This window comes from Nannobrachium achirus (assembly GCF_963921795.1).
Source record: "Nannobrachium achirus genome assembly, chromosome: 3".
Classification (NCBI taxonomy): Eukaryota; Metazoa; Chordata; class Actinopteri; order Myctophiformes; family Myctophidae; genus Nannobrachium; species Nannobrachium achirus.
In genome coordinates this window covers 47,064,688-47,136,776 of record NC_137812.1, presented here as the reverse complement: position 1 = coordinate 47,136,776, position 72,089 = coordinate 47,064,688, and the positions used below count along the sequence as shown (strand labels likewise).

Here is a 72,089-nt window from a genome sequence, read left to right as displayed (position 1 = left end):
GTATCTCCAAGTTTCAAATTTGTTAATTTTTTCACAAAGTAAAGCCCTGCTTCATCATACAAGGCCGTTGTACAAAAGTAATGAAAACAGCAGATCTACAAGCACACAACGCCTCGCGGTGCGAGGCGTTGTGTGCTTGTAGATCGGCTGTTTTCACTAGTTTGAATCATTTTTAAAATGATAAATGCAAAACGAACGGTTTTGGACATACAAGGTTTTCACCTGACAACGACGATATACTGTCAGGCAGTGGTGGAGAAAGTACTCTGATTGTTTACTTAAGTAAAAGTATCAATAATGCATTGGGGTGCACACACACCAAAATACCTGAGAGTGGAATCCGCATTCCGCCAATGCATTTCAATGGGAAAGGGGCGGTTTCACGTCAGTGGAGGATATCTGCGCGCCGCGCCGACCTTGCGTTTATGCTGGAGCTCCGGTTTTCCCCCTCTGTCCAATCAGGTGAGTCGAAGTAGTGGAGTAGAAGTAAAAGTATTATAAATGGGAAATACTCAAGTTAAGTACAAACACCTCAAAGTTTTACTTAAGTACAGTACTTAAGTAAATGTACTTAGTTACTTTACACCACTGGCAAATATACTGTCAGTGTCAGGGCTCCATTTGGTGTGTATATAATATTATAGATCAGCTAACTTCTCACCCAGAGATGAAATGCTGGCCATGGCTCAGCTTAGTAACTCCTACCTTCTGTACCGCTCTCTCCACCAGGTGACGTGTGTGATCAACAACTTCCGTCCCACCCAGTTAGCCTGCCTGCCGGCTCCGCCCCCCTGCCTGCAGCGGCCGGAGCCCTCCTTTGGACTGCCTCTCATCACGTTGCCGCGCGTGGAGAGTCCACTCGAAAAGTTAAGTGGTCTCCAGGTAAGGGGTGGGGGGCCATTGTTGGGATCATCGCTGGGTTGAACTGTTGCACAAAGTTAAGGGTTTTTCAGACCTGGGCTCTTCAACATGTTCAGGCCAAGGACCCCTTAGTTGAGAGAGAGATGAAGCAGGGACCCCCACAACCTTTTCATAGATTCCATATAGTTTCATCGTTTGACAGGATTCATGTCAATTTGTGTTATATTTAATCACTTGAACCATCTATACTTAATAAACTTGACCTTTCACTCTATACTTAGTCTGCTCTTTTCCCCTCTACGCCAAACCTGTTTGCCGAAAATGGCTGATCTACAAGCTCACAACGCCTCGCAGCGCGAGGCGTTGTGAGCTTGTAGATCTGCTATTTAACGCCTTGCGTTGTGAGCTATCACTAATACAGTATGTACTAGTGATAGGCCAGACTAATATCACTAATATATATTTATTTTTGCTGTGGCAGATTCATCTTCTGGTTTCCTGGCTAGAGAATTACTGGATATGCCCAAGATATTCCCAATGCTTGGCAAGCCGAATGCATTTGTATCGCACATTTCATCAATCATCCGAAAGTTCTTCATACAAAACATTAAGGGACATTAAGACAATACAAAGAAACACGTTATAAAAGGACATTTGAATAATTATTCTGGAGTTGAGAGAGACCACAATAAAAGATCAGAAATGTGTTTTGGCCCTAAACCATTCAATGCTTTAGAAACCAACAGTAGTAAATCAATTTGTTGACAGACAGGGAGTGTAAGTGGAGTGATATGATCCACTTTCTTGGGTATTAAGGGCTTGAGTAGCCGCATTCTGAGTCAACTGCTGTCCTCTGATTGATTTTCTTCAGGGAGACACCGTTACAGCCGTCAAGGCTACTGAAGATTAATGTATGGACAAGTTTTTACAAATCCTGAGACACAAGTCCTTGATAAATATTCCTAAGGTGACAGTAGGCTGACTTTGTAATTGTCTTAATGTGGCTGTTTAAATTCAGGTCTGAGTCCATGACTACATCAAGATTGCTGGCTTGGGTTTTATAGCATTACCAATTGAAGCTTAGCGCTGCATTTTAATCGTTCTTTCTTGGCTCCGAAAATAATTACTACAGATGTGTCTTTCTTTTTATTTGAAGAAAATGCTGGCACATCCTATCGTTGCATTTATTCAGTGCTTGTAGTCCCCTGGTGATATGCTTACGTAATTGTGTGTTGGTCCTGTGTAAGTATGGCAACATTTTGTCATAGAACATGTATATCCTTTAAACCACTTGAACTCTTACTCTTTTTTCTTTTCTTTTCTTTTCTTTTTGTCTCCACCAGCCGAAGGCCTGGGGGAGAGTATGTTTTCGTCCCTGTCCGTCCGTCCGTCCGTCCGTCCGTCCGTCCGTCCGTCCGTGCGTGCGTGTGTGCGTCCTTCCAGATTTTGTCCACAAATCCTACAAATCGGTAGACAGTATATCTAAAGTCATGTGATCAACATGGATCTGTCCGATTTTCCATATTCCATCCTGATTGGCTACAATTGGCTTCCAAAGTTTGCAGGATTGCTCCGCTTTGAACAAAATGCCTCAAATCATGAACACAGCATGCAATCTTGGTGAAATTGGGTGCGCACGTTCCCACTCGGCCGAGGAAGAAATGCCATTTCAAATTTCTCAAATCAGCCTCATGGTGACGCTATAACAGGGCAATTTGTGTTTTTACCTTTAACTCCACCGATAAGTGGGACACTTTGTATGCGCGCTCCCTAGTGGCTAAGGATAAACCTTTGTAAAACACATTCTTTGCTTTTACTCCATCAGATTTTCTCCAAAAATCATGCAAATCAGTACACAGTATCTCTATAATCATGTGATCAAGTCCGATCCACCTGATATTTCATATTCCAACCGAATTGGCTAATATTGGCTTCCAAAGTTTGCAGGATTGCTCCGTTTTTGAAAAAAATGCCTCAAATCATCAACACAGTTTGCGATTACCGTGAAATTTGCCACACTTATTCCCACTAGGTCAAGGAACAAATGCTACCCTTTTCACATTGGCCTGTTATAGCACCACCAGGACGCCTGCCTGGTGGAGATCTGTGCTCGGAAGAGCACTGCTTCTAGTTTTTTTCTTTCTTTTCTTTTCTTATAAAAGAAAATCTGATCTACAAGCTCACATTTCACACTTCTACGTGCTGTGAGCTTGTAGAATCAGGCTCAATCAGCTATACATTTCTGTGGTTAAGCTATAGTACTCTTTCAGACTTTATCTTTTCACAGTGTTTGATAGTGTGTACTACTAACTTCTTTCTCATCTGTCTGTCTGTCTGTCTGTCTGTCTGTCTGTCTGTCTGTCTCTCTCTCGTCTCTTCCTTTCTCCCGCTCAGACTCAGACTCCAGGGTTACCGTACTCTGAGATCACATGACCATCAGCCAATCCCGCCCCCCGCCCCTCCCGACGTGCTCCTCCCCTCGCGGCGCTGCCTCACCAGCGCAGTCTAGACCTGCCCCCTGGAGCCCCCGCCCCCTGCCCCGCCCACCCTGAAGGACGGCCCCCTCTCCGACGGGCCAAATCCACCCAAGTCTGAGGACAGAGCTGTCTTATGAGCCCCGCTTGTCAGCTGGTTCAGATCCTCTACTTCCAGGGGTTCCCAAACGTGTTTCAGCTCCAGACCGAAACCCCTACATTTGGTGTCTCCCCCGGGACCCGCAAATGCATTATCAAGTAATCACAATTAGTCCTATTTCAATAATAGTGAAAATAGTAGATCTAGATCTAGATTTTGCAACCATTTTCACTATTTCTTAAAAGTATTTTTTAATTTATGGAATTGTTGATTTCTTTTTTTGGAAGTTTCTTAAAAAAATGACTTTTTAAAGTTCTGAAAAATATTAATTAATCTTGTGATTTATTTATTTATTTTTATTTGTAGGAAATGAAAAAAAAAAAAAAAATGGGTCTGTGACTGCAAAATATGCCCCGGCCCATTGTTTGGGAACCACTGCTCTGGACCAATAAAGAGGTGGATTACCGACCCGTCGGTTGTCCTCCCATTGTGTGTGTGTGTGTGTGTGTGTGTGTGTGTGTGTGTGTGTGTGTGTGTGTGTGTGTGTGTGTGTGTGTGTGTGTGTGTGTGTGTGTGTGTGTGTGTGTGTGTGTCAAAGTCAGTCTCCTGTTTTCCCATTGGGGTAAAACCCCAACCAAGAGCCAGCGGAAGACTCACCAAAGCCAAGACTGTTGTTGAGCTGTGGAAGCAATACGTTCAACCGCTTTATTATCTGTCCTGTTTCCCCGTCCACAGTGATCCTAAACTAAAGCTGAAGCTAAAAGCTCTCAGTAGAGACTAATATTAGGGATGAAAGTACCCCTACTGGTGATTGATCGTCCTCAACTCTCAGGAATAAAAAATAAAAAGACATCAAATCAAAAAGGACATTTTAATTAATCAAAGAGGAGGTGCAGTTGTAAATTGTTGTATGGTCTAATTACATCTTTTTTTTTCCTCCCTGAAATGGGTGAAAGTGACAAGTAAAAAAAGAACAAAGACTTCAAAGACTTCTCAAAGAGAAGAGCACTTTTGTAAATTACTTTGCCGAGGAACAAGTTTATTGTTTGGTGGACTGTACTGTTTATCATTGTGTTTTGAGGCATTTATTTGAGTTGAATATTTTGTTGTATATTGTATGATGACGTACAAGGAAAGAAAAGGGATCTTTACACCCACTGGCGCTGTGCTGGTCATATAGACCCATGTTAGTTATGGGTCATCAATCAATAGAATAATTTGGGCAAGTGACCACATGAACCCTAGCCTCACTATTCTGGGGCAAACACTTGACAGAAACTGCAGTTTTACAATCGCACACAGCGTGATGTGGGCTTGTAGATCTGCAATTTTTTGGTGAAGAGATTTGGTGGAGAGGGGGAACAAGGAGCGGACCGTGTATAGAACCCTAGGGGATCCCGGTCAACTAAGTATATAGGGCTTAAGTTGCTAAATGTAAAATTTGACACATTAAGATGAATCCTAATGTTAGTGTGTGAGGAGAACATGCCAAAAATATGAGAGTTGCCAGTGCGTATGCAATGTGTCTTGAGGGCCAGCTCTTGAAACAACAGAACTAATTGTTCTGTGCCAGATTCTACGTGTCCTCCTCACAGAATTCAGGCGGGGTTCATCGCCATGTTGGCTTGTGGTGGCCAATTTTGTCAAAATTAAAATTTTGGCCCAGACATAAAAATTATAGCCTGACACTCAGCCCTTTTTATTTTGTTTCATTCCATGAACATATATTTTTTTATGGGCTTGGCTGGCGATTCAGGGGCTGGAAACAGGCTACCGGACATACAAAAGAGAACAAAATAACATTACCAGAAACACATACAGTAAAAGATAGCCCTGAATGACCATAACAGGTCTGTAACTCTTGAGAGTGTACAAATGGAACCAAATGGACACATTTGGTTCCATTTGTACACTTTCAGTAATGGTGGTCCTTGCAAATACATTTTTTGAGAACTACTAGTTCTAGTGGACTCATAATGTGCCATAGTGTCGTAGCAAATAGTAAACATATAGTTATTGGGTATTATGATCAAAATGAGAACATTATAATGGTGTGTAAAACAGAAAATCTAAAATCTGCCATGGACAAGGACACGTCTTTGCCATGGTCACATTTGTCCATGTACGGACATATTGAAGACCCCTGGATTCAGGTTAAAAATGGACAAAGTAGCCCTCTGACTGACATGTTTTCTCTACTGTTGCTCAGTTGTATTTCTGTTAGTTTATCTTGGCTCTTAAGTGGATTTTTATTTTAGGTGCCCATTCTTTGAAATGTTTCAAGGGGTTTGGGGTATATACAGTATATATATACAGTATATATATTTTGGGGTATATACACAGTATATGGCTTACGACCTGTTCTGACCTGGAGCTTAAGTTTTCCTTTTGCTCCATTGTATAAAGTTCAAGCTCTTTTCTCTACTTTGCTTCTATGCTTCTTCTTTTTGTATTTACCTTTATTCAAATATCCTTTATGTCAGCTTCGTTCCCATTAATATGGACAAGGTGCTTAATGTGGTTTCTCTTGATCTGTTACTTAGTTCAGTGGTTCTCAACCTGTGGGTCGGGACCCTCAGCGGGGTCACCAAATGATTTTGGGGGGTCCCCAGATTATTAGCTTAATGTGCAACACTGTTTTCTCACTCAACAGTAAACAAACCAACATACAGTTTAAGTGTATAGAGGGTATCTGCACATTTCTAAAGTGACAATTTAATTAATACCTCTAAAATAACAAATTAAACATTGGCCAAATTGTCAAATATTAGAGGCAGAAATTGTGTCGCAACGCGAGGCGTGTTGAGCATGTAGATCTGCTATTTTCACAATTGATACATGTTAACCACACTGCCTGCCAAGGGTTAAAAAAAAATCTATCTAAGAAATGCTTTTTACAAAAAATTAAAATGAAAAAAAAAAAAATAATAATAACATTTTTGAAAAGAAATAAGCTCTCAGAAGATGTCCATTGCCCCCTTGCAGTTGGCAGAAAAATATAATCAACCCCAAGAAAAATCAATTTTTAGATTAACACACACAAACAATTACAGCATGTGGATGGCGGCCATTTTGGCGGCCATCTTGAAGAAGGTGTGCAGAAAGCTGATTACATGAATAACATTTTTATAATTTTTTATCAGCATCACAGGCTGCCCAGAGAGCAGTGAACACATTGCTGTCTCATATATTAGTGAACCCCAGTGGCCAACAGCTGGGTACCCAAAAACGTATATAAACGTTTTTGGCAGGGAATGTGTTAAAAGGTAATGCCTCAACTCTTGTTGCTCATAAGAGTGGGGGGGTCCCCAGTTCAAATATGATTATTTTGGGGTTGCGGCCGGCCTGAAAAGGTTGATAACCACTGGCTTAGTTCAGCTGGGTCTATCCAAACTGGTGCAAGTGGATGCAGCTAAAGCATTCAGATACTTTTCGTCTTTGTAACACGACACGGCTCCAGACTAACTTCTTTGTTGGTTGCACTGGTGCGCCTACCCTTTTCATATAATTGGTGCACCCACACGCATACACATCGACAGACAATGTAAGGTGCACTGGTGCGACCAATGAAAATGTTTAGTTGCACTGGACATATTTTTGTGGTGTACGTGTCGTTTACAAGCCAGTCGCAAACTCGCAATACAATGTGTCCCTTCTGTTCAGTGCTATTTTTGCCTTTTCTCTGTTTTTAAATTCCATCTTTCATTTCAAGTCCATCTTCCTGCATCATTCCATGATCTCCATTCAAGATAACCACGACGCCACAAAGCCGTGTGCATCGCAGGGGTAAGAGCTCTGCGGTTTGTAGTTTTGTACCGCCTATTCAAGGTTTATTCAATTCATGCAGTATATACAGTATACACACACTACATAAACAGCATTTTTAAATCTTGTGAACAATATATTGTCAAGCTACCTGAAACGGTCTTGTAAGATAATAGCCAGATGTTGGGCAGGAATGTAGCGCAATTAAGTGTGTTGAAATCTGATGCTGCCACACTAGAGTCAGAGTATAGATACTCCTGGTCAAATATTACTCAACTAAAGTGTGTCAAATGAGTAGAGTTAAAGTGCTGGAGTATTTGTTTTTAAGAATACTTATGTATTCAAACGTACACGCTTTTAAAAAACACTTTAGTATTCAAAAGTGCAAATTAGAACGTACTTTATCATCTGTCTGAAAAAATGTGAATAATAAAATACAAATTCTCAAGTAAATTACAGATTGTCACAAAATGTACGGCAGCACTACAATAAAGGTATGCCTACTTGGTTACTGCCCACCTCTGGTGTTGCATCATTGCACTTCAAACGTAGGTAGGCTACATTGCAGGCAGGTTGCACTATGACTATAGTACGGTACTCTGACAGAACAGTAGGAATAATACACATTACACTTATGATTACATTTGCCGTGGGTCTTTGTTGTGTGTGTGTGTGTGTGTGTGTGTGTGTGTGTGTGTGTGTGTGTGTGTGTGTGTGTGTGTGTAGGCACGCACACACACACACACACACATGCGCCTAGCTGAATCTACAGTATATGGATATGTCTATAATGAGTACGTCATACAGCAGCCTAGCTGTTAATTTGGCAATCTGTTAAATTAAACCGTCAAAAATAATTATGCCATAATTAGCTGCTCACAGGTACAGTAAGTGTACTGTACCTTCAAGCTGACGAAGGACCCCGACTGAGGTGTCTAAACAATGCCTGTCATAGCAGGAGCTGCTAATTGTAGCCCTGAAAACAATATGAAAGAGACAGAAAAGAACATGATTGTCCAATATATTATTTTCATGTTAACACTTATGTTGCAATGATTTTTTCCGGCCAATGTCCCGCGTTGCCATGGTTACCATAGACTTCCATGTAATTGTGCAAGTGTGTAAAAAGTGCACGCCCATGCCTAGATGATGCACCACGTGTGTAGATGCTGTTCACAGCTTTCAAACAAAAAAATCCGCTTGGAAATCCGTGCAGGCATTCATGATTTATCAGCCATTATGTTTTCTTCAGATGTAAACAAACATGGCTGCCATGTTTGAAAGAATGGGTTGGTATGGGGGTTAAACATGCAATTTCGCGATCACGATCATGCCTAATACATTTCTGGAGGTCCAAAAAAATGTTTTGAAAAAAAAAAATTGAAAAAAAAAAACTTTTTTTTTTTTCAAAAACGGCCCAAACTCGGGAAACTCGGGGGTTGGCACAGCACTAGTACCAATACAAACTCGGGAAACTCGGGGTTGGCACCATATGTGTTAAGATATGTCTCAGTTTTGTATCGATCTGCCAAAATAAATGCCAGTTGCCATTCTAAGCTGTTTGAATTGCATTTCTGTGTAGAACGTTATTTTCAGCAGAGCCCAGTTGTTCTCAAACTTTTCAGGCCGTGACCCCCCGAAATAATCATATTTGAACCGGGGACCCCCCACACTGATATTAAAGCACTTGGAATGTAGGTGTTGAGGCATTACATTTAGTTTGACTTGGTTCCACATGATAAATATTGTGAAAATAGCAGATCTACAAGCTCAGTAGATTTCTTATATTATTTGACAATTTGGCAAATGTTTGACCAGTTTTTATAGTATAGTTTGTTGATTACTTTTGATATGGTAATGGTCCTTTTCTTTTTTTTTTTTCTTTTTTTTTTAGGCATTAAAAGGGTCTTAAAAGTAATTAAAGTCACTTCACTGTCATCTGGGGTGGTCATGTGTGTTCCCGACCCACAGGTTGAGAACCACAGATACAGCCTACCGTAGTGCTTCTCAATCTATTCTGGATCAGGGCCCACCAGGGGGCCAGTTGTCCAGATTTAAAATGAAGCAAACACAAAACTGAAAGTTCCTATGATTGGCCGCTAGTTACTTTTGTATTTGATTTTCTTAACTTAATAAACATTGTCATAAATACTTCATGGTTCCTGTCGCTAGTTTAAAGCCTCGTTTTCAATCACCATGATTTGCGTTTTGTGTAAATATGGTCCATTTTATGTGATGTTAAAGCAGTATGCTGTAGGAGGGGCTTGTGATGATTCTTCTTCGTGTGCTGTATTTTCGGCAAGCTCAACACCACATTCTCCCAAGTATCCCTGCGGTTGCACGTAACCGTTGGCAGCCAATAGCATTCGAGATGGTACCATTTCTACCAATGAACCTTGATTTCTACATTGATGGCGGCACCCGTACAAGGGCCAAAAAAAGTGACATTTTCGCAGCATAGAAGCCAATGGCTTCCCACAGTCCATATTTTTTACAGGGCTTGTCTACACCCATCCGTTGGGTGGGCCACGAAAGCTTTCGAGAGCATGCTTATTTTAATGTTCAATCAATTGGTTGTGTTCCACCTAGGATAACTGGAACCAGTTACTAGAAGTTCTTATTTATTGGTATCACATTTTGTTGTATTATCATTAAAATCTTATTTGGGGTCCTACTTGCAATACGCTTGCCCTACAGCACTTGTAACATACATGAATAATTCATAGAGCTCTGTGTTTTGCACATTGATGTGTTTTGTGATGTTAATGTTGGGAGCTGGTGGGAGACAGTGCATGTTGGAGGACGTGTTTATAACAGATTTTTCATTTTTATTCAAATCAGGAATGTATAAAATCCACTGTACCAGCCAGCAGAGATGAGCAGGGCCGGTTCCTGGCATAAGCAATTTAATCGGTCGCTTAGGACCACAACCAATAAGTGTTGTTTTTTTTTTACATATCGTCGTTGTCGGTTGAAAACCTTGTATGTCCAAAACCGTTCGTTTTGCATTTATCATTTTTAAAATGATTTAAACTAGTGAAAACAGACGATCTACAAGCACACGGCGTTGTGTGCACCGCGAGGCGTTGTGTGCTTGTAGATCTGCTGTTTTCACTACTTTTGTGCGACGGCCTTGTGTGATGAAGCAGGGCTTTACTTTGCGAAAGAACGTACTCGTTTGAAAATTGGAGATACGAGGTTTCCACCCGACAACGACGATATGTTTAAAAAAAAATCAATCTGGTGCTGTAGATTATTTTAGGTGGACCCCCACTGACGGATGCATGCGTATGCGTGCCTCCGTCAGTGGGGGCCACCTGAAATAATCTTATAGGGCCACCTGAGTCCTAGAACCGGCACTGGAGATGAGCACTACTTGCTGGGTCACGGTGATATTTAGCACAGTAATATGGCCAAAGGAAAAACAACTGCTACAGCCCGATTTAAAATATGATATACAAGATGCTGTTCAGTGTTTTGGGAAGGCATCATTACCCAAAACGCGACATTTAAGTACTAATAATTCAGCTTGTCACCATGGACAAGTCAATGAATGGACTTGATACTTATGATACCTTGTACGTTCAAAAATAGCTACAATAGCAATGTGTCACAATGATCTATCATATTATTATCGTATCATGTTTGCAAATCAATGATTTTGGAAGAGGTACCATTTTCTAAAAGATACATCTGATCTGGGAACATCTCTTCAACAAGAGTCTCAGCATCAGTGTGGTGCTGCCCCTTAGTGGTGATTACATGTAATTAAGAATGGTGTGTGAATGTAATACATTATGTCAACATAACCCTCACACCATCTTCATAATCAATGATTCAAAGCAAGATGTGTCACGTATTTCCTTTTTTTCTGCTAATGAGAATCAGCCATTGATGTTTCCTAACTGATTCCAAAATATATGCTGAAAATGTGTTGTTAACTAAATGTTGCTGTACACAAGGTGATGATGATGTTTATCATGCTAAGGGGAGCTGAAGAATCAGGTTCATCCCTTCACAATTCAATCATTTCAACGATTATGAAATCAAATGTCAAAAGGCAAACAAGTGTAATCTGACCAATCTTTCTTTCCCTCTCTCTTTTAGCTCGTTCTCTCGCTCCCTCAGTTGCTAAATGTCTTTTTTCCCTCCCCCTTTGGGTGTTCCTGTGTGTCTGTTCCTGTGTGTCTGTCTTTTTTTATTAACCACACACACGCACGCGCACGCGCGCGCGCACACACACACACACACACACACACACACACACACACACACACACACACACACACACACTGAGGACTCACAGCACTCTCTCAGCAGCATTATCTTTCCCGGAAATTGCTTCTCAAGCACAGCCGGAGCCCCATTAGAAAAGAGGAGCTCTATGGTGTAACCTTTTTAAAAAGCCATTAGTGATGCACCTGCTTCTCTCTCTCTCTCTCTCTCTCTCTCTCTCTCTCTCTCTCTCTCTCTCTCTCTCTCTCTCTCTCCCCCTGTGTTCCTATTCCTCTCTCTCTGTCCCTATTTGTCTCTCTTGTTAACTCTGCCAGACAGACAGAAAGACATGTCACACGCACGCGCGCACACACACGCACGCACACACACACACACACACACACACACACACACACACACACACACACACACACACACGTTTCTCCTTGATCCTCAATAAAGTGCTTTATTTCGCTCTCTTCTGCTCTGCATGTGACCCTATGGCTTGCGCTGTCCATGGTGCTGAAAGGCTCATATCAGAGTGAAGGTCAATACATTGATTGCTCCAGTGCTCGGCTATCATGCATGTATACAAATACCCAGCATGACCAGTTTGCCTCTATTTCTGTGACTATGAAAGCGAGTTCATTATGAGGCCAGACAAACTGAAAGACTCGCGTGCACATGCAAGCATGCGTGCAAACACACACACACACACACACACACACACACACACACACACACACACACACACACACACACACACACACACACACACACACACACACACACACACACACACACGCGCGTGCACACACATGCTCGTGTGAACACACACATTTTTGTATGACTATATTTGTGTGGACTTCAACATTTGTGGTCTACATTGGGAGCTCAAAACTAATTTTACAATTTACAATTGAACATTACTGTATCTGCTATACTGTACTGCACCCTACTGTATACTGTTCTGTAACTTACTGTACTGTACTTCGCTGTACTCTACTGTACCTTACTGTACTGTACCGTACTGTACTGTACTTGACTGTACACTACTGTACCTTACTGTACTGTACCTTACTGTACTCTACTGTACCTTACTGTAACCTTACTGTACTGTACTGTACCTTACTGTACCTTACTGCACTGTACTTTACTGGACTCTACTGTACCTTACTCTACTGTACATTATATAGCAAAGAGAGAAACTAAAATAATAATACTATATGCAAAATGTACATGATATGACCAGTAAGACTCCCTAATCGGGAGATAAGCGACCGTCAGGTCTCATACACAAACATTCAAGGCAATCATAGCCAATCAGGAGGGAATATGGGAAATGGGACATATATCCATGTTGATGACATGACTTTAGAGATACTGTGTACCGCTTTGCCTGATTTTAAGGCAAAATCTGTAGGAGCAGTGTTCAAAAATGTGCCTGATGGTGGTGCTAAAAGAGGGGCATGTGAGAAATCATGGGCCGAGGTTGTGATTTGCCATCCAATTTGCGTGATTTTAGGCCAAAATCTGTAGGAGCAGTGTTAAAAAATTTGTTTTGCAAAAATCGGCCTGATGGTGGCGTTAAATAGGACAGATACTAATGTAGTCTGGGATCAGTCTATAGAGAATTTATGGGGCTAAAAAAAGGAATTAAAAGTGAAAGTGAGTATACTGGGTATACAGGTCAATCAATGAGTTTCCATTCTAGGGACCTGTGTTGCATGCACCCACCCTTTACTGGCATGCTTCACTGAATCAAACCACACATGTCTTTATTCTACAGTATAATACGCACAGACAGACGGTTGACAAATTACCCACATGAAGCCTAGCGTCTCTATTCTGGGCATTTCGTAGTAGGCAGGTGTTCACTGAGAACAGGTGAACATTTGGCACACATGTAATGAGTTGTTGAGCTTGTAGATTTGCTATTTTCAGCAAAGACATTTTGTGTAGAGCAAAAAATAATGAGGGGCCAAGGATAATAGTAGAACCCTGGGAGGCCCCAGTCAAGGAAGTATATCGTCACTGTCGGGCAGAAACCTTGTATCTCCAAGTTTCAAATTTGTACATTTTTTTTTCTCGCAAAGTAAAGCTCTGCTTCATCATACAAGGCCATTGCACAAAAGTAGTGAAAACAGCTGATCTACAAGCACACATTGCTTGTAGATCGGCTGTTTAAATCATTTAGTTTAAATCATTTTAAAAATGATAAATGCAAAACAAACCGTTTTGGACGTACAAGGTTTCCACCCGACAATGACGATATAGAGTCTAAAGGGGTTAAAGGAGAAAGCTGAATAAACGAGTGCAGAAACATAATGAATGCATCTGCTTCCATGGAGGTAGTGGGTGATACAGTTAATTAACATCCTATCATGCTCTGCATGAATATATAGTCTTTATTTATCTCTCTTCTGCTCTGTGACCCTTACGCTGTCCATGGTGCTGAAAGGCTCACATCAGAGAGAAGGTCAATGCATTGATTGCTTCTCCTATATGCATGTATAAAAATACCCAGCATGCTTCCATGTCTGATCAAGATGGCCAGAGGGAAAAGACGTGTGGGTTCATTATGGGGGCACAGGTGGCAGGAACTTCCCTTACAACAGTGGTTCCCCAGGTGATTAACTTAATGTGCAACATTGTTTTCTCACTCAACAGTAACAAACCAGTAAAAGGTTTAAGTGTATAGAAGGTATCTGCACATTATATAGTGACAATTTAAGGACTTTTCAATACCTCTAAAATGACAAATTATTTTTTTTTTGTTATTTTTTATTTTCAGGTTTTTTCAGACAAACAAGACTAACAGACTTTGACCTACACACAAGACAAAAGACATACTGACAAAATGACAAATTTGACAAAATGACATTGGCCAAATTGTCAAATATTATAGGCAGAAATTGTGAAAATAGCCGATCTACATGCTCACAACGCCTCGCAACGCGAGGCGTTGTGAGCATGTAGATCTGCTATTTTCACAATAGAACTGTGTTGTACAAAATGTAATGCCTCAACTCTTAGTGGGTCAGGGTGGGGGGGTCCCCAGTTAAAATATGATTATGTTGGGGGTCGTGGTTGAGAACCACTGCCTTACAAAGTCTGCTCGACTGGCTAGTGTTTCAACAGGTCCAGTGGCGTGTGTGTGATGACCGTGATGCTCATTCATTAGCGAGCATTGTGATGTGTAAGAGCAACTTACAGGTCTCCAGGGGTCTGAATGGAAATGATGTGAATCATAAGCCACCACCAGATCTCAGGCCATTTGAACACTGATTTTGGAACGAGGTGTTATCATCTTTTGTACACAGTCAGAATTATTATTCAGAAATGTAAACAGCACGTGGTACAGTCAGACATTAAGGCTAAAAGGATAACACAAAAAAGTCCTGGGGACTTTTTTCCATTGTGGTCCTTTGTATTCATATTCTGTCATACATGTACAGTATACAGTTACTCAGCATGACCGTTTGCCTCCATTTCTGATCAAGATGGAAAGAGAGAAAACATGTGACTATGAAAGCGGGTTCATTATGGGGTGGCAGGAGCTGCCAGACAGACAGAAAGACATGTCACACGCATGCATACACAAGCATGCACACGCATACATGCACGCACACGTGCATACACTACATTTTGAATTTACATTTGAACATCATCTGCTAGCAAAGAGAGAAACTAAAATAATATATACAAAATGTACAAACATAGAGTATGACGATATGATAATGTAGTCTGGGATTAGTCTAGAATTAACAATTTACAACAGCAGTAATCCTGGTCTCTATAATGCCTCCCCCTGGCCAGCCGGAGCGCCTGATGGAGGGGAAAGGAACTGGTTGGAATAACGTGTTCCTTCCACGCGCTATACGTCCAGCCGGGGAACCTCTGTCAGGTGAAAAGAAGCAACTTGGACTACTCATGCAAAGAAGGAAGCATGAGGTCAGTCCGTTGTCTCCCCAGGCGCGGCAGAGGGAGAGCAGAACCCAGGATTACAGCTTAGGCAATTGGCACTAGGTGAAAAATGGGTTACACAAATCGTGTGATAAGAACTATTACAAATTATTTAAAAAAAGGAAAAACAATCAACAGTCATGTTTAGAAAACTAAAAAAAGAATTAAAATTGAAAGTGAGGATGCTGCAGGGTGCACAGGTCACTCATTCAGTTTCCATTCTAGGGATCTGTTATTCCTTCTCTGCACACACACACTTTACTGGCATGGTTCACTGAATAGAGCCACGCGTGTTTTTCTCTATTCTGGGCATTTTCTAGTAGGCAAACATTCTACGTTAAAAAAAAAACTAGTTCATTCAGAATAGATAGGTTGGCGAACATGCAACAGGTTGTGAGCTTCTAGATCTAAAAGACATTTAGTGTAGAACAAGGAAATAAGGGACCAAAGATAGAACTCTGGGAGGCCCCAGTCAAGGAAGTATAATAAGGTCTAAAGGGGTTAAAGGAGAAAGCTGAATAAATGAGTGGAGAAACATAATGAATGCATCTGCTTCCATGGAGGTAGTGGGTGATACAGTTAATTAACATCCTATCATGCTCTGCATGAATATAGTCTTTATTTATCTCTCTTCTGCTCCGTGACCCTTACGCTGTCCGTGGTGCTGAAAGGCTCATATCAGAGAGAAGGTCGGATTGCTTCTCCTACACTCTTATCGTGCATGTATAAAAATACTCAGCATGCCCGGTTTGCAGGAGCTTCACTCACAAAGTCTGCTCAACTGGCTATAGCTTGAGTCCACTTGTCCCCTTAGAAGGGGACAAGTGGGTGGGCAATTATTTATTTCCATGGGGCCACTATCCTGATGAGGACAATGCCTCCACACAGGGCTGGAGGGGTCTCAATGGAGAATGAAAATGATGTGAATCATATGCTATCACCACATCTCAGACCATTTGAACACCTATGGGAGATTTTGGACCGAGGTGTTAGCTTTGATTGATTGATTTAATGTCTCATTTCGTCATAGGAGACAGAGGAATTGTATTTGTTTCTATTTTATTATCCCTGTTTATTTATTTGTTTGTTTTTCTATATATTTATTCATTATTTATCGCAGAAATAGCATATCTACAAGCTCACAACGAGTTGCAATGTGATGTGCTATGAACTTGTATCGGCTTAAATGTGGTTAAAGGATATTCAGTAGGTGCAATACATGTGCACTTGGCTTGTCGGGCAGGGGGTTGTCCTTGTACAAAGAGTATATAAAATGGACCCTTACCCTTAGTTCCATTTGTGCCTACCTTACTTGAAATCGAAAGGTTTGAGAACCAATATTGTAAATGCTAAATACACATTTGAGATGTTTACTCTTACATGGTTCCCACTTAGTCATTTTAAACTGTCATCTCACACAATAGCATCCAAATATGTGGAATGTCATGCAAAGTGAAACAGGAAGGCATTGTTTGATTGGCAGATAATCACCACACATAAGCAAAGCTAGCCCTGCCAGTATGGTACGGTAATACGGTGAAAGAGAAATAAAGGAAGGTATATTTTTATGTACCTTTTGGGTACAGTAGACCTTTAAGAACAAGAGAGGATGAGAGATGATGAGATGCGTGCGTGCGTGCGTGCGTGCGTGCCTGCGTGCGTGCGTGCGTGCGTGCCTGCGTGCGTGCGTGCGTGCGTGCGTGCGTGCGTGCGTGAGAGAGCATATGTGAGTGGAAGTCTAAGGATTAACAATTGTGTGTATGTGTGTGGTTTATCGCATCCCAAAACAAACCAGCAGCCCATGGGTAATAAAACTGTACTATCTGTCATAGTAAATTACAAATATTGGTCTTTGCCTTGCTGCAGTCTCCTGATATTATGCTCAATGGTCTGCCTCTGACAATTATGCAGCCATTAACATTGTGTGTGTGTGTGTGTGTGTGTGTGTGTGTGTGTGTGTGTGTGTGTGTGTGTGTGTGTGTGTGTGTGTGCGTGTGCGTGTGTTGTGTGTGCGTGTGCGTGCGTGCGTGTGTGTGTGAGAGAGAGAGAGAGAGAGAGAGAGAGAGAGAGAAAGAGAGGGAGAGAGAAGGGGGAGCAATACAGAAAGAGGGAGAGGGAATATTGAAGAAATACACCATTAGAGATTTTATTGCACTGCAAATTCTAGAGCCCTCTTGTGCTTTGAATGTTCGCTAGCCGTCTTTTCTCGCTGTCTTTCTGTGGGTTTCACCGCCAAAAAACAAACAAACAAACAAACAAGAAGACAAGGAAGAAAACAGAAGGAAGGAGGAAAGGAAAGAATTGTGACATGCTTCTCCATGAGCACCCAGCTAACCACCAGACAAGTTGGGTTTATGGATATAGAACATGAGCAGAGGATTACCATCAATCAGCATGTCTATAGGAGCATGGGCCAAATGGGGGGTCCCAGGATAGCCCACCCTCACTCACTCACTCACTCACTCACTCATTCACTCACTCACTCACGCATTCACTCACTCACTCACTCATTCACTCACTCACTCATTCACTCACTCACTCACTCAGGCACTCAGGCACTAATGCAGTGGTTCTCAAACATTGAAATTTGCAGGTCTCCCCTTAACTTTGACAGTGTACAAATGGAACCATTTGGTTCCATTTGTACACTGTCAAAGTTACAGACTTGTAAGGGTCAATTTAGACCCCCAAAGGAACCTAGAGAGTCTCTGAAATCCACTTTGAGAACCACTGGCCTAATGCATTATTGCTTAACCCCTTGCGAGAGAAGAAAGAAAATAGCAGATCTACAAGTACAAATGTGTGCATAGATCAGAAAGTAGTCCAATCACCCTAACTCGGGTCTGTTTGACTGAGAATAGAGGTTTTAAGTGGTTAATACGAACTTGTTTATGATTAAAGCCATACTATGGACACATGATGATGTGGCCAGTTGGAGCCACAATGGCACTTACAACTTACAATGAAAGCGTTTCCCATCCATTCATTCAGCCTGACTCATCCGATCATCATTCTCAGAGACGCTCTGAACGGAGTGATGGACATTGGACAGGAGGAGAGTATAGGATCACCATCCCGGAGCGCGTTGTGCAACAAGGATCAACCTGCTCTGACTGCAGGGATGGCTGGACGTATATGAGAAGGAAAAGACTTCAGTCTGATAGGATTGGAGGGAGCGAGGTGAGTGACTGCAGGCAGCTCTTTATACATGATGGGATGCTTCTACTGATGTGTCGTGCTGTCGTGCATCATGATGAAGCTGTAGCCTACACGTCCCTCACGCTGGCGGAGAAAGAAAGAAAGAAAGAAAGAAAGAAAGGGGGAAAAAATAAAGGAGTGGTTGGTTGTCACAAGAAAGAGAAGCGCGCGAGAGAGAAAGGAATGCAGCGGCGTCAGTTCAGAAAAAAGCTAAGGTATGGCAACATGACTGGTGTCTTCCTCGCGCGCGTGCAAGACACCAGTCATGTTGCCAACTTGCCATACCTTAGCAACAGGCACGATTACGGTACATTTTATTGTTTTCCCCTGTAGCCAAGGTATGGCGGCCGCCATAGCTTGCCATACCCAATTGACGCATCTGAAGGAATGGGGGGCGTTTCCCGGCACAGCATCGCCTATTCTTACAGAAAGCATGGATGGATACAGTGTGGCATATTATGGACTGACTTCACCATGATCTCAAATAAAGCCGGACAGGGTATGAATGGGTAAGTTCAATCTATCTGGTTTATTATTTACAGTAAAGGCGTTTTGGATACAATTGCTCCGTATCGCTGATGGGGCTGTACACCAGTGGTTTTCAACCAGTGGTCCGAGGACCACCAGTGGTCCTTGAGGGGGTTCCAGGAGGTGGTCCCTGGCTAAATGATGGATATTTGGAAACCAAATGGACCCTTGTGGATCTTTAACTCTTGAGAGCGTAAAATGAAAACTTACGGGTCCATTTGGTTTAATTTTACACTCAATTATTGTTAAACATCTGCATTAGTCTACTTAATTTACAAGAAGTCTGCACAAATAGAGATAGGCTTATAGAAGAATACTTGTTAATAATGTTTTAATTATCTGTAGGCTATTATCTCTCCTATATGGTGGGCCTATATATAGACTACACATCAATAGCCTAAGTAGGCCTATGGAATTGTGGACACAATCTTGTTGAACGATAACAAAATATTCTAAGTTTTGGGGTCTGAGAGGTTAAATCTCATGCATCAAATGGTGGTCCGTGGCTCAAATGCCGAATAAATAATAGTCCTTTCCTTGATGTGAAAAGGGTTGAAAACAACTGCTGTACACCACTTCAGCTATACCTGCTCCAGGCGCTTTATCCCGTCCTGGATTATTTGATGAAAGTAAATTAAATGTACAATCTAGACCTAAATCCAGTGTCTGACCACCGTCTATAGGTTCGCGTGGCAGTGGCACAGGATCAAAGCCCAATCGATTTAATAGCGGCGTGCGTGATTTATTATTTTGCTAACTAACGAAATGTCCCACCACCAGTAGGCTACTATCACATGACTTAACGAGAAGATTTACTGCTGCGGGCATTTTAAAATGGACAGTATTTCTACATTTCCCTTAATTGTAGCCTGTGCTATATTGGAGATCATTAAGGTAAATAAAACCCGAGTTTGGTCTTATGGTCAGGAGAGGGTTAAGATTCAATTCACGTTTTGCCTCTCGGTCTGAACTGGGTTCTCCTTGTTAGTGCAACCGGATGTATTTACAAACAAAGAAAGCCTAATATCCAAGCCTGTCACGTAGGAGACAGGTGCCGGCTATCTGCAATTTTACAGTGGTTTGAGCAATGGTTCTCAAAGTGGGGTCCGGGGACCCCCAGGGGTCCTTGAGGGTGTTCCAGGGTGTCCCCATCTAAATGATTGTTAGGAACCAAATGGACCCTTATGGGTATGTAACTCTGAGAGTGTACAAATGGAAGCAAATGTACCCTAACAGGTCCATTTGGTTCCATGTGTACACTCTCAGAGTTAAATTAACATTGATTTTACAATATGAATTGGGGTCCCAGAGATAGAAATGCCATTAAATGGGGGTTCGTAGCCTATAATGCTTGTCAAACTGCGGGTCCTTGAAATTAAAATGGTTGAGAATCAATGCTAGAGCCATAATTTTCAAATGGGGGTCCGTGGGCTATTAAGTGTCAATTTCGGGGTCCTTTACATGAAAAAGTTTGAGAACCACTGGTTTAGGTTGTCTGGTATCTGGGCTAGTAGGCCAAGAGGAACCTGCTATTGCAGGCCCAAGTTGTATGAAAACTAAAGTGTCTTGTAAGTTTGTCATGGGAAGTTTTGCCAAACACACACATTTCTATCCATTTTTTTTATTGCACTGCAGGCTGAATTTGTTGTAAGAGTACCATAAAGCTGTCTATTTTTATGTCTGGGTAATGACTATTAGACCTCACAGGGCAGCCCAATGACTGGAAAGATTTGCGGGTTGCATGAGAATAAACATCTTCACAGCAGTGCCTTTAGTTCCAAGCAATTAAGCAGTAATGTCGCTGAGCCCTGTGTCCAGCCGTTCTCTGTCTCCTTCATGCTAAACATGTCTCCTCGGTGGTTTATCTTTGGCCCTGGCTCCAGGGTTTGCGTAGCAGCTGAATAACTTAAGAGTAAGAGGCTAAGGAATTGGAAAAGGCTGTTACAGTAGGCTACAGTATGTGACTCAAATGTGAACAGGGCCATGTCTTTCTCAACATTCAAGCTCTGTGGTTGACATAGGTTGAGGTTGACTTTTAAAGTCCAGACCAGAAAATAGATTTCCGTTTTTTGGTCAATGTATCCATTTCTATCTCTGAGAGTGTACAACTGTAACCAAATGAACCCCAGAGAGTTAAATGAACAGTCTGGATTTGATTGTGTGATCTGGGCCCAGCACATTCGAGTCAGAGCTGACAGTTTAGCTCTCTCACATGGTGATCCTCAAAAAAGACACCTGGGTATGTTTCCAATTAGCCAGTATATGTGTTCCAGTGACAGCCAGTCTACAGAGCCATGCAGACACACTGGGCTGGCCAGCAGGACAGCAGCAGGGTTTATTTTTACACTAGGGGTCTCTGACACCGACGTAACACTTCTGAGAAGACATGTCCAGTTGAGTTGTCATCATCATAGTCAATCAACATCATCATCATCGTCATCATCACATCGCTCCAGAGATGGACGATTGTTAGATATCGTCGTTGTCGGGTGGAAACCTTGTATGTCCAAAACCGTTTGTTTTGTATTTATCATTTTAAAAATGATTTAAACTAGTGAAAACAGCCGATCTACAAGCACACAACGCCGCATTGTGTGCTTGTAGACCTGCTGTTTTCACTACTTTTGTTTGACGGCCTTGTATGATGAAGCAGGGCTTTGCTTTGCGAAAAGAATTACACATTTGAAACTTGGCGATACGAGGTTTCTGCCTGACAGTGACGATATGGAGGCGAGGGGTGGCGATGGAGGGACGGACTGAAGCCTAATTTGTCACATTTTGCCATCAAATCGGTTCCTTCTTGGCGAGCGGCGTGGCCGTATGGTGGAGAATAAATTGGGCTTAAGGGGGAGTGTAGTTTAATGAGGGAATCGGGTGTCCTCCTCTCGACAGGAGATAGCCTGGCTAGTTTTTATTTATTTATTTTCCCCTTCTTCTTGGCACTTCCTGTCAATGGCGAGGGAAGGGGCCAGGAAGTGGACAGCTGCTGGGATGAGTGTGCTAGCGAGAGATTTGACAGAGGCAGACAAGCATCTCCTGTAGTGTCAGACTGGCCTGCGTTGGGGCATCACAGCCCCAGCTCTGCTCCGGTCTGTCTAATGCCAAGTGATTGGTAAGTTGATACAGAAAGTGATGCATGATTTATCGTATGTCTGAAAGGATCAAACTGAGATTAGAGTACCGGGAGGGAGGGAGGGAGGGAGAGAGAAAGAGAGAGAGAGAGATGGAGAGAGAGAGTACTAAGTGGGAGATATAGAGAAAGACTACATACATTCATTTATCAATTTTGTAGCTCTGGGAGTCTACAAATTTAGCCGAATGGGGTTACAAATGGACCTTGGTTAGATTTGCACACTCCCAGAGTCAAATGGACGCTGAGGATTTTACTGTGCAGATAACGAGAAAGAAAGGGAGAGAGAGAGAGAGAGAGAGAGAGAGAGAGAGAGAGAGAGAGACAAATCGTGTTTGTAAACCAGCCTTTTTCCACAGGGAGCTGTCCGTGGTACTGATGCATTTCCTCCTCCTCCTCCTCCTCCCTCATCTTCCCATCCCCCTTTCCCACCCCCACCCCCTCTCCTCCTCCCTCCTCAGCTGTTGATTGGCATCTACTGTGTCTCTAATTGGCAAGTGTGGACATGGGGGGAGTCAGGCTTATTCTCCATGGGACAGGCCTAGAGAGAGAGAGAGAGGCTGCACTAGGGAGAAAGCAAAGCATATCAAGAGTCAAGAGAGAGACAGAGAGAGAGAGAGAGAGAGAGAGAGAGGGAGGGAGGGAGGGAGGGAGGGAGGGAGGGAGAGAGAGATGCCAAAGGGAAATAGAGAGAGATGGTAAAGGGATAGAAAACGGCATAATGGGGGATGCAGAGAGGAAGGAGGTGAGCACGGTACACCTGTTTGTTAATGAGTGTCTCCCCTCAGTGCAGTGTAATGTAAAGTGACATGCCTGCCCTCTCCCTGAGCACTTGGCTAAACGCTTGTTTGATACCGGGGTGCGGAGGGGGCGGGTGTCTGCTGGCAGTGCAGTTTGTTTACATGAAAAACCTCAGGTAAACATGCACAGTGGGCTGCAGGTGTGTGTGTGTGTGTGTGTGTGTGTGTGTGTGTGTGTGTGTGTGTGTGTGTGTGTGTGTGTGTGTGTGTGTGTGTGTGTGTGCGCGCGCGCGCGCGCGCGTGCGTGCGTGCCTGCGTGCGTGCGTGTGTGGATGTCTATTGTAGTGACCACTTAAGCCTTGTTGTAATTTATTTTTGAATGGCCAAAAATGTTACAAGCGACCGATCTACAAGTGTTAAGACATGTGTAGATCTGCTAGTTTTGCTATTGTTGAAGATGTCTGATGATTTTTTACAATTTCCATTTAATGACATGCCCAATAATAGGGAAGGCAGGTTAAAGTGCTAAACTAATGCTCTGCTAATTTCACGAATGATACAAATTGTGGCATGAAGTGTGGATAATATATATCACAATTCTGTTGCCGTTTTAAAAGATTTGTCCTTTTGTTTTCTATCTTTTCTAGGTGCTGTTCTTACCGATTTTTCTTCATGGATCTCCTCCCCTTTTCCCATCCTTACTCTTGGACGATGAGGACAAAGAAAGGCACATGCAAAGAGAGGAAAATACACGGACACAACTAGTTCAAACTAAGGACAGAGGAAGGGATGAAGGGGAGGAGGTTAGCCCCTTTGCTCCGGTCTCGACCACGGGTATTCTTGGGTTGATAATACAGATGTGGATGTTATTGCTTGAGAATACGCGTAGTCGAGAGGAAGCTTTATCAACTGCACTGGACTGCATTTTACCCAATAGACCACAAGCCCAAAAAACAATAGTACACAGTAGTACCTGTTTATCTAGAGGAAGTCATGACAATGTGTGTATGTTTAATTTACCCCTCGTCATTTATTTTCATCTTTTTTTTTTACGTCGAAAAGCACTCTTCAGTGAAAAGCTTATTTTGTATAATCAAAATAAATAAATAAAATAAACTTCTACTTAGAATGCAATCAATGCCAAGCAGATGGTTAAATCAATTCCAGACACTGAAAAGGTTTTAACACTTTGCCACTTAATGCCGGCCTTGTGGAGGAACTGAGTTGGTGTCGCCAGCTGGATTCACACTCATGCATTTAGGTGGAAGACTTGTTTCATCCGCTATAGGATAATCCCTGGGTATTAGGTAAAGGAGATTAACACAAATATTAATTCCTTACATTCCTCATTACATCTTTTTGTCAGGCAGTAGCACACTCGAGACAAGAGAGAGAGAATAACTTTATGCCTGGCTTTCACTCTCCTTGTCCTCAGCTCAGACAGACCCTAAACTCTAGTTCAGGTGTGTCCTGCAGCATAAAAGGCACAGGACTGTGACTCACAGGACTGTGAGTTCAGACTGGTACAGTACTGTACCAGTCTGAACCACTGTCAACCTGGTGTCCCTATTCTGGGAATGTCAAAATACTGTAGGTGAGAATGTTACATAGACTTATCAAATAGCCTACTCTAAGTGAACAATATACATACTGTACATTTACCAAAATTGGTAAAATTGCCTATTTTGAAAAATGGGGCTCAATTGCTTAAACTTCACCCATCCCTCTTAGAGTCCACAGACACCAGGAGCGATGTCAATAAACGATGCAAATATAAAATAAATCATATGTGATAAACGCTCCTGCTGTGGACGGGGACCTTTGCCCTCCTGTTTGTGATGACTTGCATGTGAGTGTGGTGCCTGTATCAGCAATAAGACATACATGAAGACATGTCAATACTTAGAATGGCTACGGTACGTATATTTCAGCCCTCTGTTCAGCTGACTAGCTTGTCATAGTTGACTCAAGCACTTGAAGGTACACAAACAGACACATTCTTTTTTTTAAACTTAATTTTTATTTTAGGCGCAGACACATTCACCTATTGCATTACTGTAGTAGGGAATCACTAAGTCTGCATACAGTACCAGCAGGAAAATAAGTAAGTACATATGTGTGTAGTACTCTCTCTCTCTCTCTCTCTCTCTGTGTGTGTGTGTGTGTGTGTGTGTGTGTGTGTGTGTGTGTGTGTGTGTGTGTGTGTGTGTGTGTGTGTGTGTGTGTGTGTGTGTGTGTGTGTGTGTGTGTGTGCGCGCGCGCGCCTGTGTTTGTGCGCACGCACGTGTGTGCGTGTGTGGACTGGACACTCACTCACGTATGCACATAAACAAACTGCACCTTCATTTGCTGGATCCGCATGCCAGTGGGGAAATAAGGCATTGATTGATTTTATGGGGGACTATTTTTAGTCTGAATGATGAATGTTTGTGTCTGATCAGGTTGAAGTGTGGGTCTCGGTATTACGCAGATGTCAAGCCTTGATTAACTAGGTACCAAAGGTGCTGGAATAAAATGCATTAAATTACATTTTTGGTGCATTAGCATTATTGCTACAAGTGTTGTAAATCAACGAATCAACCCTCTCTCTTGCAGAGTCTGCAATTTCTTGGTGTCTTTTAGCACAAATAGATATATTACCCTCTGTCACGTTTAAATGCCATAATGTCCTACGTTTGCACAATCAACTCTCTCATATGCACAGCATGTACTTAATACAGTTTTTAATGGACAGTGTGCAAACTTGTTGAATGGGCAATACAGATTATATGGTTTTATGGTTAGGCATTTGTGTGTGCTTCCAAGCAACAAAATGACTATTGTGCTCCAGGTGCCTAGCAACCGAATCCCTCTGTTTCCACGGAAACGGTTGCTGCGCACTCACTGTGTGGGTGATTGGCAACCTTGACAACAGAGACAGAGTGACACTTGACCTCGCGTGCTGAATGGGAAAGCAGAGAAAGAGTGAGAGATGGAAGAGAGAAAAGGAGGGAGAGAGAGAGAGAGAGGGCCCAGGGAATGTGTGTTTATGTGTCTGTGGGGGGATGCGGGTAAGGAGGTAGAGGACAGACTAAGTGATAATCATTCCCCATTGTAATCATCCCCCAGCATTCTTTGTAAGGTATTGTGAATACCTCTCCAGCTGGGTTCCATCATCAAACATAATACACTGTTGCACACATGCTCCCTCGGTAGAGAGCCCATGCAAGGCACTCCACATCTCATCTATTATCACTCAGCCTGCCGGGTGCCTAGCCTTGCTACACTGTGTCTCCTTTCATTCGCTGTCAGGCGGAAATCTTGTATGTCCAAAACGGTTACTTTTCAGGAAATGGGGAGAAGGGGGTGAAAAAAAATGTGTTCCAAAGCATAAAATCGAGTTATGTTGTCACAAGTTCTTAATACTTTTAATTGGTTCAATATTTATGAAGCTCACAAACACACTTAACCCATTTCACTTTTTAAATTGTTAAAAAATAGCAAAGATACCGTAGCAGACCTACACGCTCACAACGTATCGCAGTGCAATGTGATGAGCTTATACTGTAGTTAGGCTATTTACACTCGACAATTTATGATATATATATATATATAAATATATATATCGTCGTTGTCGGGTGGAAACCTCGTATCTCCAAGTTTCAAATTTGTATATTCTTTTGCAAAGTAAAGCCCTGCTTCATCATACAAGGCTGTTGCACAAAAGTAGTGAAAACAGCAGATCTACAAGCACACAACGCCTCGCGGTGCGAGGCGTTGTGTGCTTGTAGATCGGCTGTTTTCACTAGTTTAAATAATTTTTGAAATGATAAATGCAAAACCTAACGGTTTTGGACATACAAGGTTTTCACCCGACAACGACGATATATATATATATATATATATATGGAGATATGAGGTTTCTGTCCGACAGCAACGATTTGCTACATCCTGCTCCGCTGGAATAAATGGATGCCGAACTCCTGGAAAAGTGTCAGTCACCGATGCCACAGGAGACCACATGAGACACTACAGTCATGTCTTTGACATTGATACACAGAGGATTTCCAACTGTTGCACTGGTGAAATAATGATGGTTCCTTCCACGCTCTATAGCCAGGCAATAGACTGTTCCCACTTTTTTTCCCCTTTTCTTTACACCTCATCAAATAGCTAAAAGGTTACCATGTTTATGTGATTATCTTCCATAATCTAATATACAATCGAACAAGTACAGTAGTACTATGATATTCATGGTTTATGATAAATCTAAAATATTGGTGCAATCTTATTGGTGCAAAGAACTACAAAGCATTTGTTTCAGTATTCTAAATATAATGACCAAAATGTGAAGGCACAACTCAATGAGTGCCAATCACGAGATATCTCGGGATATATCATCGCATCCCATAGTGCCAATCACGAGATATCTCGTGATTAAAAAAAAAAAAAAAAATTTTTATTTTTTTTATTTTTTTTTGGACCCCATCAAATCTAGTGAACATGATTTCAATCGCGATTTTGCATGTTCCACCCCCATACAACCCCATCTAACATACAGGGCGGCCATGTTTGTTTACATAACATGTAAAACATAATGGCTATTATCTCAAGAATGCCTGAACGGATTTCCAATCGGATTTTTTTGTTTGAAAGCTGTGAACAAACTGCACAAATCCACTCCAATGCAATCCCTTGGATTTTTTAGAGCTCATTCTTCTCTGTTTTTTTCCCATGCATGAGGTGTGCAAGGTTTAATCATGGCTAAGTTGACGAAAATAAGGCTTTTAAAATGCTTGGTAGCCAATAGCTAACTTCAAGCTAACTTCATCCTCTTCCTGTACATGCACAAAGGAAAGTGTTCAGGCAAGTCATGGCTGCAGGGCTTCTGCATATACCAGCATATCTCTATGGGATTGTCTATGGCACTCTGGGCACCCTCTAGTGGTGAAAGGGTGGCATTAAATGAGTTAATTATGAAAATCCATGTTGAAGTAAACAAAATGTGGATTTCATATTAGCCAGTAGTAATTGGCTTACTGTCCCAACTTTCTTTTAGGACAGCATACATTTTTAACCATATGAATACAATTAATGTGTGGTTTTGTCTGTACTCTGAACTCTCCTTCTTTAGTGGGTTCTCTGCATGGCATGTTAGCAATTTTACTGTGTCATTCCATCTGCCACCACCTGGTGGCCTACAATGCTTTGGCGCTATGGTTGATTGATTGAATACTTGATTAGAAGTTCGCGTAGGAAAAGTACAGGACAGTACAGTTCAGGTATAAGGTCTACTAATAGGATTTAAACCACAATAGCTTGTTTACATTGTCCTGTTGTACTCAATTCATAAAGCAATGATGTTATTCATGTGACACATAACACTTTTTTTCTAAACAAATTTTTTATTATAATTTTTTGCATAAAATACATTACAAATTCAAAAAGGGCAATCAATTTGGATTGGCAACGTCACTGAAAAAGTGATATCTCAGGCCTGTATTGTATCACCCCTTGATACTGCAACCATATTGCACCTATTTTTAGAGAATTCATAAAAGGTATCAAAACTATTTTTTGCTATGTGAATGAATTATTCAACACTAATGGCTGTCAGTGTGAGGAAACACTCGACACTGCAGGTTCAGGGGGTAATTTAATTATAGTAGAGCATCACTACCTCCGAGACCCTGATTTGATTTGCACCTTTTTTTCTACATGCTACAAAAAGAAAATAAGCATCAATCTCTAGCAACACATTTTTCCTTCTCTCCATTGGAATGACCCGATGCTGTGAATAATGGATTAGCGTTAATGTTAAGAATTTACAACTCAAGAAATGCCATCATGCCAGGTGTCACTGGGATGATTGATATCGTTTTGCATCACTTAAAGACGTTGCTGAGAGAAAGAAAGGACATGTTCCAAGTCAGCTACAGCTGCATTACATCAGGATGTTGCAACCTTGGACTGTGTCACAGCATCATCTGCATAGCTGGAGGTCTAGAATTGCATAAATATACAGCCATGGCTATGCCATGTTAACCACATGTACCCTAGTGTCCTTCTTCTGGGCATGTCATAATAGGCAAATATCTACATGCTCAAAAGCTCACAATGTTGTAGACCTGCTGTTTTTGGCCAAAGAGATTTGGTATAGAGGGGAAAAGGAGAGGACCAAGTATAGACCCTGGGGAGACTCCAGTCAACAAAGTCAATTGGGCCCCAAATAATTACCAAAATACTAAGATTTTTATGATAATATAAACATAGTTTTAACAAAAGTAATGTTTAACATTTTCTTTGTATTTTGTCTTTAAAACCTTGACAAATGTGTCGTCACCAATATTGATAAATAGGCAATTACTACATTGGCTGCGTTGATCCAAGCCGGAACACACAACAACACACAACATGTTTATCAAAATCCAATTCAATTTGAGTGATCGTTAAAATAAATATGCTTTGAGAAGGCAATGCTGGAAGCTTTCAGGACTTTCAAGTGGGCCCTGTTCCAGAAAAGGTTTAAGTGGTTAAAAGGGTTCTACAGTAGAAATTCTGGCACTGTACAATCATTACCACTGCAATGTGGTAAAGAATTCTATGGAGCCCATTTGGAACATGCACTCGTACTAGATAATGCAGACATATTTGTCTAGAGATTGTATGACCGTGGACAGATGTATATTAAAATTCATAACATAAATCAAGTCTTAATATGTACACCAACCCATTCCCTAGTGCTGTGTCACTATCATTCTGTAACTATTCTGACAGAAATTGTCTCTTATTCATGGTCATATGGATACAGTGTCACTCATGATTTGCAAGCAGAAATAGCTCCAACACAATTTTGAGGATCTATTTCTCCCAATCTAATAAACCAACTGCTTCTAGAAATGGTGAGGTTTAAAGCTGCAAGCCAGAACTTAACTTACTAAATAAAATGTTATTTTAAAAACCCAGTATGACAAAAATATTATTTTTTATTTGGTTCACGTTTTTCTTTTTTAGAACTAGCAACATCTGTAGTGGTTGAGGGTGGTCACCCTTTCATCTTTCATTGAGACACTTTAGATCCTTGTGTCAGTTATTAACACTACTGGGTAGGACAAAAAAGTTACGGATTGCAGCTTTAAGTCTAATGATTATTCACATCAGGGTGGAAAGACATCGATTTGGTATATACTGTATGTGAGGTCAAGATTTCTTTCCACCTGGCCAACTCCGCTGGATCTGTGGGCACATTAAAGGGAAGAATGGACTGTGTACACAAGTACAGAGTGAATCCTGAGCATTCCATTTAAACCTGAATGTGTAAAAATGGACCGTTACAGGACCGTTTTGACACTCGCTGGATTTTGCTGTGTGGGCTGTACCTAAAAGTCTGAGCTGATGACCTTATGCAAAAGGAAGACGGAACCATTACAAGGCTGAGCAGGAGTGCTTTCTTTTGCTGCGTTTTGTGATTATACTATAGATTTGAATCTCAACTGACAATCCAGCAACCAGTTTAAAACTGCAAAGTACAGTACACTCCTTAAATTTAGCCATTTGTAACTCTGAGGGAGTACCAATGTAACCAAATGGACCCTTATGAGTCCATTTGGTTACATTTGTACTCTCTCAAGAGTTATCCGCAATCAGCACCCCCACTCCGACGAGCTTAGCCTCTGTGCCACCTCCACGTTCTTGTCCACCTCCAGATAGGCCTCGGCCCCAAACAAGGGCTACTGGTTGGCAGATTCACAGGCATCTATCCAGTCACTGTACACATCCACAGCTTCTGACAGATCTGATGAACCCTGTATTAAGGAGAATCAGTCTTGATGCATTAAACAAAATGTGTACCAGTAATATCCGGTGTGTTCATTTTACTCTTTGAAGCGTAAACATTTACCAATAAGGGTCAATCTTTACACTTTCAGAGTTAAAGTAAAACACGGTTTTGCTGTGTTGACTATCAAGCCCATTACAGAAATTATTTTGATGGTTTGGTCAAAGAGTTAGCATCCACCACACATCAACCAGACAGCATCAAAAGCTTTTTAGACATTGAACTGATGTCAGGCTAACATAAGAGAATCTGAGAGATTCCTTGAACTCTGTGACACCAACATCTGTGTAGCAGAGATCAAAACTCAAATAAGTGGAATGGATTATTTTACAGTTTTTTCTCATGAATGACTCATGAATCCTGGTCATCTGTGCAATGTTGGCAATGGAATATTTGACCTGCATACACACATAATATTTTCACTCATATCAGGAATATTTGAATATCTGACATGTTTGCTCTGTTCTTTCTTTCCACTTCTATTCTTCTTATATACGGATGAAACTTGTATGAAAAATAGCTTTACCCACTTCCTTACTGCGTGACAACAACAAAAACTCACACCTGTGTGAAGTGAGCTGTGACTTCACATGAAAATGCTGTTTCTGAAGAATTTCGTCTTACCTATTTATTTAATATATTGTGTTATCACATGAAGTTTGACCACTTTTTTTATGGAGAAATCATCAAATACCTATTTTCCCCTCATGGACATACTCATTGAAGCGGTTAGCAACGCTCAAAAAAATAAAAGCCTAATAATAATTATTATTATATTTATTATAATAATTATTATAGGATAGCACATCATAAATGTATAGTGATTTTCTAGACACTTAAAGACACCGAGTGTCTATGGGTCTCTTGTTGATGCTCCAAGGCCGCAGACAACCTCACAGTGCCGACATTCTAATGTAAATCAGATATTCTATTCATCACGTTACATGCTATGCAATCTGCACATGAATATGTCTCTACGTCTGAATAGGATACAGGTAATAGGTGTCTGGAACTCCTCCAAGCAGACTGTACAGGATATTATCCCAGTGTTTCTGCTTCTCTCCCTGTTGACACAAGAGACAAACAACATAAGCTCTACTAAAATCTCAACTTCTTTAGCTGTGAGAAAATAGGTGCAATACATTAATGCAGTGGTTCTAAACTTTTTCAAGCGACTCCCCTAAAATCATATTTGAATTGGGACCCCCCACCCCGATAAGCACTTGGAATTGTATGAGTTGAGGCATTACATTTATTTTGATTCGGCTCCACAGATAAATATTGTGAAAATAGCAGATCTACAAGCTCACAAGCTTGTGGATTGGCTATTTTCAAAGTTTTTACCTTTTCATCTCAGTTTTTTATATAATAGTATAGTGGTCTTATTGTTTTCTTTCTTTATTTTTTATTAGGTATTACAAAGGTCTTAAAGGTCCTTAACCCATTTAGGCCTAGAATTATTGACTGCTTTAACCAGTGAAAAATAGCAGATATACAAGCTCACAGCGCAGCACCGAGTGCCGCGCTGCGAGCTTGTAGATCTGCTATTTTTGAAAAAAAGTCGTGAAAATGTATGCAAATCTTACTGTATTTTCAAAGCGAACGTTTGTAATTGTTAACTCAAATTTTGCTTCTGGGTGGTCCATGGAACTAAATATTTTGAGACGGGGGTCCGTGGCCAAATAAATATCATTTTGGGGGTCCTTCACATGAAAAGGTTTGAGAACCACTGGCATAGTGGTCTCTCAAGAACAGACTAACTGAGCTCCATTTAAGTGAAAAGGACCTTTTCTTTGACGATGGCTGGCCAGATTGCTGACATAGAAACATAGTTTTTTTCAAAAAATCTTAGAAGGATTCAAAAGACACTTCGGGTCAAAATTCAAATTTTCACGTTTTTTCAAAAATAGCAATCTACAAGCTCGCAGCGCGGCACCGATCTGCTATTTTTCAATAGTTAAAGCATAAAATAATGAAACACAAATTGTGTACCCGTTCTGAATGGGTTAAAGGTCCTTAAATTGTCACTTCACTGTCATCTGGGGACCCCTCCATAAAGAACATGTAAATAATGTAACTGTGTATGTTGTGTTTCTTACATTTTGACATCACAGGACTTCTCGTGGTTGCAGAATGGACAGGTGAACTGGGTGTCCAGGTCCCCAGTCAGCTTCTTCTTGGGAGGGGGCTTTCGCTTGGACTTGCGGCGACCCATGATGACAAACTCTGTGCAGTTATACTAACTGTGCAGTAAATAAACAGTAACAACACGTGTAAACAATTATATTAATACCACTTATTCAAGAGTAGTAGGTTACAATGTGTATAACCTGATACATTGAAAAACAAACTAGAAGTATATAAGAAGTAACTAAGTACATTTACTTAAGTACTAAGTACAGTTTTTAGGTATTTGTACTTAACAATTTCCAATACTTTTACTATACTCCACTAATCTCAGATCTATTGTACTTTTACTCCACTACATTTATTTAAAAACCTTAGTTACTAGTTACTTTGTAGATGTATTATTATTACAAAACATACATAACAACTTCAGTCCTATAGCCTATATATATTTAGGCCTTTTGAAAATAACCGATCTACAAGCTCACAATGCGTCACGATGTGAGCTTGTAGATCTGCTATTTTCAAAATATTTGTATACATTTGAAAACTTAAAATGGGAAATTCGGCATAATAATCAGTACTTTTACTTTTGTTACTTTAAGTACATTTTGATACGAATAGGCCTACCTTTGTACTTTTACTCAAGTAGCCTACATTTTGAATTCCAGACTTTTACTTGAGTAAGAAATGTGAGTAGCCTAGTGTTTTTCCACCACTCTACATGCTCCATGAAGCTGGCTAGGTGGTTAGCTTATTGATTCCCGAGTCCAAATGATCAACAGTTTCCTATATGGAGGAGTTAAGGGGATAACTGTCCAGAGACGTGTGTTTAAATGACACGTTTAAAGGTAGAACCATAATGGCCGCCGTGTGTAAAATGTATATAAAGTTTTATAACTTGTTTACCTGCCGTATGGAAAACACACGTTGTGGCAACTTAGAGGAGGAGGAAGTGACTATCCTGTCAAATCCTGTTACGATGTTCACGACGTGATTGGACGACAGGACGCCGTTCTCCGCAGTCTATTGGCTCTGGGGAAACGTCCGTCAAGTTGATTGACGTAGAAGGCTTTTCAGTTTGCATATCCCTTATTGTTTATGACATATCCGCCACAAAGCGGATACGGAAACAGAGTACTTAACGTGGTAGAAATGTGCAGTTGGACGTCACCGGATACAGTAGGCGGGCTCCAAACCGGATCTGAGCAATTAGCAAGAACATGGAAACCAGGCTTTCCACCACTGGCACGATAATAGCAGACCTACAAGCTCACAACGCGACGGGACCAGGACTGGACGCGGCGCGGTGTGAGCTTGTATGTCTGCTATTTTCGTGCTTGTAGGAGGTCTGCTATTTTCTGACGGTGTCTGTCAGGCAGTCCAGTCAAGCTGCAGCATGTGTCCACATGGTGGCGACAACAGCTCAGGTATGTTGTTTTATTAACTGACGCATGCTGCTGTTAACCACGCCAAAACAACACATTCAACCACTGGAAAGAAACTATGCCAACTTTGTTCCTCTTCTTGACAGAGTTGTTTGTAAGTAATTTATGGTCTGAATAAGTTTAATGGTCTGAATTTCTTCCTCAAAACTCTTCACGTTCAAGCGGGGGGAGTGTCTGAAGTCTGCAGGTTCGTGGTAGCTAAATAACGTAAACAAAGGTAGGCATGAGGAAAATCTTGTTCAGAATGTGTGAAAGTGCTCAATGACTTGGTGAAAATGAACGTTTAATTACCAGGGAGGGAGTTTAGGCTTATTTACGATGGTTTTCGACCACATTTATGCCAGTGTGGTTCTCAACCATTTTCGTGTCATAAAGACCCCCAAATTCACATGTTTTTGTATTTCCTCCGAGGGGACCCCCATCTGAAAAGATGTGCCAGGGTCAGGGTGGTATGCTACTGGACTCCTTAGACGTTTTGTGTTAAAACCTTTCAAAAGTAACTAAGTACATTTATTTTTTTGGAGTATCTTTACTTTTTTTGCAATACTTTCACTCGAGTAGTTTATTAACTAATATTTAACCCTTTTAGTCCAATAACTATACATTTCTAGGAACTAGGAAGGTTTTCCCCTCATTCATTCATTCATTAATTCATTCATTCTAAAATGCAATTGGCCACATGCTGTTCTCACTGAAGGAAACCAATCACAGCACCCTACTACCCACTCTCAAATGGGATGGATAATAGCAAAATGTCATCCAGGATATCCTTCTTTCTATCAGTGATACAGGTGATACTGACAATGATCTGAGAAGAATGTGCTAAGTCTGACTATTTCAATGAGTCTGGCAAAACAACAAACCACATGGCCAGATCTCAATGACTGTGCTACTTTGACTTGTAGCAAAGTAAATTTGACCAGTATCTGTTGTACTGGAGTTGAGTACTTATAGTCCACCACTGAAAATAGCATACAGTATTTACGTAGCAACAGTTCTGAGCGTGTACATAGGCTACTTTCAAATAGATGGAAATTAGTGGTTAAAACTGTTCCTCCTGTGGCTGGGGACCCCTTTTAGTTTGAACCCCCTCCTAAAGTACCCGTGGGAGTGGTGCCTGGACCCCACTCCCATGTCAGAACCACTGACCTATGTTGTACCTGTGTGTAGGGCTGTCACAATTATTACATAATCGTCTAATCGCAATTATTTGACATAATTGCAAATATTTTGTCATAATCGTCATAATCGTGAATGTTGAAAAATGTTCATACATTTACAAACATTTTCAGAAATAGTGGAAATGGCAGATCTACAAGCTCACAACGCATCGCAACGCGTTGTGAGCTTGTAGATCGGCTATTTCCACTATCAATGTTATTTTTTAAGTAGAAAGGTGTCAAATATGTCAGTAATTTCTTTGTATATTTAGGTTATGTGTCATATCTGCCATGTGCAACTTCAAAGCCTAAAAGCCGAACAGAAATGCAATTATCAACTACAAAAACACAATTAAATCGTTAATCGCAATTATTTGAGAGACAATTAATCGTCATGTAAAATGTCATATCGTGACAGCCCTACCTGTGTGTGCTCTCAGTCAGATGTCCCTGGTCCAGACAGTGAAGGTGTTGGGCCTGGGGGCCATCGCTCTCGGTCTCAGCGGGGAGTTTCTGGGTTGGTTCCTCCGCCGCCTACGGCCTGCAAGAGCAAGACCCTTGAATGAGGTCCTCTTCTTCCCCAGTGAGCCTGCCTGCGTGGAGAACATCCTCATCCAACATGCACAATAGTAAGTGTTAACTTAGTGTACGATGGTGTCTTCCTGTGCACGGGGAAACTATGTGGGGTTTTGTTTGATTATAATATTGTTAAATTGCGTGTTTCAGCTTCAATATAACTTCTACTGTAGCCCTACCTTTTCATGGCAATTTGAGCATAAGAACACAAACATTGGTACTACCTTGTACAACAGCCACATTAAGATTTTTTACTAGAATAGTTCATGATAACCAGCTTTACAACAATAAGTCAGTGAGCATAATTTAACCAAAAGAACTATAAATAGGGTTCATGTGATGCAGATGCTAACTAGCCTTATTAAGCCAGATTGATATACTTTGTCAAGCAGCAACAGTGTCACTGGTCATAAATCAGTTATTTTTGATGAGTGTGACTGTGACACCGTTGCGAACCTCTGTATTTGCCCTCACTGCTTTACTCTCTGTCCCCTCTCTGTCCACAGTCGCTGTTCTTGCTCCATGTCCCATGATGTAGAGACTTCATTCTCTCGTCTTCTTCGTCACATTCTTTCAGCCTCCTCCACTCTTGACTTGTGCCTGTTTTCATTCTCCAACATGGCCCTGAGTCGGGCGGTACTAGTGCTGCATAAAAGGGGCCTAACCATTCGCGTCCTCACAGATAAGGACTACACCAACATTACTGGCTCCCAGATAGGGGTACTCCGTAGGGCAGGTAGGTGAGCACAAACACACAGCAAAGCTTTCTATGGGGCTTTATAATAGTTCTTGTCTATTTTTCTCATCATCTGATGTAACCCTTCACCCAATCAGACATCACGATACCTTGATATTGTGATGTCACCCTTTTCCCCCTCTCTGATTGGCTCCCCATTAGAGTCAACGGCAACCACACTTCCAATATCCAACTGCATCTTTCTAGTTATGGTTGTCTTGATCACACAACATGCTTGAATCAAAAACATGAATGCAGGGCTAATTGCAACCCGGTTAGCCTTTAACCGCTTTCAACCTGGCATCCCTATTTTGGGCATGGGTACAGGTGAAAATTCTAAAAAAGGAAATGCAACCTTTACCAAATGTTCTAAAACTAAACCTGTGCCCGTCGGGCACCGGCCTACTTTGGAACAATGCCAGTTTAGAACAATGAAAATAGGGATGCAATACCTGGCTGTTATACCCATTGTCATAGAACCCATTTTAACCATCTGTCTGTCTGTGTCCCTTTTGTGCCCATATTTGGAGTTCTCTGTGTTCCCTGTGTCCCTTTTATACCCATATATGGAGATCCCTGATGCTCAGATAAGTACATGGACAGATCTACAAGTTCACAACTCGTCACATCGCAAAATGTTGTGAGCTTGTACATGGGCTATATCTCTATTCGTCACACAACTGTATATGGCTTAGTGACAGTGAGTGCATTATGTGTCCTATGTGTTCCAACAGATAATGACTCATCTCACCTTTTGCTTGAAACTTCATACTTTCAAACCCAAGGCTTGACACAGGAGCTGCAATTTTTACATAGAGCTAGGTTTTTTTGTCAAATAATTAGGTACCAATTCCACCTCAAATGCAGGAGAAGACTCAGTCTGATTTATACTTTGTCGTATGGCTGTGTAGTGCACGGAAATAGATGACATACAATCTCACTGCGCATCATAACCACATAGCATTACTCATCAAAGATGCTCATTCTGTATTCAAAGAGTGTCATCAGAATGTGTCATCCTAACTGATGAATAGGGGGGAAATGATGGGAACTGGTCCATGGGAAGTTGCCTCTACAAGCTTGCTATGATGAGTCAGTCTAATCTTACTCTGAGGCAAATGTTTCTGTCTTGCTCCGTTTATCCGCTTCCTCTGTGCTTTTCTCTCCAACTGCCTTTCTGCTTTTAAGTTAATTATTACAGCCATATTGTTGCTTCAGAAATTGGCAAGGGGAAAGCAAATTACATTAGGAAGTTGTGACTGTGCAACCCCCTAAGAATCTGTTTGACGCAAGCAAAAGTGTTCTCCCCCATTCTTTGAGTATCTTTGCAAATGCCATGCAGAAATATTACATATATATATATACATACACACACACACGCACACGCACACACACACACACACACACAAACACACACACACACACACACACACACACACACACACACACACACACACACACTTTACAGACCATTGACTCAAGCTCAAAGGTTTGGCTTTGACCCAAGCTTTTATAACATGTTCTGCTTAGTAATCACTGTCAGCTATAACTTTCAATGAAAATAAAAATAACTTAAATGGAAGTTTGGCAGAATATCAACTTTACTAGTCTTAATAATAAAATGCCTTTTGTGGACCAAAGTTTAGTTGTCATGCACTGTGTACTGTACCAGAGGATAAATATGATGATCCTTTTTTCCCTCTACATAGATTCTCTTTAGTCACGTTGCGACGTGTTGTGAACTTGTAGATCAGCTATTTCTGCCGAAAGTTAACCTATTTTTGCAGAATTAATATGTTGAGAATAAGGATTAAGGATGCTAGATTCATGTGGTTAATTTATAGGAATCTTCCATGAAACAAAACTTGATTATAGTCCCATCTTGTCAGGGATCTGTGTCCGAGTGGACCATGGCGCTGTGCACATGCACCACAAGTTTGCGCTGGTGGACGGGCGACGCCTCATCACCGGCTCACTCAACTGGACCCTGCAAGCTGTTCAGAGCAACAAGGAGAACATTCTGATCACCGAGGAACCAGACCTGGTCCAACCTTTCATCCAGGAGTTCCAGAAGCTATGGGATTCCAATGACCCACCCAAACACTGTCCCCCCCGCTAACATGGGCCCAAAACCCACCAGCATGACCGTCTAGAACAGTGGTTCCCAACCTGCAAGTGTGCCCCCAAATCATTGGCAAAACACAAGAGTTTGATAATAAAACAAAATTAAATAAGGCTAAAAAATAAAATAAAAAGACAGGCGCTCGGGTGGCTCAGCGGTAAAGTACATGCCCAGTTGCTGGTGCTGCTGGCTTTGCCGAGTGTCTACAAACCCTTTACTGGTTCACTGGTAGGTGAACCAGTAAAGGTTGGGAACCGCTGGTCTAGTACCAATGACCAGATGGCCTAGTATTGAGTTAATTGTGCCTCAGTAAATTGTCAGTAATGCCTCACAAGTTCACTCCGTAAAGTCCATAGTGTTAAAGGAGTAGGTCACCCCCTAAAAACTGATTTTAGTATTGATTACTCATGCCATGGAGACTTGAGTTAAAAAATTTGATTACAATGAACGCAGATGGAGACCCAAATGCATCAATGTAAATTGACTATAATATTTTTTTTGTCTAGGCAATGTGACAAATACAAAAAAATATGTTATTGAACTCAAATCTCCATGGCATGAGTAGCCTAATCAATAGAAAAGTCATTTTGGGGGTATACATATCCATATGAGCAATACTTTTGAATTCAAAAAAATACTTTTCAGCAAAAGTTTTAAAGGATGTGTTATTTTGTATTATACTTAGAATGTTTTATTTTTTACCACGTGTTTTGTTGTGATATCACATTGGATTAAATATATTGGCAGCTCCTGGCTTTGCAGTTAAAGAATAATTCCTGTGTTTTGAATTGTTTCATTTTCAGTGTCTCAAAAGCACAAGTTGAGCTACAGTTAGGTTAGTGTTTACATTGAAATTATACAACCTGTACATGAAGTTGTTTTCGTTAGGATTTGGATCACCTGTACTTTTGCCTACTAAACAGGAAAAATAAATATTTTTTTGTTCTGTGATAACCTTTCTTCAGCTTGTTGAAGTGTTTGTGTTAAATCTACATTATGGTAGTGCTGCTGACACTTTGCTTGGTTTTATATTTTTTGATTACAGTTCATAGTATTTTTAATAAACTGCCAATATGTTGACGATACTGTGTACTTTTTCTAATTCATATAACCAGTGTTTTTTGGTCAAGATAGATCATACTGAATACATACTAGGCTAGATAAATACAGGCCTAACTGTCAGAATAACCCCAGTGATACCAACATAATACTGCTGTCTCAGGGACTCGTCTCACCATGCAAAGGGAAAACATTTTATGCATTTTGGCAGCAGGCCTGCTGAGTCTCACTGGCCTGGAGATGTGCAGTGCTAGTATTTCACCTGTTCCAACATGATTTACTGAGGTTAAAATGAACACAAAGGCACCATTGTACTAGCCTACATAAGGAAGCTGAAATGTTTGTTTAAGATTCGTGTGTTTTGGAAATTGTCATAAAAAGTCTTAATGAACAGGTGAAAGTATGTGGTCTTCTAGAAGATCATAATGTTAGTGCAGCAGTTCTTTTTGTGCACGTTGAGTCATGAGGTCATTGTAAAGCTATAAACGCCTAATTTGTTTAATTGAAAAGGATTCCCAATAGTTGATGCCATCAGCTGTCTTACTGGTGGGGATCACACAGTAATCTTTTGTGTCTTTTTTGCCACATAACTTGGGTGCCTATCTGCTGTACGCTCACGGTACTGTGGGTTTAAAGTGGCACACATGCAGTCTGGCTAATCTAATTTCCTCCAGAGTCAGACGCTGAGATCAGGGAAGGGCGCAACTCTATGGGCGCAACAGAAGAGGATTTATACTTCCATTGATCGCACACCGCATCGGGAGTTGTGTTGGAAATAGTGAATACGAAGAGAAGCACGCAAGCAATATCTGAGGTAAAAAGAAAAAAGGTCGGTCAAAATGGTCGTTGTTATTGTGCTAATGTGCTTTGGTTTTCGGTACCATATGGTGGTGGCAGGCTGTCGCTGAACGCTGATGAGGCAGACAAGTGCTCAATGCATTTTGACAACTTTACCGACTGATGCTGCATATCCACGCACGTGTTGGGGCAATGCGATTGCAGGTTGAAGTCAGACATTAATTTTCTTTTCCTATAAATAGCATATGTTGTGTTTAGGCTATATCAATCGAATCCAACTTCCAACAGGTTTTAAAACATGCAACTTTCTACAGTTTCTGCAGCCTGCTCTTGGACGACAAGCTCCCCTACACAATTTGGCAGCACACTTTCTATTTAGCCTAAACCATTAACCATTAGTCCACAGCTTTATTTCAAATTAATCTGATCCTGTACAGATAGGTTCTTCTCTCCAGCATGTGAGCTGCTTTTGGTTGTCTGTTGGCTGACATATGCCTCAAAAGCACTGATAACTTATTGGGGAAGTAGGCTACAGCATTCTGCACCTGCGTATTTTGCTGATAAGCATTCACAAATTGCGTCTTTTCTGTGTGTGTGTGTGTGTGTGTGTGTGTGTGTGTGTGTGTGTGTGTGTGTGTGTGTGTGTGTGTGTGTTGCTGCGCATGGAGTTTTGCTGAGTGTACTGTGTGTGGAGCATGATGCCCGGTCACTTTTTATGACCCTACATGTAGAAGGTTTAGTGCTGAGCTGGACTCTAGGGAGATCGAGGTGTGCGTGTGTGTGTGCGTGTGTGTGTGTGCGTGCGTGCGTGTGTGTGCGTGTGTGGGGCCAACAGAAGAATGATGACTTGATGAGAGAGAGGAGAGACCAGGGATGGATGGCCAGGAAGATGAATAGGTGGATAAATAAGACTGCAAGGAAGATGCATGGAGAAAGAGAGAGAGAGAGAGAGAGAGAGAGAGAGAGAGAGAGAGATACTGATACAGTAGATCAGTGGTTCTCAACGTGGGGTCGGGATCCCCAGGGGGGTCCCCAAATTATTTTGGGGGTCCCCATATGATTAACTTAATGTGCAACATTGTTTTCTCACTCAACCGTAAACAAACCATCATAATCATAAAGTTTAAGTGTACTATAGAGGGTATCTGCACATTTCTAAAGTGACAATTTAAGGACTTTTTAAATCCTCTAAAATGACAAATTAAACATTGGCCAAATCATCTAATTTAAAGGCAGACATTGGGAAAATAGCCGATCTACGTGAGCATGTAGATCTTCTATTTTAATGCCTCAACTCGTCAGGGTGGGGGGGGTTTCCATGGTTAAAATATGATTATTTTGGGGGTCGTGGCCTGAAAAGGGTGAGAACTACTGCAGTAGATGGAGAGATGAAGACATTTAGCAGTTAGAATAGGAAAATGCTCTATTCATTCAATCATTGCACATAAATATGAGATGGATTAGGAAACTGTTTTCATATGAAAATATGTATTTACTGCCATCTGCATCCCATCAGCTGTTGTGTACTCCCAATGTATCTATTTGTAAAATGCTTAACACCTAAGGTATATTCTCTCATCATCTGCTATTAGCCCTATATCGCCCACCCTTACACCACAAGCCTGCTATATTTGAATATTTTAGATACATTTCCCTTAATTGAAGCACAGTGAATTTGATATCAAAATGCAACATCTGCATTATTAATAAAGTTTGATATGATTTGTCTTAGTACACCCTTCTCATATACTGTAGCATGCAACTTCTCATCTACTCCTAGTCTTAATTGAGCTGTAGTGTCCATTATATCCTGGTGGAATCAATATCTAAGCAGAGCCAAATGGAGCTATCAGAGGCTTATGTATTATTCACGTCACACAAAGATCTCCTAAATATTTGATAGTTTTTGTATCTTATTGTCAGCTAAGGTGATTTGTCATGGCTCTAAGCCAGTGGTTCCCAACCTTTTTTCCTTGGAAATCCCTCCCCCATCTTACGTCTTACAAAAGCTGAGACGTGCGCACATGCGCGTATACACACGCTTACTTCACATATGACTACTAACAACAATAGTCAATCTATAAACTCAAGTCGAACTGGGATGCATTGTGACTGTCACTGTGAGCTTTTAGATCAGGTATTTTGAATAGCTAATTTTTGGCAATATAATGGCACGGCCAAAATAGGAATGGCACGCTGAAATTGGATGAAAGCAAGTTATTGTATACCTCCAAACAGTTCAGGAGGTATACAAGTTTCAATTGTATAAAAATATTTTTTTAATGTTTAATGTATGTTTTGTAATAATAATCAGTATCTACAAAGCAACTAGTAACTAAAGTGTTCAGATAAATGTAGTGGAGTAAAGTTAAAATATTTGGATCTGAGATTTAGTGGAGTAAAAGTAAAATTATTGGTAATTGGAAATACTCCAGTAAAGTACGAATACCTCAAAACGGTACTTAAGTACAGTACTTAAGTAAATGTACTTAGTTACTTTACACACTGCCTCTCTGCATTTTGCTGTGTGTAATAATATTGATGAAAAGAGTTGTTTTGCTAAACATGATACTTAAAGGGATATTTCACTTTAAAAAAAAAAATTGTAATTTTATCATCTAATCAGGCTTTTGGGAACACCCAGGACAGTTTTTTAATTGCTTCATTCAGTATTTAGAAATTCTGGTGACTCCTGAGGCCCTCCGAATACGTGAGCATAACCTTTTTAATTTATGTGTAATAATTAAATAGAATTGAAATGTATTAAAAATCAATGAAAAAAGTTATCGGAAAAACACTGCCTGCTCGCATATTCGGAGGGTATCAGGAGTTATCAAGAACAAGGACGGTGTTTTCATTGAATCTATCATGGTTAAAATGAAGTTTGAAATTACAGTACAATGGGTTTGTAGCCTATAGGAAGGAGGCAAATGGGAGGGGGGGGATGAATATCAAATAAAGTGAAATATCCCTTTAACCTTGTGGATGATGATGATTTTCTGTAAGGTTTTGGAAATGTTTTCTTGGTTTATTTTCACGAATGATTTAAGACGTGAATGTATTGACTAACCTGTCCTGAAGACAAATGGTTGGTGACACTAAGCAGAGGCCCATGTTTGATTATTTGAGTCAGTCTTTCTTTTCTCAGGCATGAGAGAGTGAACATGTGCACAATGCTGCTGGGGGAAAGTCTGTTTAGCTTTAGACTGTTTGCTTGCTAGAAAGCATGTACGTTTATTATTTTGTATTTTAAAACATTATAATAAATACAAATAAAATCTGTATAATTTAAATATTTGGTTTGTCTATATTATATCCACCTAGGCCTAATCATAATGACTTGCTAAAAGCCTTGCAGTAGCTCACATATTTGTGTGATTGTGTCTCATGTCATATGTCATCTATATTGCAAAAAGCATTGCATAATACTCGCTCTATTCTGTATTGTGCTATTATGTGCAGACATTGGTTTGAAATTAAGTTTTGGCCCTCTTTCAGTAGCCTATCTATGGTATCACATTATAATTTGTCATAACAGTAGGTTTTTCTTATCTTTGTTAAATTTGTTAAGGTGTTCCCATTTGGAAAGTGTGGCTATACATTTATGCCTGATTCATACTTCGTTGTGTGTCCGGGTCTCTCACCGAACAGAGCCAATCTACACGTTCAGGTATTGTGACATGAGGCCCCCCACCTTGCCAATTGCGTTTCTTCTTTGTTCTTTTGCCAGCTTTTCCAAGATGGCATTAGCCAGTGAACCATCAGCAGGCCAGACTCAAGCCCAGAAGGATGCGGCCGACCAGAACTTTGACTACATGTTCAAGCTCCTGATCATTGGCAACAGCAGTGTGGGAAAAACCTCTTTTCTGTTCCGCTACGCGGATGACTCCTTCACTTCAGCCTTTGTCAGCACAGTGGGCATTGATTTCAAAGTCAAGACCATCTACAGGAACGACAAGAGAGTGAAGCTGCAGATCTGGGTGAGGAGAGAAACACACACGCACGCACGCACAAACACACGCACGCACGCACGCACGCACGCACACACACACACACACACACACACACACACAGGCACGTGCACACAATAGACATCAAAGTGAGCTTGAGCCCCTGCCCTTTTACCAGTCAGTGAAAAGTGCCCTCTCCAGATCATGAATGCAGTTTTCACTATGGTGAAAGAAATACAAATGCCCCTCTTTCCATATGCCATACCTGAAGGCAGCATTCAAGAGAATTACCGTGTCCAAACTCTCCTGAACATGAATGCAGCATCTTATGTTGAAAGAATTGCCCTCTCTGTGTAGAAATCCATGCTGTAGTTAGTGTAGTATCTCCAGTATTGACTTGATGATGCTTAGTTCAGTGTGGTATCAAGTACCAAAAATAGCATGCGTGGGCGTGTGCACACACAGTTTCCTTTAATCTCCACCTTTTTAAAAAAGTACACAGCAAAAGTTTACTTAGGTGCATTGTGAGTTACAAATCTGTTTGTGGTTCTGAAGTGCAGCCTGATTTACAGTATAATAAACAAATTCTGCCTCCGTGGATTTTGCTATAAAAATACATCAAGTGGAATGTTTATGCATCCAGCAACACAGCCAAATAGTAATGTTACTTTCTCTATTCCATTCCAAGAGAGAAGGGTTTTCAGAAAATGAAACTCAGTAAATTTAATTCAAAGTGATTTTCATAGCATACCAATGTTTATATTCCAGAAGGAATGAAACTCTGTTGTCATAAAAGAAGAGAGAAAATTAACTTTTCTCTTTTTGATTTCAACCCAACTTGACTTGTTGACACTATTGGAAGACTTCTCTCTTATTCTGCTTTCATTCCACAGATGGAGGGTGATGTAACACAAATGATTTGACACAACGTTTAAATGTTAGAATACTATTGGTAAAAATCCAATCTATACTATAATTTTGGAGATGTCTGAGTGAGTGTCTGTCTGTCTGAAACCGCGTTTCTCCTCAGTGGCTGGAGCAATTGATCTGAAATCGCATCACCATTACCATATGAACACACCTGACATAACTGTGAAGCCCGTTTGTCACTTTCACAAATCGTATGCTGTATATTAGCATTTTTATGGTGTATCTATATCTATTTAGCCTACAGTACCTTTTGTGACCACACATGTTAAGGGAGGGGCGCTGTTGTTCAGGCCATGCACAATCACACACAAACCCACACACACACACACACACACACACACACACACACACACACACACACACACAGGGGGGGGGGGGGGGGGGTGGGTGGGTGGGTGTGCGGGCGGGCGGGCGGGCGGGGGGGGGGGGGGGTTCTGGCCCTGTTACAGATGTTGTCCAAAAATCATGCAGATCGGTACACAGTATCTCTGTAGCCGTTAAATGGAACGGGTATTTCTTACATTGATGCTCCTACATATTAGCATGCAAGCATGCACATCCCATAACCCACACACTGCACATCATTTCGGAGCTCATATCTTTGAACGGGTAAGGGCTAGTGTCTATAATTCAAATTCAGGTGTTCATTGGAGGCGAAGTCTTTCCTCTAAAAAGAGAGCTCTTACATCTTTTTCCCAGGGCATCAACTCTCCAGACACGAGTGTGTTTTCAACTGTTGCATGTCACAAGCAAGATGGACAGCCTTAGCGATCCTGGAAGTACCGTAGAGGGCTTAGTTCCATTTATTCAAACTCTATTTTTTACGGGGAAGTTCTTATTTTATTTATTGTACAGCACCTTGTGATATTTGCTTTGATGGGTGATGGGTGCTTATTATAAATAAACATTACCATTGCGTAATCCAAATGTGGACAAGCTGTTGAAGGTTGCTGTCATCCTTCACATCTTCCTCCTCTGGAACAGTGGTTCTCAACCTTTTCTGGCCGCGATCTTCATGCTCACAACACCTCGCGTTGCGAGGCGTTGTGAGCATGTGGATCGGCTATTTTCACAATTTCTGCCTCTGATATTTGACAATTTGGCCAATGTTTAATTTGACATTTTAGAGGTATTAAAAAGCCCTTAAATTGAAAACAATGTTGGCCAATCATCTAGGACCCCCCCCCCAAAGCTTGAGAACCACTGCTCTGGAACATCAAAACTGTTACTGTACCATCCCAGTGCCATGAACCAGAGGTTGGAAACTCCTCCTGCAGCACATCCCCAAAGTGGGAAGCAACAACAAGATCTGTGACAGCCCTTGCTGTGAGGGAAACCTTTTCTACATACTTCTCCTCTAGGAATGTGTGTGTGTGTGTGTGTGTGTGTGTGTGTGTGTGTGTGTGTGTGTGTGTGTGTGTGTGTGTGTGTGTGTGTGTGTGTGTGTGTGTGCGTGTGCGTGCGCCTAAACTAAATTTTGACACCCCAGAGTTAATGACAGTTGATGTCGAACATCGATCTGACACCTCTGGTTTCATGAAAGATGCATGGGGTTGAGCTGCTGAGGCTGAATCAGTGCACAGAGACACACAGGGACATTATGTCCCATGTCTCTCTTCTCTGACATTAACAGGGCTGGCATACCCACATGATATCACAGTCCAACATATTATCTATGAGTTGCTAGGGCTGTCACGATATGACATTTTACATGACGATTAATTGTCACTCAAATAATTGGCGATTAACGATTTAATTGTGTTTTTGTCGTTGATAATTACATTTCTGTTTGGCTTTTAGGCTTTGAAGTTGTACATGGTAGATATGACACATAACCTAAATATACAAAGAAATTACTGACATATTTGACAACTTACTACTTAAAAAATAACTTTGATAGTGGAAATAGCCGATCTACAAGCTCACAACGCGTCGCGATGTGAGCTTGTAGATCTGCTATTTCCACTATTTCGGACATTTTACGACATTCACGATTATGACGATTATGACAAAATAATTTCGATAATGTCAAATAATCACGATTAGACAATGTAATAATTGTGACAGCCCTATGAGTTGCTCTTTGTTTTTGAGCGGTGGTCACAACGCTCCTATACGTGGCCGTGTGTGTGGGTCTGTCTGTTTGTCTGTCTGTTTGTCTGTTTGTCTCCGTGTCCGTAGCCTGCACTCCTGCAGTAACCTTTTCTGACCACACATGTTAAGGGAGGGGCGCTGTTGCGCACACACACACACACACACACACACACACACACACACACCACCGCTCAGTTCACACGAGTGTGATTTTTAGTTATATTATTGCTAAAAAATATCATTTTAACCACATTATTGATTCCGCTCACAGCCATCGGAAAGGACTCTGCCCACAGGAAACGGAATACTAATTACAAACTAGATGGTGAAAAGGGAATAATGATATTCGTAAGCTCTGATAAACATCTGCCCTTTTCCAGCTGATATATTGGAAGAACTGTTTCCATAGCCACCAACGTACCTCGCTGTACACCTTGTATGTACTGGGGCCTGGGATAGAATCTGGCCTTTGTTTCCAGGAGGATTTGCTAATATGATGTGTACGTCTTTGTTGGTATCTGTGCTCTGCAGATTTCTGAGTTGACACCTATTGACTGGCTTGTAAATTGGTTTATATGCTTCCGGTGCTGACCCCCTCTTCCTCTTCAAGACATATATTCATCAAGTAGTGATTTGGTGAATCTGTTTGCATTGCTCAATTATTGTAATTTAAAGCAGGCATTTAAGCAAGGCAGAGCAACAACATCGTCTGCTGTTTGTACATTTACAACTATAGCCTACACATTTATTTCACAAAATACTGACACAAAATGGACCATCAATTTAGCAGACTGCAAACACAGAAGTATTGAAGCATTGGTAACACTTTCTATGAAGCCCACATTTATAATGCATTATGAGGGCATTCATAATGCATTATAATGCATTCATTAAGTGTCATTATAATGTTGTATGACTGTTGATAGAGTGCATCATAAAGCAGTATGATTGTGTGTTTATGAGTGTAGTTATCAAGCATTATGAATGCATTGTAATGCATTATGAATGCCCTCATAATGCATTATAAATGTGGGCTTCATAGAAAGTGTTACCGAAGCATTTTACTTCACCTCCTAGAACAACATCAACAACATACTTTACAACTCGATTCTTTTTTTCTTTCATTTATTCATATTTTTGAACTTGAATTGTGTATTTCACTTTCCTCGCCTACTGTAATTTGTCATAATGTGCATACTTGGTAATAAAAACAATTATGACGGTGATCTTTATATGTTATTTAAGCGTATATTTGCTCGGTAAGCACTTTGAGCTGCAAGGTGCTATATACAAATAAAGTTTATTGTTAACAATTTTGCTGCCATTTTAAACATAGCTGTAGTAAGCAGCTGCCAAATTGTCCTTACCTTTTAACGTGGGCACGCGCACGCATCGTGCACAATCTGTGCGCGACTCATCTAGTACAGACAACTTTAGAATAAAAAAAAACCCATTGAAATAGACATATCCGTTGCCACGCTGTATCCCTGCTTATCCGCCAGTGTTTACATGAAAAAACATTGAAAAAAGCCAGCTGTGCACTATGGTAACACGTGGACACGTTCGCGCACAAAACGCACGATATGTGCGGGGATCATAATCCAGGCGTGTAGAGACTGGATCAAAGTTTCCAAACGCAAAAATCGGATTGAAAAACGAGCTTTCCATCGCCGAGTAGCTTCCTCTTCTGTTACAATGTAAACCAATGGAGTAGGCTCAGAGCCCAGGCTCAGACTGGATACGGAAAGCTAGATCCGGTCCAGACCGGAAATACGGCAGGATACAGTTAGGGGGCGGGCCTAAGACTCCGAAGCGGCCATATACAGCGATCATACTTTTAATTGTTTCATAATGATTAAAGCTAATTAAATTTCCGGGAACGACGGGCATCGCAGAGAGGTACAGCGGGAAATCAACGGTTTCGACGGGGATCGCAGAGTATGAGTTAAAAGGACATGTAGACCACAACACCCAATGCTGTCACAGACAGAGTGTGATTGAAAAGTATACCTAATCATTGCACCTGGCTTTGCTGGGATTTTCAGACCGACCAAGGGCAGTTGGTTTTGCAGCATGTAGTGCAACGTCTTATCTTATGTGCATTCCATTCTGTTGAGCAGTTGCAGCAAGGTCATTAGTAGAGTGTGTGTGTGTGTGTGTGTACGTGAGTGCCTGGTGAAATGTCCTCCCTTAAAAAAACTTTAATATCTGGTAATCTCACAAACTCCCTGAAAAACACTCGGACTCCGAGGGGTCAAGACGGCCTCTCCAATGCTTTCAGACATTAAACCTTTGGTTATCAAAGTGGGGTCCAGGGACCCCAGGGGTCCTTGGAGTGGGGGGGAGGTTCCAGGGGGTCCCCATTACAAAACAAAAACTATATATACAGTAGGTCCATACCCAATGGACGGAAATGGCAAGACACTGAAATTCCGGTTTACTTCCTGTATGTGCGTGACGTAGGGGGATACCTTTTTAGGTGGCGGAAGCAGGTTGGAGTCTATTCATGTCCAACGTGAACACAGCTTCTGAACCATTCTCTAGCTCCATGGTCACTGAACTAAATATTGGACCCGATCGTTACAAGTCACATAATATTCCCAACATTTTCATTCTAAAAATGGCTTTTTCAGACACAAATTAGGAGAAAATCAACTTTTACTAGAACCAGTAAACAGGATGTTCGCGAGATTTGCCGCCAGACGCTGGCGCCCACTTAGGAGGCTATTTGTAGGCTTTGTGTACCATGTTGCACTCTAGTGGCTTCAACCAGGTTGCCCTATGTTGGTACATTAAAAATCTTTGTCCATACTGTCTCTGACCACCGCACTTTTCATCAGAAAGGTACGGTTAAACTTCAAAATTACGTCACTCGCAACAAATTCCAAATGTTATCAAATGATCTTGCGGCACCCCTTGACTGCCGTCGCGGCACCCCAGGGTGCCCCCTCACCCACTTTGAAAACCCCTGCTTTAGAGATTTGAGGTGTTTGCTGTTTTCCATTGTGTTTGCAGGACACAGCAGGACAGGAGCGTTACAGGACCATCACCACAGCCTACTACAGAGGAGCCATGGGATTCCTGCTCATGTATGACATCACCAGCCAAGAGACCTTCTGTTCGGTGCAGGACTGGTAGGGAACTCTGTTTAACTCATTTCCTGCGATCCGCGTCGAAACCGGAGATTTCCCGCTGTACCACTCTGCGATGCCCGAGGAGCCCGAAGATTTAATTAGCTTTAATCATTATGAAACGATTAAAAGTATGGTCGCTGATTATAGACGATTCTGGCTCTTTAGGCCCGCCTCCTAACTGTATCCGGTCGTATTTCCGTTTGGACCGGATCTAGGTTTCCATATCTGGTCTGAGGTCCAATCGCAGCTCCGTTCGCATAGCTTTTCATTGTAAACAAGTGAGCTGACTGCACGGCCATAGAATGGTATTTTTTCACGCCGTTTTTTATTGTCTCCACCAGCCGAAGGCATGGGGGAGAGTATGTTTTCCCCTCCGTCCGTCCGTGTGTCCGTCCGTGCGTGCGTCCGTCCGTGCGTCCTCGCAGTTTGTGAGCACCTAATCTCAGTCGCCGTTGGCCCGGTCGCTGCCAAAGTGAGCACACACATTCCCTGGATGCCAATCTAGAACCTCTGCCCTAAATTTTTCAAATGGGCCTTTTCTAGCGCCACCTAGTGGCCGATGTTCGTAAAACACATTTCTGTGCACTACTCTTACAGATTTTGTCCAAAAATCCTACAAATCGGTAGGCAGTATCTCGACAGTCATGTGATCGACACGGATCTATCCGAATTTGCATATTCCATCCTGATTGGCTAAAATTGGCTTCCAAAGTTTGTAGGATTGAGCCGTTTTGAACAAAATGCCTCAAATCACAAACGCAAAGTGCAATTATCATGAAATCGCACACACACATTCCCACTCGGCCGAGGAAGAAATGCCACTTATTTTTTTTTAATCAGCCCCATGGTGGCGCTATAACAGGCCGATTTGTGGTTTTACCTATAACTCCACCGATCAGTTTCAAACTTTGTAAGCGCACTCCCTAGAGGCTAAGGATAAACCTTTGCCCTGCATTTTTCACATCAGCCTTTTACAGCGCCACCTTTGGGCCGACTTATGTATAACGCATTTTTGGATATTACTCCTTGAGATTTTATCCAAAAATCACGCAAATCGGTACACAGTATCTCTATAGTCATGTGATCAAGTACGATCCGTCTGATATTTCATATTCTATCCTGATTGGCTAATATTAGCTTCCAAAGTTTGCAGGATTGCTCCGTTTTTGAACAAAATGCCTCAAATCATCAACCATGCTTGCGATTACCGTGAAATTTGCCACACATATTCCCACTAGGTCAAGGAACAAATGCTACCTTTTTCACATTGGCTTGTTATAGCGCCACCAGCAGGTAGACTTTAGCAAAACATATTTTTGGAACAATGCTTCAAATCATGCATGCAGCGTCCGATTGCCATGAAAGATCTAAGGTGAAGAACACATGCCACCCTTTTTACATTGGCCTATAATACAGTAGCACCACCAGGACGCACGGCCTGGTGGAGACCTGTGCTCGGAAGAGCACTGCTTCTAGTTTATTTTGTAGCTGTTTGATTCTTTTACCCGCCTGGCATATGATCTGCACACATATCGTCTGCTATGTGCGCGAACGTCTCCACGTGTTACCATAGCGTACAGCTGGCTGTTTCCAATGTTGTTTTATGTACACACTGGCGGATAAGCAGGGATACAGCGTGGCAACGGATATGTCTATTTCAATGGGGGGTTTTTTATTCGAAAGCTGTCACCGAGTCTACACGTCTACTAGATGAGTCGCGCACAGATCGTGAACGATGCGTGCGCGTGCCCACGTTAAAAGGTAAGGACAATTTGGCAGGAAAACAGTTCAGCCTATGTTTAAAATAACAGCAAATGAGTTAACACATTTGAAGAATCAGTGTTACTGATTCTTCAAATACCTTCTATATCCAGGGTTCCCACGGTCATGAAATTCCTGGAAATATTTTGAAATTAGACAAATATTTTTCCAGTACTGGAAAAGTTTCGGAATTGATCAAGGGTCCTGGAAGGTCCTGGAAAAAATAGCTATGCATTGTCTTTGGTTATTGATTTTGTTAATAACTCTGAAATGACAAATTAAACATTGGCCAAATATTAGAGGCAGAAATTGTGAAAATAGCAGATCTACATGCTCACAACGCCTCGATAGAACCGTGTTATACAAAATTCCTCAACTCTTAGTGCTCGTCAGGGTCCCGGGGTCCCCAGTTCAAATATGATTATTTCGGGGTCACGGCCTGAAAATGTTGAGAACCACTGGCATACACTACTGTCTTTGGGCATTGCGCATAGGCAACTTGTTATTGAGTTGAATTATTGTTATATAGTCCTGGAAATTGGGTTAAATATTCTGGAAAAGTTTTGGAAATTAATTGGTAAAAAATGTGTCTGAACCCTGTATATCATATAGACCAGTGTTTCTCAAATGGGGGTACTTGTACCTAGGAAATCAGTATAAGGGGGTACTGCAGCCAAAAAAGTTTGAGAACCACTGATATAGACGAATGGACATTTTGATAAATAAATAAAATAAATGTATTTTGTATTGGCTAATCAAGCAACATTTTCGCGGCCCCCCTGCAGTACCTCCGCAGACCACCGATGAAGACCTCTGTTCTAAACCAATGTTCCAAATCCTTTTTTTTGTTATCAATTATTTTTATTTTCCATAACATGAAATTAGAGACATACATATGAATAGAACAAGAAAAAGTAAAACATTGATCAAAAGAAAAATGCAATTAACAGACAAACAACACAAACAATAGCAAAACAAGAAAAGGAAAAGAAAACCCACCCACCCCCTTTCCCCGGACCAACACGGAATGTACAATAGTGCATGCCTGTGCTAGGCTGTTACCACTATATAGTGATTTCTTGAATCATAGCCTTAAACTTATCTGCAATGTCCGACCACATATTAATGTTTTCTTCTTTTGCTCCGTGTATCCAATGTTCCAAATCCTAATGAGATTTCAGAAAAACGTTATGTTATGGGTAAGAATATCTTAAAAATCTATACAACCTGGGGGGCCCGCTGGCCTACCGGTCCAGGCGCATACCACATATAAAAATCTATACAACCCATCACAATGCATGTAGATCTGCTTTTGACGTCATTTTATTTTTATTTTCACCTGTAATGACATCTGTTGACTTGACACCAAGCACTGACCGCACATCACCCACACCTCTATCCACCAGCGTTGGCTAGAAACATTTCTGAGAACTTTAGCCAAAAATAGCAGATCTACAAGCTCACAACGCCTCGCAGCGCGAAGCGTTGTGAGCTTGTAGATCAGCTATTTTCGGCAAAGAGATTTGGTGTAGAGGGGAAAATGAATGTCAAGTTTATTATGTATTGACGGTTCAAGTGGTTAAATACGTATCTGAAAACACAAGTTGGGACAAAAGGGACACTGACCACACATCACCCACACCTCTATCCACCAGCGCTGGCTCCTAAAAAAAAAAGACCTTTCTTTGTTTTGGTTGTAAAGCTCCATAGTATTTGTATTGTTTTGTCCAAGATGGGAATGCCAGGTTGAAGTGGTTAAAAAAAACATGGGGAAAATGAAACACTTCATTGCCAAGTTTTTAGTTTTCAATTCCGTTGTACATTTGATTGGTTGAGACTTGTTTGTGTTGTGTGATGGTGGTGTCTCCCAGGGCAACGCAGATCAAGACCTACTCCTGGGACAACGCTCAGGTGGTGCTGGTGGGAAACAAGCTGGACCTGGAGGAGGACAGACAGGTCCCTACTGAGGACGCACAGAGACTGGCCTCTGAGCTAGGTTGGTATGGTACATCATTAGCACAGAGACTGGCCTCTGAGCTAGGTTGGTATGGTACATCATTAGCACAGAGACTGGCCTCTGAGCTAGGTTGGTATGGTACATCATTAGCACAGAGACTGGCCTCTGAGCTAGGTTGGTACATCATTAGCACAGAGACTGGCCTCTGAGCTAGGTTGGTATGGTACATCATTAGCACAGAGACTGGCCTCTGAGCTAGGTTGGTATGGTACATCATTAGCACAGAGACTGTCCTCTGAGCTAGGTTGGTACATCATTATTCACAGAGACTGGCCTCTGAGCTAGGTTGGTACATCATTAGCACAGAGACTGTCCTCTGAGCTAGGTTGGTACATCATTAGCACAGAGACTGGCCTCAGAGCTAGGTTGGTACATCATCTTTTCTTGCTCTACATATCGTCACTGTCGGGCAGAAACCTCGTATCTCCAAGTTTCAAATGTGTTAATTTTTTCGCAAAGTAAAGCCCTGCTTCATCATACAAGGCCGTTGTACAAAAGTAGTGAAAACAGCAGATCTACAAGCACACAACGCCTCGCGGTGCGAGGCGTTGTGTGCTTGTAGATCAGCTGTTTTCACTAGTTTGAATCATTTTTAAAATGATAAATGCAAAACGAACAGTTTTGGACATACAAGGTTTCCACTCGACAACGACGATATTTTAGCTGCAAATAGCCGATCTACAAGCTCAAAACGCTTCACAACGTGACACATATTTTCTGTTATGGTTTTTCCTCAAATAGGGATGCTGGGGTTTAAGTGGTTAAGTACCTGTACACACAGATGACTATTATTCTAATTGGGAGGGGAAGCTAACACTAAAACGAGTCCTCAGAACTTTTTTTATGTTCTCCCTTTAGCCTAAATGTCTAACTGTACCTTGTGCTGTTTACATTTCCAATTAATAAAGTATTCAATCAATCAATAAACCTACTGAAGTTCGAGTACCACATGACAGAACATTCATTTGTCAATGCACAAATGAGAATTGTTTGCGTTTCCTTAATAAATCATATGCACTGCGCAGTTACACACAACCTTATGTAGTCTCAAGGAAAACAGGCGAGGTGACAATGATTGTATTTTCCAATATACACTATATACTGGCATGTCGGGCGGGCCCATCACGTATTTCAACAACCGCTAATACAGTACTTTGAATCGGGTTCCAAAATGATGTGACCACTGTCCGTGGTGCTGAACTCTTAGGATGTGTGTGTGCGTGCGCTGTCGTGCACAATGTTATGCTGTGCATTTCATTTTGTTTCCCTTTGTCTGTTTTAATCATTAAAAAAAAAAACATTAAATAGCATTTCATCAACTTATATGGCCTACATGTTTTGCAATGATGTTTCAAATGCTTCAAAATCTGTGTGAGAAAAAAAGCAGTAAGGCTTGTAAATGGTACATTTATATAGGCACTTTACAGGTGCATTACATTCACCCATTCACGCACACATTCATACACTGATGGCGGAGGAAACCATGCAAGGCACCAACCTGCTCACCGGGAGCAACTAGGGGTTCAGAGTCTTGCTCAAGGACTCTTCGACACTTAGACACTCAGGGGAGCCCGGGATCAAACTGCTAACACTTCAAGAACCCTCCGTGTTCTAATGAAGGTTTCTCCACTGCCGCCCACAGTTGTGGGCATGTGTTAGTTGTAAAGCAACTATAACATCAAGCTTTAATGGATTATTTAGCACTATAATACAATAGCTTGTGTGTATACAGAATAGTGGTTGGGGGGGGGGGGATCATTCATGCACCCTGGGTCTGGCTTTAATGTGTTCCAACTTCCAACATCGCTAGCTGAATAGAATGGCTTTCTTCTGTCTCTGATTTTTGTGTTTTTTTCCCTAGGCTTCCAGTTCTTCGAGGCCAGCGCGAAGGACAACGTCAACGTGAAGCAGGTGTTTGACAGGCTTGTGGACGTCATCTGTGAAAGGATGAACGACAGTGTCAACGGTGAAGCCAGTCCCTCAGCCAATCAAAAGGGAGGCAGCCTAAAGGACGCGCTCCCTAGCCTCCCCACGAGCCAGGGTGGCTGTGCCTGTTGATCGTTGATGGTGATGTTGATTGTTGCTATTTTCAGCTAAAGCTTTCCCCACAATATGGATGCTGAAGTTTAAGTGGTTAAACCACATGAACCCTAGAGTCCCTGTTAATGGGCATTGGAATAGGCGAACATTCAGCAAACATAGGCAAACATCTGGTGACAATAATAGCTGATCTACGAGCTCAGCTCTTAAATCTGATATTTTTGGTGTAAAGGGAAAAAAAGGAGGGGGACCCTGTATATACAGTAGGGCTATTGCAGAAGTCACACACTCACCAAAGTCAGCTCAATTGCCTAAAAGTCTTAATATTTGGAATGCACTCAGCCTTATGTAATATTTTGTTCTTACATCATGTGTTTCAAAGCAATCTTCGGGGTTCACTGTTTATATTGTTCTGGCTGTCCCTTAGAAATCCTGAAGATATGCAGAAATGTCATAACTTTGCATTTCATGTCAGTCACCTTGAATGTAATTTCACACAATGTAGAAAGGAAAACCATTTAATTTGGTTGTATGATGCTGCCCCCTTGTGGCTGCTGTAGGGCAGTGGTTCTCAACCTGTAGGCCAAGATGACAGTGAAGTGACAGGACGTTTAAGACCTTTTTATTACCTAAAGAAATTGGCCAAATTGGCAGTTTTTCATTTTTCATTTTTTATAGCCGATCTACAAGCTTGTAGATCAGCTATTTTCACTATTTTTGGGAGTTACAGCCTGAAAGGTTTCTAAACCACTGCTGTGGGGTGCTGGATCAAAACAATTAGAAGACTATAAAGATATAGTTTTAAAAACTCAAGTGAATGGCAGAGTGCACACCACCAACTATAACAAAGACAATGGTGAACAATATACGTATAGGTATAGCTTTCGTTATAGTGCTTGGTCTGAATGGCCCTATGTTCCGTTTGGCTGTAAAAAATATATATATTTTATTTTATCATTGCAGTGACATTTGTCCTTTTAAATTATTTCCCATTTGTATTGTATCTGTTGAAATGTATGAGAATAAATATCACAAAGCTGCCCAGGTTATATTAACATTTATTGTATTTTGTGTGTGTATGTGTGTGTGCGTGCGTGTGCGAGAGAAAACAATGTTATTTAAGACAATAGCTATTTTCAAATAGCCAAATTTGGTGAAAGACCATTCCTTGCTTGACTGGTGTATATTATTCAGATTTATATAGGCCTACTTGTAATTCTAGTTACCCTTGTAGCACATCATGTTTCTTAGCACTATTAGTTCAACCATTTATTCTGCCAAGGTTCATGGCTACTCTTGACATTCTGACCTTGCACTTTGTACATTCCCTGGATAAGAACATCTGCTACTGTTAATGCCTCAGTTGTACAGTACAATATAGTGAGACAACAACTCTATGAAACAAGTCTAAATTACTCTTATTGAAAATGTAAAATACAACAGATAATAGGCTACACATTATTAGTTAATGGTTTAATTTCACAATAGTCTAGTGTTATGAACCTATAGATTTTGATGATGAGATCTGAGATGTGACATTGATAAGCGATGCATCTGGAGACGCCATAACAGCAATAAAACAGTAGCAATACACTACATGTAGCCTGCTGTAAACAAGAAAACAGTTTCAACTCCAGCTTCATATTCAAGTTTGTCAAATCACAGGTTTACATGTGTAAAACAATGGGAGCCAGTCTGTTCTCTGGCCTACAAGCTCCCATGAATTTTGCTGAATAGCCACATTTCATATTTATTCACATATTAGCACAAAGTGAGAGCAGACCGGAGAGATCAAATTAAATCACATTTTATTTATGAAGCACATTTTAAACAACCGTGATTGACCAAAGTTCAAAAAAATTGAGCAAAAGAAAAAATAAACAGAATAAGGTGCAGAATAGAAAAAAAACTTTACACAAATGAAAGACGAAAACAGAATAAGGTGCAAAATAGAAGAAAAAAACATTACGCAAATAAAAGACAAAGAAAGTTTGCCATATGTCAGTGGTGTGAGGAACATGGAGGCTCAGCGATAGAAGAGGAGCACGGCGGACTCAGAATAAGTCTTGGAAGCACTGAAACCTGTCTTTGTCCCATAGCCATTCCAGTCAATGCCACCGAAGTCACCACATATTCTCGGTGTTTCAGGGATGTATCCTCCTCCACCAATACAATACTATGAAAATGCAAGGACGCACACGCACACACGCACACACACACACACACACACACACACACACACACACACACACACACACACACACACACACACAGTATGAATTAAAATGTTTTCGAATACCTAAGTGAATGTCCCAAATGTTGACTGAACTAAATACTATATTTATTTGGTGGCTGTTAAAGCTATGTTTACATAATGTTCCTAAACATTGCAATAAAGCAGACCTATAGTTTGGATAGGTACATTTCAAATGGTATATTTTCTTTAAGAATGGAAGAATGGAAAATATGTGAATATAATAACACTAAATGATATGTTCAAAAAGTGATCCTGGATTCAGCCTTAGTTCACAATCAAAGTTTATTCTGGTACAGCAAGCAGGGGTGTCACAACAATTTCTGGTCCCTGGGTACTTTGCCTGCTGTAGATCTGCTATTTTTGAAAAGAAAAGTCTTTGAAAATTTCAAGTCCTTCTATGTTTTTTAAAAAAAAACCTATGTTTCTATGTCAGTGGTGCTCAAACTTTTTCATGTGAAGGACCCCCAAAATGATATGTATTTGGCCACGGACCCTCATCTCAAAATATTTAGTTCCAGGGACGCCCCAGAAGCAAAATTTGAGTTACAAATGTTCAGATTTGCACACATTTTCACGACTTTTCAAAAATAGCCGATCTACAAGCTTGCAGCGTGGCACTCGGTGCCACGATGTGAGTTGTATATCTGCTATTTTTCAATAGCTAAAGTATAAAATAATTAGGGCCCCTCCACCTTGGCCCTAGCAACTCAGTCCCACTTTCCTACCCTTGTGAAACCCCTGACAACAAGGCACAAAGCTGAAAACATGGTATTTCATGCATTAAATATAGCTTCAAGCAGAGACCAAGTACAAACATAGACATGTTTTGTGTTGTGGGGATCAGTGTATTATCAGTGTATATGCAGAGCAAAATCAGTTTGCAAGAAATAGCACACATTTGGAAATCATATGGCAAACCATCATGGAGTTAAGACAATGTGATTACTACAGTATAGTGCTATGGTGGGAGTTGAATGTAAAGAGAGATAGTACTCACATGTTGAACATTGCATTTACCCACTTTGGGTTTAACTCCGGAGCATAAGGCAAAGGAAGCACCCTCGGTATTAACAGGTCTCAAGGTTATATAGCCAGGTTCAAACTCGACTGAAGGGGAAGAGCATTTAAAAAACATATTGTCACTGTGGCAGAAAACCTTAATACTTATTATTGGTTAAACTTTTCTAAAGCCCTATTTTTGGGGCATGGCATTATAGGCACATATTTTCAAAAACAACAAAAATATAGTGTCAATAGAAAATAGTAATAATAGAAATAGAAAATAGTAAATCTCCCAGCTCTCAACAGTCGTTGCAAAGCAATGTGAGCTTGGAGATCAGCTATTTTCACTGCTTTTGTGCTACAGTGTCATATGATGAAGAATAAAATAGGGCATTCATTAATAATAAATAAATAAAAAACAATCCAAACATTAAAAGAGTAAATATGGAAATAATAATGAAATCTTACGAATTGAATCGGGTCCATAGAAGCTTTTTACAGTCTCATCATCCCCAAAGTCGTATTTAATACGTTCGGAGTGTACTGGGGGTAAGCAATTGTTATCTTTGTTATATGCCACAGGAAAGTCCTTGGCAATGGGGGAAAAAAGTGGATAGAATAAGGATGAGAGTTTTCATGCAATGTTTTAGCAATTTTAACTATGTTTTGACGTACTGTATTCACATGAAAACACTGAGTACATGTAGTATACTTCAGTGGTTCTCAACCTGTGGGTCAGGACCCCCAGGGGGGTCCCCAAATTATTTTGGGGGGTCTCCAGATGATTACCTTAATGTGCAACATTGTTTTCTCACTCAACAGTAAACAAACCAACATAAAGTTTAAGTGTATAGAGGGTATCTGCACATTTCTAAAGTGACAATTGAAGGATTTTTTAATACATCTAAAATGACAAATTAAACATGGGCCAAATTGTCAAATATTAGAGGCAGAAATTGTGAAAATAGCCGATCTACATGCTCACAACGCTTCGCGTTGAGAGGCGTTGTGAGCATGTAGATCTGCTATTTTCACAATAGAACCGTGTTAAATGTAATATCTCAACTCTTAGTGCTCGTCAGGTTGGGGGGTCCCCAGATAAAATATGATTATGTTCGGGGTGACGGCCAGAAAAGGTTGAGGACCACTGGTATACTTTACACGACTTATAAAATGTCTTGCACATCAGCTAACAGTACACACTGTATTTACAATGTAGCTACAATGTGACATTCAAATGTTCTTACTTTAAAAAAGGCGTAGAGGTTCCCAGACAGAGTACCAAGGTTGCCAGAGGTAGTGCGGTACCGTAAGACAGCTTTTGTCCTCCATTCACAGGCTGGAGTGATGTTGGGAACATGCCACACCGCCAGGTTCTGTGCGTCCACAATATCATAGTAGCCAGGATTCTGTCAAAGACAACAACAACTTTATTTCAGGGGCGTCAATTGGGTATGGCAGGGGTATGCAGCTGCCATACCCTGGGTCCAGGGGTGAAAATAAAAGTTCTGGTTCTGGCTATTATGTTGTTAAATTACAGTCAAATTACTACAAATGCAAAAGTTAACAAAATGGTCACTTTAACAAGGTATTATAATTATATTCTCCACACTTGTATTCTCCCCATTTTGACAACATGGTATATTCCCAGGTTCCGCAGGTCAGCTGCACATGTGTTCCAGGCTGCCATATCCAGCCCAAGAAACCGTAGAAACGTGGGGAAAAATAGAATTTACTTCTTAAAATAAATGTATCATGCCTGTTGCTAAGGTATGGCAACATGACACCAGTCATGTTGCCATACCTTAGCTTTTTCTGAACTGACGCCACTGCTTTATTTATTTACACTTTCCAACGATTTCCCATGAAATACCATACAATTAACACACAAATAAAATACAAATCATCCGTGAGTTTAACCAAAAGAATTAGCAAGTGTACTTGCGAGTACTCAAGTGTACATGAGGTAGTAGTCTATATCCTTTTTTGGGGAGGGTCAGAAGAGATAACGTGGTCTCCCCATCTCCAGCTCTAAATAAACAAAAAAAATATTTTCAGGGTGCCAATTTCAGCCAATCAGGAGAGAGTACCCTTTCATCAGCTTCAATTTGATAATATTCCAGTTCCACATTTTTCTTCTCATTTCTTGTGGCATTATCCAATTTCACTTTCAATCCTGTGGGCCTATACAAGATACCACAAATTGCTATCCTGACCTGAAATTGTAAACTGTTTACTGAGTTGGAGAGATGGGGAGTTACTGAACAAACACTCTATAGCAATGATTGCTGTCAGAATATCGTTATAGTATAGAATATATATATATATATATATATATATATATATATGGGCGCATACCACAGAGGCTCAGTGTAGCCTGACAGCGTGTCGCTGGTTCGATTCCCGATCCTGACTACCTTTGCTGCGTGTCACTCCCCATCTCTCTCTCCGTTTCCTGTCAGTCTACTGTCCTAAAGCCCAAAAGCATGACAGGAAACAGGGAGAGAGACGCAAGAAAGGCCATCGGGGTTGGGACTTGAACCCATGACACACTCTCAGGCATCAAAGCCTACATAGCATGCGCTTGGACCGCTAGGCCAGCAGGTGCCCTGCAGAATAGAATATACTTAACATTTGTTAAAAAAAAGAAATATCACTTAAAGCCTTAACAACTGGTCACAATGTCCCATCCAAATCTGGACATACGGTATCTGTGCACCCTCCACAGATGGCCAATTTGAACAATATAAGTAGGCTAAATACAGATCATGGATATGGGTGAATAAATAAATAATGATAAATTGCATAATTGTATACTGTACATGTTATGTTTATGTACACAAGAAGGTAATGGTGTAGGCCTATATTGTATGCAATATACACAAGTGCATTGCACTTTACAGTACAGGCACAGGGGATCATAGAGGAGAAGCAGGTGATGAAACCTGTAGTGCATCTGTGTATCAGGAGTAGGCCTATAAGATGCATGTAATATGAATGGTTTAACATGGGAGCAGAGTAAATCAATGAGGCATTAATACTAACATCGGTGAAGATCAGTCAAAGAGCAGCCTACCTTGAAATCCTCAGAGGTGGCCCCCTCCACTGTCCCAAATGTGTTCCTGTTTTGCCAGTTGCCGTCTCCAGCGGGCACCTCTAGTTTTAACTGCTGTGAGGACCATAGGTCATCCACTGAACATTTCCCAAACATGTTGTTCTCATGGACACTCGCCACCAGTGTCCAGCCACCACCTGCAGTCGTCATGTCACAGAAGGTCTGGTATAACATGCCATTTTTAGTACGGAGGTGATAGATGCCATCTGAAGGGTTGACGAGGCAGAAACATGAATGAAAATGACCATAAAGTAGGAACAAAAATACAAAAATTAATCACTGAATGTCCAGAATTAATCACTTCACCTTCTGTGATATCCTGCTCATCTCTGAGTTGTTTACAGCTTTGGTACCATCCTGTACAGAGAAAATTGCATTGTGACTGCATGCTGTCTTGGTTAATTAGACACACTGGCCCCCACTCTCTCTTTCTGACACACGCACTCTCCCTCTCTCTCTCCTCTCTCTCTCTCTCTCTCTCTCTCTCTCTCTCTCTCTCTCTCTCTCTCTCTCTCTCCAGAGAAGTAGATGGTGAAGTATTACAAATGAATAGCATTGTACTCAGCGTAAATATACTGATGTTGCTGACAGTACCTGAGACATGGTGCACGGCCATGCAAATGATGAACAGGAAACTCCAGAAGAACATGGCGTCTGGGGAGAGGAAAAGAATGACAATAGTTCATACCACTTGCATGTTTCCAACCTTAGATGAAAAAGAAAAGTTCTATCTATAAAAGTTCAATTTAGGCCATTTGAACAATACATATTAAGAAGCCTTAAAATGTTAGAGAGGACCACCATTAACCATGTAATTCAAATAAGACAGACAGTATAAATCCACGACCTTACCTCATTAGATTAGACAAGCAAGACTGGAGTTTCAGTGCCTGCTGATCTTCTTATAAAGGCATTTGAATTGTTTAGGAATAAGGAATGAGATAACAACATGGAATGCCGTCAACACAATTCCTTTTTTTCTTCTTCTCACTTATCTGCCAGACTAACAGCACTGCAGCATTATTTTCTTTCTGCACTTCCTGGTGACTGTTAAGATAAATTCCTGTAATGCTGTTTACCTGTACATAGATGCTACCATATGTTATTTAGATAAGTCACAGATTTGATGTGTTCTTATAATTCTTGTAACCCAGTTGGAGCACATACTTTTCTCAGAACTATAATTCTTTAATGTATTCTATTGATGGTTGACAAAGTGTCCATGGCACTTACTCTGACCTTGCACTTGGTATGTTGCTTCAGATAACGACATCCGCTACTGCACATGCTTCAATTGTAATTTGTATAGGCAGACAACAACCCTGAATCTCCATGAAATGTCTACACATCCAAATGATTGTAACGTTTATTCTAGTTTTCGTTTGTGATGAACCTTCCTTGACTGGGGCTTATTAAAGGACAACTTGTCATATTTTACATTGTAATTAGAGCAAAGAAAAGGTATGCGTTAAAATGTTTTCATTTACTTCGTTCTATCGTTTTAGCACTTTTAGCATGCTAAAACGTGGGGCATGCGTACAAGTGGCTAAATATGTATTTTTAGACACAATAAGCCTGCAATTTCTTTATTACTATTTACAGTGACCCAAGAAGTCACAACTGCCCTGGAAAGATTGCGGTGCATCTTAATTGGTAATGGGCTTATTCTGTGTAAAAAGACATATTTAGCGACTTGTACGCATGCCCTCAGCCACTGAAATCAAAATAATTAAAAACTTTAAAACGATAGAAAGGAGTAAAGGAAAACATCTTTTATATTCTTTAATTACAATCTAAAATATGAACCCCAGTTGTAAAAAAACAAAGTTGTCCTTTAAAGGAGTAGTTCACCCCCAAAATGACTTTTTTTTTCTATTGATTTACTCACGCCATGGAGACTTGAGTTATTTTTTGGTATTTGTCGCATTCCTACGACAAAAAAATGTATTATAGTAAATGTACCCCCATTGATTCCGGATGGGGACCCGGATGCATTTGGGTCCCCATCCGGAATCAATGGGGGTACATTTTTTGTAATCACATTTTTGTCTTAGGAATGCGACAAAAACTCAAAAATATTATTGAACTCAAGTCTCCATGGCGTGAGTAATCAATAGAACATTTTTCATTTTGGGGTTGAACTACTCCTTTAACACACATTTAATGCCATTGACGATGAGTACACTCTTTAATTCAAAAAGCTGTGGTTCTCTGCCATTGAAGAGTATGTCGGTCAATTGCTCTTTTCATTGTTTTTCCGTATTATTCCGAATATAACACGACTCTGATTATAAGACGACCCCTATTTTTCAATTATCATTATGGGAAAAAAATATGTTGAAGACTTAATATTATAGGCCTATATTATATATAGTATTAGTTATATAAGTTATTTATAAAGAAAAACGTTTTTATTCATATATATTCATACAGAGATAACATTCTGTTGTATTGTATTGCATTAGTCAAACATTCACAATTCAGTCTGTGAAAATCATAATGTGTATCACAATAGACTACAATCCATTACTCACCGAGGTCTTTTGCCTCACTGGGGAATAAAAAACACTACATTTCCCATCAAGCTTAGTGGCCGCATCTGCTTCTCTTTGCTCCATTCTCTACACTGTGTGCCAGACGCAAGAGAGCGATAGCCGAGCCGATCACTGTAAACCAGGGGTAGGCAACCTTAGGCACGGGTGCCAACATTGGCACAGGGGAGGGTGATCACTGGCACACTGGCAGAAGTGTGAGAGAGAAGATTTTTATTTGAAAATCAAATAACTTTTCTATGCATAGTCAATTAAATAAAGTCAACTAACTAGCAAATTACATCCTGCACATAATTCTACATTCAAACTCTGAACTCTGACTGGGGAGGGAGTCGGGGAGATAGGTGGATTATTTCTCTGAGTCTAATGATCGTTATAACGATGTCCCGCCAATCAAAATATGTCCGGATTTTGATGGGGTCTCATTAAAATTGATGTTGACATGGCACACTGACTATCTAGAAAATAAAAACATGGCACTTTGTTTCAAAAAGGTTGCTGACCCCTGCTGTAAACACTAACAAAGTTAGCTTCGGCTGCTGTTAGGATTAAACTTGGATTAAACACCACCAACACACACGCACATGCCCCGGTAAATTCAGTGCATTTACCGTAATAGTGTTGCGGTGTATAATGACAATGGAAATGTCACTGGAGAGTCAAGCTAAGTTATGCAGCAACTCAGTTTCCCATGCTGCTTTGGGTGGATGTAGTCATCCGCATATCCTCTTCCGCATTCAGTCCAATGGTACGGAAATGTAAAAAAATGCATTAATCTAGGATTCTACTCCCATCTTCAAAAAGCATTGTGTTTGTGTTGAAATTATATCCAAACAAGTATTTTTTTTATTCTTATTTATTCATTTATTATTCCAAATGAAATAACTAAATAACCCTTTGGGCCACTCTGATGTTTGGAGGGGACATGACCACTCCGTCTCCCCCAGATTGACGCCCCTGACCTACTGTACTGTACAGATGGGTGGAAGGACATACGGACCAACATTGTGTCGTCTTTTAGCTATTTACAGCCCCTCCCCCCCACTGTATCAGGTCAACATGAAGTGGCTTCTTCAGTCTTCAATGTTCACATTATTAGCATGGGCCTTACGAGATGTTGCTCTCGGAAAGGTTGCAAAGGTTACTTAGCATTTTTGAGAAGCTCTATAACTGTAGATTATATTTTGGTATGATCAGCTGCTAAAGTTGGTGTCCCATAAATTTTACTATGGAAAAAAAATGCAAAAAAATAATCTGCTTTATAGGAGTAGTTCACCCCCAAAATGACTTATTTTCTATTGATTACTAACGCTATGGAGACTTGAGTTTTAGTTTGATTTTTTTTAGTTTTAAATATTTTGAGTTTTTTGTCTCTTTCCTAAGACACAACATTTGATTATAAATGTACCCTGATGGTTTCCCCATCCAGTGCCATGCATATGGCTACCCATCCGGAATCAATGGAGGTAAATGTCCTATAATCACATTTTTGTCTTAGGAATGCGACAAAAACAAAAAAAATAGGGGGTGAACTACTCCTTTAAGTAGCATATGAGGGGTCAAACTATAGGGGTTTATAATGATTCTGAATCAATTGCAAGCATGTGTTTTGCACGAAAAACATTCCGTGCAAAACTGTGAAAAGTGATGACTCATCATTTTTCATCACTAAACCATAGTTTTGTGCGGCCGTTTTTAGCCCAAGGAATGTTTTTCGTGCAAAACACATGCTTGCAATGGATTCAGAATCATGAAAAAACCCTAGTTTGACCCCTCATATGCTACTTCAAGCAGATGATTTTTGTTTTTTTTCCCCCTGTATATTAAAGTAAATGGGACACCAACTTTTGCGGCTGATAGCACCAATTTAGCTGTCAATTTAGGGTTATCATACCAAAATATTATCTACAGATATAGAGCTTCTCAAAAATGCTAACCTTTACTACCTTTCCGAGAGCGACATCTGGTATGGCCCATGGACTAATAATGTGAACATTGAAGACTGAAGACGCCACTTCTTGTTGACCTGGTACAGTATGACATTGTTGTTATGAGTACAGCTTCGCTCATCCTATGTGTATACTGTAGATAAGGCCTTTATCAGAGAACGCCTTACGATGGTGTCAAACACTGAAAATATAAGAGCTACAAACTCACAACGTGCCATGGATGCGACGCAATGTGAGATTGTAGATCTGATATTTTCAGCAGTCGCAGTCAAAAGGATAAGATTAGTCCAAGGACAACTGGTTTAGAACACAGTTTCACTGTTGATAGACTACACTTTGTATGCTCATTATATTCACTGTCAACTGACTGTATATTATTATAATTATCTATCCAGGTAACAGCAATAAAACAGTAGCATATATAAACACTTTATGTAGCCTACTGTAAACAAGAAAACATGAGTCGCTCGCGGTCAGAGCTGCCGAGGACTCAAGAAAAAGAAAAACACCTGCACCGATTGTCCCGGGATATCATATGACATCAGAAAAACGGCTAGTCTAGAATTATCTTTTAACTCTCAGCATACATGGATACATAGATGGCCAAATCACTGGTGTGGTAAAATGCAGCCTTAAAGGTGCTATGTGCTCTGAAAACTCATAGAGTCATGCAGTGAGCGATTCTTTCGTAGTGAGCGATGAATAGCCACAAATGGACATGTTCTTATTTATACACATATAGCACATAAAGTGATTGCAGAGGGGAACATTAAATCAAATGTTATAACCGTGGTTGACCAAAGTCACTAAGTGCTATATATTTTTCTATTTTTTATTTTTTATATAAGTTAAAAATAAAAATAAAAATAAACTGAAAAGCTGAAAAAACAAAAAAAGACAACATTCCACAAATGAAAGACCAAACAAACTGAAAGTTACAGAAACAATACACATCAAGAGGCCAAACATGCAGGAGGCTCAGCGATAGAAGATTAGCACGGAGGACTCCGTAAATTCCTTCGATGCACTCCAACCTGTCTTTGTACCATAGCCATTCCAGTCAAGGCCACTGAAGTCACCACATATTCTCGGTGCAGTAGGTCTGTATCCTCCTCCACCAATACAATACTATGAAAATGCAAGGACACACACACACACACACACACACACACACACACACACACACACACACACACACACACACACACACACACACACACACACACAGTGTATCAATTAAAATGTTTTTATTCCCAAATGTTGATAGAAGGACTGAATACTATATTAAGTTAAATATTTTTTTCATCTTGATTTGCCCTATTTGGGAGCTGTTAAATCTTTGTTTACATAATGTTCATAAACATTGGAATATAGTGATTTTAGGTACATTTCAAATGTTATATTTTCCATCTTGGAATGGAAAATGGAACAATAAGAATGGAACACTAAATGATATGTTCAAACTAAGCGATTCTCGATTGGTCTTTCATAAACAACGTTTATTAAAAGCACGAAGCTTAAATCTTAAATCTAATCTTGGCATGTGTTCCTCAATATAATTCAAATGTGCGGGCAAAGTTTCACTGCAATCGGAACACTGCATTCATGATTTGCAGCATTTTGTTCAAAATGCGCCACTCCTACAAACTTTATATGTCAATCTTAGCAAGACATGACAAGAAATCATGTGTACCGATTTGTGTGAAATGTGGATAAAATCTAAAGGAGTAATATGATTTTTTCCATAAGTCAGCCTCCTGGTGGCGCTATAAAAGGCAGAGGTGGAAAAATGCTGGGCTGAGGTTTTTCCTTTAGGGAATGCACATAAGTTTTACACTGATAGAGGTGGAGTTATAGTGGAGTTATAGTTCGAGCAAACGGCCTGTTATAGCACCACCATGAGGATCATTTGAAAAGTTCCAAGTGCCATTTCTTCCTCTGCATAGTGGGAATGTGCGTGCAAGATCTCGGCCTCCTGGTGGCGCTATAACAGGCTTATGTGAAAAGAATTACAAACATTGTGTAGTGGAGATCTGTGTATTAACCCATTCTGTGCCCCAGAGATTAACAGATTAAAATGTCCAGAGTGCCTCTCGCTGGCCCCATTAACTCAGTTAGCGCCGGGCGACTTTACGAGCGACTAGTTCACTATGGCGTTTGGTGCCGAGCGACTCGGAGCGACTTTTATATAAAAGCATTGTTTAAGCTTTTAATATGTGTTTATAGACGGAGCGAAATGGTTAGCTTACCTCAGCTAATGTCCACACGTAAACCGTGAAAAAAAAGGATACGATTATGACGTCACCTTTAAACCAGGGCTTCCTGTTGACAACAGGCCTCTGCTAGCGTTAGCCTCAATGCAACCATCCGACCCTCACGTAGCTTCACTAGGTCGGATTTTGATTCTGAAACTTTCTGTGTGGCATCTAAATACGTCCCGATGCCCATACCAATGGTGGTTTGAGACGATCAAGCACGAATTGAACAGTATTGAGCTGAAATGGTGACCGGCGGCCCGTCCATGTTAAGTCAATGAGGACCAAGTCAGCGTCTCATCCTGTTATGTGGATTTAAACAGGCTTAACATGGGACCATGTCAGTGTATGGTGTATGGTGGTCTCTAGTGGTCATCTGGTGGTATGGTATGTTGAACGTGCATTCGTTAAGGTGGTCTGGTTAAGGTGGTCTGGGGGGATACAAAATAGCTATTTCCTGGCGTTATAAGCGCACATTCATATTCATATTTTGGAAATCTGGCCCTGTATGAGTTAACGGCCTGTCTCTTATTTTGAAGGCCAGAAGTCCATAGCGTTAACACTTCCGGTCTGACGTCATCGCGTCATGACGTCATGACGCTCGTCGTCCACGTGGTGTTGTGTAATGGCGGAACGGAGGAGATCAACATGTGTTTTATTAGCGATCATCTATTGCCATCCTCCCACTTGAAAGTGTTGTTTTGAGATAATGGACATTAAAGATGAGATTCCCCGTCTGCCTCAATGTTATGGGATTACTATTTTATGCTCGTGGATCCGTGATGATGAGAAATCAGTGACGGAGATCGGCTCGGAACCTTCCGCCATTGTACCCGGTAGGATAACCGCCGTTACAGTAATATATTACTTTTCGCGAGTATACTCGGGATCGGCACTCAGGCTACTCGAGTACTTTTCACGAGTATTCTCGGGAATGGCACTAAATCGGTTTTAATATGTACATTGCAGACCAACAGCAATTTGCAAGAAATAGCACAACAAATTTGGACATCATATGGCAATTAACCATCATGGAGTTAAGACAATGCGAGGGGAGTTGAATGTTGATATGTAATGTATTCATAGTAAAGAGAGATAGTACTCACATGTTGAACATTGCATCTACCGTCTTTGGGTTTAACTCCAGAGCATAAGGCAAAGGAAACCCCCTCAGCATTAGTAGGTCTGAAGGTTATCCAGCCAGGCTCAAACTCTCCTGAAAGAGAAGACCATATTTTAAACTGTGCTAAATTTACTTGAGTAAAAGTAAAAAAGTATTGGTTTCAAAATGGTGGAAAGTACTCTGTCCCATTTCACAAGTTTTCAAATCAAATGTCTGAAATTCTTTTGAAAATATTAGATCTACAAGTTGATCGGCTATTTTCAAATGGCCAAAATGTATAGGATTGATGAGGTTAATACGTGTTTTGTAATAATAATCAAAAGTAAAAAAAATACCTCAAAACTACAGGCTACTTAAAGGGGAAGACCACCCAGAGTTGTGTGGAAATAAAAAAAAAAGTTCCCCCTCTTCTGTGTTGCCTAGAACTGGAGGATTGATTTTGGGGTTTGTATTGTAAAGTACAATGTGTGATGTCATCAAGTTGTGATTTGCAATACAAAACCCAACATCAATCCTCCAGTTCTAGGCAACACATAAGTGTGGGAACTTTTTTTTTTAATTTCTAACCCTAACCCTAACTCCTCTAAGGTATATTAGTTCAATATTGAAAATGGGTGGTCTTCCCCTTTAAGTACAGTAGCCTACTTGAATACATTTACTTAGTAACTTAACACCAATGCATCACTACAACATGCCTTCATAAAGAAGTCTTACCATTTGAATTGGGTCCATACAAGCTTTTTACGGTCTCATCATTCCCAAAGTCGTATTTAATACGTTCCATGTGTGGTGGGGGTAGGCAACTGTTTTCACTGTCATATTTAACAGGAAAGTGCTTGGCAATGGAGGGAAAAGTGGGTAGTATATAAATGACAATAGCCATGCACTGTTTTAACAATGATAATTATGCTTTGATGTACTGTAGTCACATGAAAACACAACATAAACACAGACCTTGACAACTAAAATAAATGTCTTATCTCAACAACTTTCAACCTATGTAGTAGGTGAAAATGTTCAGATCTTTCAAAGAAATAACAAAAATAGCACATCTACAAGCTCACAACAGCATGTCCAAATTTGTAGATTTG

The 72,089-nt window shown here is 40.8% G+C and overlaps 4 protein-coding genes and 1 pseudogene across 5 annotated transcripts in view; 3 read left to right on the top strand and 2 right to left on the bottom strand.

Moving 5' to 3' along the window:
* Positions 1 to 3,413, top strand: part of LOC308281423 (phospholipid phosphatase-related protein type 5-like) — a 105,435-nt pseudogene extending 102,022 nt beyond the window's left edge. The window contains exons 7-8 of the transcript XR_013963331.1: positions 730 to 882; positions 3,262 to 3,413. The product of XR_013963331.1 is annotated as a phospholipid phosphatase-related protein type 5-like (transcript). The remainder of the gene's footprint in view (positions 1 to 729; positions 883 to 3,261) is intronic.
* Positions 3,414 to 28,347: 24,934 nt separating this feature from the next.
* LOC308281429 (transcription elongation factor 1 homolog) lies at positions 28,348 to 33,872 on the bottom strand. The gene is made up of 4 exons (XM_080721606.1): positions 33,830 to 33,872; positions 32,893 to 33,036; positions 31,787 to 31,857; positions 28,348 to 30,751 (listed from the first exon to the last, which is right to left on the bottom strand). The coding sequence occupies exons 2-4, from the start codon at positions 33,006 to 33,008 to the stop codon at positions 30,687 to 30,689; spliced, it is 252 nt and encodes an 83-aa protein (XP_080577732.1). The 5' UTR covers positions 33,009 to 33,036; positions 33,830 to 33,872; the 3' UTR covers positions 28,348 to 30,686.
* Positions 33,873 to 35,972: 2,100 nt separating this feature from the next.
* On the top strand, positions 35,973 to 38,959 carry pld6 (phospholipase D family, member 6; the record flags this gene model as incomplete). Its single annotated transcript, XM_080722644.1, has 3 exons — positions 35,973 to 36,157; positions 36,611 to 36,840; positions 38,730 to 38,959. The coding sequence occupies 3 exons, from the start codon at positions 35,973 to 35,975 to the stop codon at positions 38,957 to 38,959; spliced, it is 645 nt and encodes a 214-aa protein (XP_080578770.1).
* A 5,600-nt stretch (positions 38,960 to 44,559) lies between these two features.
* LOC308281602 (ras-related protein Rab-3D-like) lies at positions 44,560 to 56,763 on the top strand (the record flags this gene model as incomplete). Its single annotated transcript, XM_080721828.1, has 4 exons — positions 44,560 to 44,799; positions 50,809 to 50,927; positions 54,560 to 54,684; positions 56,567 to 56,763. The coding sequence occupies 4 exons, from the start codon at positions 44,560 to 44,562 to the stop codon at positions 56,761 to 56,763; spliced, it is 681 nt and encodes a 226-aa protein (XP_080577954.1).
* An 11,835-nt stretch (positions 56,764 to 68,598) lies between these two features.
* LOC308282296 (intelectin-1-like) overlaps positions 68,599 to 72,089 on the bottom strand; it is a gene marked incomplete at both ends in the record, with an annotated part of 7,185 nt that continues 3,694 nt past the window's right edge. Inside the window, one exon of the mRNA XM_080722643.1 lies at positions 68,599 to 68,748. Coding sequence (XP_080578769.1) covers positions 68,599 to 68,748 — 150 coding nt within the window. The remainder of the gene's footprint in view (positions 68,749 to 72,089) is intronic.

Excerpts from the sequence above, each read along its gene's own strand:
- LOC308281429 (XM_080721606.1), bottom strand. The coding sequence starts at position 33,008 with ATGGGTCGCCGCAAGTCCAAGCGAAAGCCCCCTCCCAAGAAGAAGCTG. Across the intron at positions 31,858-32,892 it reads AAGTCCTGTGATGTCAAAAT|GGAGAGAAGCAGAAACACTG; the intron begins GTAAGAAACACA and ends TTGTGTCAACAG. Across the intron at positions 30,752-31,786 it reads GTTCCAGACACCTATTACCT|ATCTGTCAGAAGCTGTGGAT; the intron begins GTATCCTATTCA and ends AGGGTTCATCAG.